This window comes from Eumetopias jubatus, unplaced genomic scaffold, assembly GCF_037043125.1.
Source record: "Eumetopias jubatus isolate StellerSeaLion01/CBP00866 unplaced genomic scaffold, mEumJub1_p1.0 scaffold_4, whole genome shotgun sequence".
Taxonomy (NCBI): domain Eukaryota; kingdom Metazoa; phylum Chordata; class Mammalia; order Carnivora; family Otariidae; genus Eumetopias; species Eumetopias jubatus.
In genome coordinates this window covers 60,161,902-60,233,990 of record NW_028274810.1, presented here as the reverse complement: position 1 = coordinate 60,233,990, position 72,089 = coordinate 60,161,902, and positions in this window count along the sequence as shown.

Here is a 72,089-nt window from a genome sequence, read left to right as displayed (position 1 = left end):
TTAAGAAGGCTTCTGTGTGCCTTCCTAGATAATTTGGGTTTTCTCTTATAAGCATAGGCAATTCTAAAAAAAAAAAAATAATAAGCATAGGCAATTCTAAATGTAGAATCTAGTATTTAGAATTTAGCTGGGGTATTTTAGATACCTCTTGTGACAGTGTGGCTAAACTATAGAAGAGGAGACCAGTTAGTTTGGTGATGACTGCAATATTCCAAGTGTGGTGAAGATGTTTCTTATGCCCTGGGCACACAGCTACACTACTACACTTCCAGTATCCTTTTACCTGGACCCCAAATGACTGAGTGCTAATGAATGAGGATGGGAACAAAGCACATTACTTCCATGTCTAGCCCCTGAAAACCTCCCATGAGATTCTCATGCTCTCTCATCCCCATCTTCTTCCTACATATAGAGGAGAAGAAGGCCCTTGGTGATGGTAGAGTCACACAATGGAAGGTGCCTGGGTCTCCGAATGACTGACTATACAGAGGAGAACCCCCCTGCAACCTACACTGACCTATGGCATGATGTTATTATATTAAACCACAGTAAACCATTACAAGATCTGTTGAAGGCAATTAGAATTGGAACATAGCAGGGAAAGGATATAACAGACATGCAGAAGTAAACTAGACATGACCTGGCCACAGAATGGGTCTGAGATAGTCCCTTTCTCTTTATGGCCTTCGGAAGTAAAAAAAAAAAAAAAAAAAAAAAAACAGTAGAAGAATTCCTCATCTTTTGAGGACAGAGATAGGGACATACAAGAAAGGCACAATCAAGGTCCTAGCAAAATTCAAAATTACATTTGAGCTCCACCCCTTCCTTAATTTCTACTTAACAACTTCTAAGAAAATATTTGTGTGGCAAAATCTCACTTGGAAATTAAACCCCAGGCATAATGTTAGTTCAACATGAGTACATTAATACTGCTTTGTACTTGAAAGCTGTAAATGTAAATCCATTCCCATCGTCACACGTTTGATTGAGGTTCCCAAGTATAGTGGTTCACACTGCATCATATTTTCAGTTCCAATACTACCAGCCATGGAGTGACTCTTCAAAGAAGGATCTGTCTGTTTCATATCATGGCAGACAGGACTAATCAGCAATGCCAACATTTTAATGAATTTCCTGTTTTTGCTGATAGAGTTAATCAAGAAGTGGTGAGAACTGTATCCAGGGGAAAGAAAGCCAAAGTAGAGGAGGCTCTCCCAACATTCAAAGTAGCATTTCTTTTGAGAAATTCAAAGCCACTTTCTATAGCAAACAGCAATTGCTTATTTATCTTCCAACAGTGTAAGGAGCACTTTGCCGTCTCCGGAGATATTCCATGGAAAGACTATTAAGATGTAGAGGCAGAAGACATGGGTTCAATTTCCAGTCATATAATATTCATTCATTTCTTCATTTAAAAAGTGACTTTGCCAATGTCACTGTACCAGATCATGGAGATGCAAAGGTAAATAACACAGATGCATTAAATATAGGTTATTTCATCAAACATATTAGCTGTGTAACTTCAGGCAAATCTCTTAACTTCTCTGGTCCTTGGATTCCCTACAAAGGCCATTAACTATATTTTGGCTGTCCAATGTCCATGCACTCTTTTTGGTAACATCAGCACATTTTCCTCTTATAACCAACTCCCTCTACATTATCAGTCATGTACTTCTGGTAGAACTGGTTCAAACCTCTGGCTCTGAGTTTGGACTTATGACTCATCCTGGCCAATTGGGCTATTAGCATTCCTTAGCTACAGTGATTAATTCAATATTGAGTGCAAGACCCCGTCCAAGGAGAGGCAGGACTTTTGTTTTTTTGCTAAAGAAACCAGAAGCTCTCTTATTTCTCCCATCTGGGAAGAACTTAGAGAATATACATCTGGAGCCACCAGCAGCCACATTGATCCCATAAGAAGTTTTGTAAAAAAGCCACCCCAAAAAAGTAAGACAAAGATGTGAGAAAGACTAGTCCTGGTGACGTCTTTTGAGGTCCTGGCTTGAACAGTGCCCAAAGCCAGAGAAAGCAACTTCTAGGTTGTTTAGTTATTGAACCCTTCATTACCATTTTGGCTTAAGTCAATTTGAGTTAGGCTTCTTATAGTTCTTAGTAAGAAGAGCTCTAATTGATACATTCCCCATTCATAAATTGACAGAAATGACAATGTAGACCTAATTTCATGGGACTCTAGTAAGACAGACTTGATCCATATTAGCTGTGTGTCCTTGGGAAAGCAACTTAATCTCTCTGTGTTTTGGTTCCCTTATTTGTAAAATGGGGATAAGAACAGAACCAGCTTATACAGTTGTTCTAAAGATTAAATGAGCTGAAGTATGTCTAGTTCTTAGAAGAGTGCATAAATGCCATTTAAGTATTTACTATAAGGCTAATACAACTGATAATATATTAAATAAATTATGTTTAATAACAAATATCATTATAACAAAGGAATTTACCAGTAATTAGAGTTTCATTGAAAAATAATGATTTTTCTCATCTCCTTACACTAATCAGGGCATATTGATTGTTAAAATATACAACCCCAAATTAATCAGTGGGTTCACACCACACAATATCTCTTGTTCATGGCACGATATAAGGAGAGTTGGTGGGATGGCAGAAGCTCTGCTCCTTTCAGTCATGCAGGGATCCAGGCTCCTTCCATCTTATGGCTCAGCCAAATGATGGGGAAAGACAGCAAGAGGTGAAATGGAGGTTTTCATGGGTTAGGCCTGGAGGTTTTACATCACTTCCCTTCATATTCCATTGGTCAGAACTTAGAACCATGGCTATATAAGGGGAGAATGAGAAATTAAGTCCAGCTGTGTACCTGGATGCAAGGGAGACCAGAGATACTGGGGAGCCCCAGTGACTCCTGCCACATCTGGGAAGTATTCAAAGAGTGGCTGAATGAGCATCTCTCAGGGAGCATATTGCTGGGACTCAAAATGGCATTATGAGAGATGAAAAGTCCCTAAGAGATTTTCAATTCCAACTAGCATTTTATATGAACTTGTCCAAGGTCCATAGCTAGATATGGGCGGAGCTGTATCTAGAACCTGCTTCTCACTATCTCGTTCTTTTGTCCACTCAATCACCCCCTCTATAAGTTGTCCTTTCCAAATCTAATATATTATTGCCTTTCTGCTCACTGGTTTAGCTAGCTGTTTTTCTTTGGAAGACAATTTACTCTTTTTCAGATAAATTACTCTTTTCACATAGATTTCTTAGCCAAGTACATTATTGCTTTATGCCATCTGCCTCCTTTCATAAAACGTCGATTTGAAGGTAAGGACACCAGAATAGAGGTTACTTACTGTGCATACATTTACCATCATAGTGACTATGTAGATGGCACAAGTAAGGTAAAAGACTGACTGTCTGTAGTGGTGAAAACATTTGGCATATCTGGAAGTGCAGTTCTATTGACTATTTTTTTTCACATATTCTTGCTTTAAGTGGTGAGTTCTTCATTGACAATGAATAAATGAACCACGTTTCCATTCAGCAAATCTAGCATTTCACTCAATCAAGCTCTACTCTTTAATTCACCTGCTGATGCACACAACCAAAACATTAGGGATACTAAAATTAACTAATAATTAGCACAACTCAAAGAACTATAAACAGTTCCATAATTTAGAATGTTGCCAACTTCTTTTCTGATTAGTTTGGTTTAGTCCTTATTAGATGCATGGCCTTCATCACTACCAATCAGTATCTATGAATGATGTATTCTATTTTATTTAATCAATTAACTCAATTGTCTCTTCTGAAAGTCAGGCACCAAACTAGAAATGTCACTTGACAAGGGCCCTTTTAGAATACTGATTCTCTGGACATGTTGATCTTTCCAAGTTTTTCCCCATGACTTGCTGAATACCAAAGGTCCATAAAGAGAGTTAATGAATAATTCAACTGCCTCTCCATCTCAATGCTCCTCACCCCATGGGGAGAAAATATTAGGAAACTCCTTCAAGGATGTCTACAATTCTAGAAGCTGACAAATGTATACTTAAAAGTAGATGGAGAACACCAAGTCTTGGGCTTTCACAGAGAGAATTGTTCAAAATTCTATGCTCACTGCTAGCTCTAGTACCAGAGGAGGTTTTCCAGAAAGAGGTAATTACCCCTTAGAAAGCCATAAGGAGCTCCTGGCGGATGTCCACAAGGACCATGAGCAGATAGCTGATCTCCTGCTTTTTCAACTATCTCAATTAAAAAAAAAAAAATTAGCATTTCTTTGGGGAGTCCAAATTTACTCTATTTTTAAACCTTGGACAAATTATGATTGAATTATTTGTTTACACCCTGCCCTGCAATGGAAGGAGTGACTTGATGTACAGATAATTTACCTGAAAGGTAGCAGAATACAGGAGTAAAGAACACAGCGTCTGGATAAACATGTCAAGCTCTACTTCTACTGCTCACTTGAGCAAGCTCTTTGATACCCTCCCCATGCCTTAGTTTACTCAACTGTGAAATGGGAATGATAACAATCCCATTAACCTCACAGGTTTATTGTAAGGACTAAACAAGCTAACTCAGTATAAGCCTAAAATAGTGTTTGGCATATAGTATATGCCTTATAAGTGTTAGTTTTAAAGGAGAAAAAAACCCTGGAAATTAGATTGTACAGTGTTTAAGACCATGGCAGCCAAAGTTCTTACTTAAGCCTTGCCTTCTTACTTTTATTGGCTGTCTTTCCATGTAGCCATATATTATGATCAGTTGTACTCTTCTAAAGCTGAATCAAATGTTTTCCCCATGCTTACTGATAGTAATTGCCATAATCTGGGTACCTGTATGACCTTTATGATGTCAGTGTAATCTGCAGTTTACAAATGGTTCTATGGCTTAAAGAGGTTAAGTACCAAGGTCACTGTAGTGGATTAAAGATGGTGCAACTTCTTTGACATCTTCCCATGAGAGCTGGGGTTTATTTCGCCTCCTCTGGAAGCTGGGCTTCTCTGTGACTGCTTTGGCCAACAGAGTACAACAGAAGTGATGGTATACTAGTTCCATCCATAGCTTCCCCTCATCTGAGAAATAAGGATCCTAATCATATCTGCCATGCCTGCTTCACAAAGTTGTGAGAATCGGATGAGTTAAAGGGTAAGTGTATTTTGTAAAGTAGAACTATATAGGCATAAGAATTACGATCATTTGTACAAGCTAATTATACTCTATATTATTACACAACAATAAAAAATCACCTGCACTATAGGGTTGCTTTATTGATATGTGTAATTTAGACTCTGGGGACCCTAAAGAACAACATGTAACACCTACACCTCCAAATTGTTCTCTGACAGCAGGTTATTTCTCCATAACAGCAAAACATCTGTTCAGTTCAATTCAGCCATTTTCATTTAAAGTCACCTAAACCAATTGTTTAGTGGCATGTGGGCCAAAAGAAAAGAACATGGACAGACATGTCTTGCACCATGTGTTTCTGGGAAATCAAATCAATAAATACTTGTTGAGCACCTATGTACTAAGCATCATGCTCGGGTCTTGTTTTAAAAAAAGAAAATCAAGTCCAGAAGGTTCTTCTCTCAGGAGGTTTAAAATCATGAGGGAGGAGTATCAGAAAGGTGGCAGCACTCTATGAAGGAAACTTCAGTAGATCCTTTGGTAAAATAGAGGATTTTCTATCATGTCAAAAAGTATTCCTTAAAGTTTCTACTCTATGATTATAAAATTCTTAAAAGTGATTTGTCTTTAATTAAGACACAATTGTGATAAAATATTTTACTTGGTTTTGATCACCATTAGAAATATCTGAGCTTTAAATTACTAAAGTCATCTCAGGATGAGTTTGCACTAAGGCAAGTCATAGTAAGTACCCTCCTCCTGCTCCTTCAAGAATTAGCTCAGGGTTCACCTAATCCAGGAAGCAAGCCTTCTTTGATTTATCTTCCTATATACACCTAACTTCTCCACACACCTATATAAACACACATTCAAATATTCCCAGACCCTTCTCTCTTCTTCCATGAAAGTCGCTACTTCTCTCTCACACAGTGATACTCAACTCTAGGGAGCATCCAAATCACAGGGATTGTTAAAACACAGATTGCTGCCCCCACCATCAGCGTTTCTAATTTACTAGTTCTGAATGGGTGGGGCCTGAAAATGCACGTGTTCAAGTTTTCAGCGGCTGTTCATGCTACCAGTGGAAGGACCCCCCATGAGACTACTGCTATGTCACATATCATTGACCACACTGCACCATTGATAATCTTTTTGCATGTCTCTCTCAGTCTAAAAAGATGTTTTAAGTGTCTATGTGTCTCCCGGGAGACTATGCTGAACTTTGCAGGTGCAGGCATTTGTCTTCTTCCGTTTTATAAGCCCAAGCCTAACCCAAAGCCCGACATACAGTACACTTGATGAATGTTTGTTGAACAAATAACTAAATGAATGTTACAGCTTGAGGTCAATGGGCATGCATACATAAGGCATTTGAGAAAGACTCAAGGGTTTAGCCAGTGGATATAAAGCATGGCCATTAACTTATACCTAAGGATTTAAAACATTGCCCACAACAATTACCACACCATTCTGCTGAAGAGCAAGCACCAAGTTTATTACGGGGCTCAGCTTCTAACTGCTACTGTTTGGGTATATCATGTGAATATAGAATCCAGGATGAAGGGCAAACCTGAAGCCAAATCACAACAAAGAATTTTTTAAAAATTGGAAATGAAGCTTTTGCAGAAATTAAAATTGGGGGTGGGAGGTTGGTCAGGAAGGAATGGAGTTAAAGGTAGGTTGAGACAAAGAACTGTCATGAGAAGAATAGAACTTATTGTTGGAGCCTCAGAGGGTGGAACTTAAACACACACTTCATCCAATAAACATCATCAATGTCCCAGGATTGAAGGGCTAGCAACCAGAAATGAATCAGACACAGTCTCTACTGTCTCATGAATTAAAGATTTTTTTTTTTCATGAGACAAAGATTTAAATGCAGTGTATTGGTTTATTTGGAAGGTGATGCCCAGAAGCACCTAAGGGGCTAAGATGTGAAGCATGGAAGGGAAGGAAGCTATGCCATGGGTCAGAGTCCACAGGTGATTTCTCCGGACAACTGCAGCTCAGTCCTCTTGGGGACCTCTAGGAGATGATGAAGACAGCTTCAGAACTGACCCACCTGAATAGAGAAAGACAAGGTATTTACCTGTTACCTCCCCTTTGCAGTTGGTGGAGGGCTACTCCTGGGGACATTAATTCCCAGGTATTTCCAGCATGCTGCATTTGTAGTAGGCAAAAGCACCAAGATGCCTCCAGTGAAATGAAGAATGCCAATGGACATGGGGTGGGGGATGGTGGGCACCAACAGTATCTACTACACTTACACTTATGAGCAAGGAGAAGGTAGATCTAAGTCATCATCTGTGATGAAATTCCATCTAAGAACTAAGGTTCCTAAGTACTAACCATGAGATTCTCAGGTTCATCATGATAATATTAACAGTTAACACCAACCTGCAGTATGTCTGTGATATTACTAGCCTGCCAGCAGCCCTATAATAAGAGGCACTATTAAAAAGACATTATCTATTTAACCAATGAAAAGCTGTGGCTAAGATTACTGAAGTGACTTGCCCAAAGTCATACAACAAGTTGGAACTAGAACACAGATTACACAGGAACCTGCCTAGTCCCTATTTAAGACTCTGCTCCTGACCCAATGGCACCCATTGGGCATCCTGAATTCACAGCCCATAGACAGACTTCCATCTGAGTAAGGTTTCTTCTGGATGATGCCTTCCGGCAAGCCTTATTTTTTATTTTTTTCTCTCATAGGCTCTGGTTTAATAATAGCACTGTTCTGTTCTGCAGAAACTGCCTGAGTTTAATTCATCTGCCTTCCTCAAATCACCACCCTCCCAGGCCTTTTTACTCCGTAGCTTATGACCTGCTTTATTCCCACATCCACAATAAACCCCAGTGCTCCCCTGCAAAGACTTGTGATTTTCAAACAACATGTGTTTCTAAAACTGCAGCGTGCTGCTAGTGTTTGTCTGAGGTCTTCTCCCCCAAAGCCCCTTGAGGCCCTGAGATCCTGTTTGTGCTAGTTAACTATATGAAGTGGCCCTAAAGTAGGCTTTAATTAATTCAGCTGTTTAGTTCATTGAACTAAAAAATATCAAATTAAATAGCTCCTTTTTAGCCTAGTGCTTTTGTTTTCTGTGTTTTCTACTTCATCAGCTATTTGGGCCAAACAATATGATTTCCCCAATGTTGTCATTAAAATTCTTTAATGGAATGATGAAAGTACCAGCAAACCTGATGAACACTGGTCGTTAGAAGTAGCGTAAAAACACCAAGACAGTGCATAGCTGTAAGGAGATGTCCTTCCCTCCATGTTCTGAAACCTTCTCTCTGATGCTTCTTCCTCTAATGCAGAGTTCACCCAGTCTGTCCTAGACTCTTGGGAGGAACCCAGACAGTCAATGTCAAGATGATATCCCCTTGTGGGGTCAATTTGTGAAACTTTCTATAACTGGACACCTGAGTGTTTTTCTAACAATTTAGGGTATTATTTGTAGTCATCACTCCCCAGTAAGAACGCTTCATCATTGTATTAAGACTGTGTTATAACCTCCCATAAATAATACACCTACCTGCAACATAAACTTTCCCTAATTTCTAGACCCTATCTCTCCCAGATCTTGCGGTTTTATGGGACTCATAACGTCTGCTTTAAGCTTAAACATTTACTGAGTATCAGAGCTTTGTGTTATATTAGTAGTTGTGGTAGACTTGAAACATGACCACAACTCTTGCACTCATTCATGTATTTTTGTCCTTTGCTATGTGATTTTGCAGCTCAAGTGCTGGCATTTACTTCCCTTCCCCTTAAACGTGGGCTGGCATTGTACCTTTAATTGACCAATAGATTGCAACAGAAGTGATGGTGAGCCAGTTCCCAGCCCAGGCTCTAAAGGCTTTGCACACTTCTGCTCTCTCTCAAGACCTTGTCTCCACCACTTGAATAAGCTTGAACTAGCCTACTGGAGGATAAAGGGGCCATGTGAAGCAGAGCTGAGTTAGCCAGTTTCTTCCAGCTGAGGCCCTAAACATGTGATAGAAACCAGCCAAGATTAGAAAAGCCTCAGCTGATCTGTCAACTAACCCTGCAGGTAAATGAGGAAAGCCATCCTAGATGAATCAAGCCCCCTAGCCGACTTCCATATTCATGAGTTAATTAAATACTTGCTGTTATAAGCCACTAAGTTTTGGAGTGGTTTGTTATGCAGCAATAACTAACTAATACAGTGATTTTTCTGTGGTACAGATGGAGGTTAGCGAGGGTAGTATGACTGATTGATTGTTTGTGTCCCTCCATAATTTGTATGTTGAAACCCTAACCCCCCATTGTGGCTGTATTTGGAAATGGGACTTCCAAGGAAGCATTTAAGGTTAAATGAGGTCATAAGGAGGGGGCCTTGATCTGATAGGATTAGTGTTCTTATAAGAAGAGACACCGGAAAACTCGCTCTTTCTCTCTGCGTACACACACTGAGAGCAAAGGCCATGTGAGGACACAGGGAGAAGATGGCCCTCTGCCAGCCAGGAAGAGAGCTCTCATCAGACACAAAATCAGCTGAAACTTTGATGTTGAACTTCTAGCCTCCAGAACTGTCAGGAAATAAGTTTATATTATTTAAGCCACCTATTCTATGGTATTTTGTTATCGTAGCCCTAGTAGACCAATACAGGTAGAAAGTACAAAGGCATCTACAGGGTATGGAAACATATACACATGTTTGGAAAAAATAAGAAATCCCCCATTAACTCACTCCTACACTGCAAGTTGCTGCTTAAAAAGCAATGTGCTCAGCGCTGGGAGTACAAGGATTTGCGGTCTGAGTCCCTACCTCAAAGCTAGTTGTGGTCTAGTGATGGTGACTGTGGCCAGTCAACCTGGTTTCCTGGGACCAACTTGGGTTTAACACTGAAAACCCCATATTCCAGGAATCCTCTCAGTGCTGGGCAACCCGAGATGGTTGGTTGTATTAGTCTAGTAGGAGAGGCAGACACGTAAACAGATAGTTTTGGTATGGTGTTAGAGTGTTTTGACATTTGTAGTTGCAGTAGTATTTATTACTAGTAGTAGAATTATTAGTAGTAAAATCATGTCCAGCACATATCAAATGCTTCTTATATGTTATGCATTGTTTAAAGTGTTCCATATGGAGTTCCTTATTAAGAGTCACATCTGTTCTATAAAGTCATCTCATTTCGTGGAAGACAATGAAATCTCAAGGAGAGTCAGTAACTTGCCCAAGATCATAAAGGACGTAGTAAAGCTCAAACTCAGTCTCAGGCTAACTCTAAAACTTACTTTCTTTTTTTAAATTTATTTTTTTTAAGACTTTATTTATTTAATGGGCGCCTGGGTGGCTCAGTTGGTTAAGCGACTGCCTTCGGCTCAGGTCATGATCCTGGAGTCCCGGGATCGAGTCCCACATCGGGCTCCCTGCTCGGCGGGGAGTCTGCTTCTCCCTCTGACCCTCTCCCCTCTCGTGCTCTCTCTCTATCTCATTCTCTCTCTCAAATAAATAAATAAAATCTTTAAAAAAAAAAAAAAAGATTTTATTTATTTAAGAGAGAGAGAGCACAAGCAGTGGGGAGAGGCAGAAGCAGATTCCCCGCTGAATGGCTAGCCCAACGTGGGGCTTGATCCCAGGACCTGGAGAATATGACCTGAGCCGAAGGCAAGTCACCCAACTGACTGAGCCCCCCACGTGTACCCAAAACTTACTTCCTTAAACATTAAGCTGAACTTCCCCCACCACATACATATTCTCATCAATGCAAAGAACAGGGCTGGGAGAGAATAATGGGGAGGAACCAAATCAGATTACACCATTCAAAGGAAGCTTCCTGAAGGAAGGGATATCTAAAGTCAATCTTGAGAGATAACTGGACATTTGCCAGGAGATAAGTGGGGTGAAACACCCCAGGTGCAGAGAAGAGCTAGGGCAGAAGTCCAGAAGCATGAAACTACATGGGATATGTAGGAAACTGTAGGCTGATCAGTTTGCTGTGGTATGGAATGTGAGTTGGGGTTTGCTGGGAAATGAGGCTAAAGAGACAGTTACCAGCTAGAGTTCCAGTAGTTGAAGTCACCCAGAATTCAATGATAGATGGGCTTTCTTCCATTTCAAAACATTTACACAAGAAAAACAATCCTCTTTGTTGTAGAACATTTTCCATGTGACAAACTGATTTGAGAACACCACTGCACTTGCAAATCTGGAGCAAAAACATTGTAGTATCACATGCTGAGAACCTGAGGCTAACAGAAAGGAAAAAAAAAAAAAAGGAAAACATCTACCTTATGAAAAATCATTGGCAAATGTGCTAAGTAGCTGTTTTCCAATGCAAATACTGACAAGAATGAAATAAAGCCACCATTTAGCCATTGCATAATGTTTTCTTAACGACCAGAAATGTCAACACTGTGTGGACCTTACCACAGAAAGGCTAAATATGTTTGATTGACATATATGCAAGACATATGAGCAAATCAAAGAGCCAATAAAATTGTCCGGTCCAATTCTACTGGCTATACTGAATGTATTTTTTTCTAGCTGGTTTAGAATTCATTCATTTATTCTTTCATTGAGAGGTATTCATCAAGCACCTAGTACTGTATTTGGTAGTATCCTCAGTATGGAAGCACATTTGAACCATGTCTTTAAGGACATTACAGTCTGATGAGAAAGTGGATACGCAGACAATTAGAGAAAGATGGCATACAAGCTCTTACAGAGGTATACATAAAATGCAGTGACAAAGTTTCCTTTAGTCTGGCCAAGAGAATGGGAAAACGCTTCCAATGACCTTTGACCTGAGTCTTAATAAGAAGAGTTTTTCAGAAAGACGTAACACTAATAACACTAACACTTACTGAGCATTTAATTATATCATTCAAAGCAATAATCACTTTGTATACATTATCAAATGCAATCCTCACAACAGCTCTGCAAGGTAAATATTATGATGCCAATTTTTTAAATGGAAAAACTGAGCCTCAAGAGGTCCAAGATCTAGCAACTAAGCAGTAGAACCAGGATTTGGATCAGTAGCTGTTTGACTCCAGAGCTGGAGTTCTTGACTATATATTGCATGTTTTCCACTTGGGGAAATGCTGTCCAGGTGTGGGAAAGAGCACAAGCAAAAGCAAAGAAGCTGGAACTGACACAGCGTGTTCACGAAACCGTGAGCAGGAATGCATGGCAGAAGCACAGGCTACAAATAGAGAAAGATCATCCAAAAGCCACATCATGGAGCTTTTGGTATGTCATGAGAAAGAGTCTGGACTTTATCTCACAGAAAAATGGGTTCATAGATAATGACAAAGCATTTTTTCTGATCAGTGTTTTCTTTCTGAGCTGAGAAAATGTATTGTCATCCATGTCCAGATCATTCCCACTGCCAGGAGGAAGATGAGCAGCATCCGAACCCCCTGGCCCAAAAGGCTTGTGTTTGTGAAGCTGAGTTGCTATAGAGAGGTCATGTGAATACATGTGAATACATTCATTATTTGTTTTTATTCCAGCTGCTTCTCAGTACCTATCATGTGCCAGGTCTTCTACTAGGTACATGGAATTGTTGGTGATCATAACAAACATGGTCTCTGTTTTCAGGAGCTCACAAGCAGAAATAAAAATAATTAAATAAACAATGACCAAATACTTAATCACCAACTGAGATAGGTTCCCAAGAAAGGAAGGGTGCTATGAGGAGGTAAACAGAAGGAATTTGGGGGCTTTGACACTTTCTCTGAGCAAATGTTATTTAAGATGAATTCTGAAAAGTAAGTAGAAATTAACTAGGAAGAGAGGAAGTTAAGGAAGAGAGCATTCTAGGCAGAGAGAACCTATTTTGCAATAGTTCACGGTTTGATGGAGAAAAACAAACCTAGAGCAGAGAGAGCAAGGTGGGGAACACTGGAGATAAGGCCAGAAAGGCAGGTAGGGACCAAATCATGTAGGGTCTCGTTAGCCATGGTCAGGACACTGCTGTGTCTGGAGCCTTGTAAAAACTTCTTAAGAGTTGTTTCTACATTTAGGATTTGTCCTAAAAAAGAAACATCTCCACTGTCTGACACCATTATCTATATAACTTCTAGATTCTCTCTTTTGTCCTAGTTGCTTAAAAAAAATCAGCTAAAATTATTTTAGACATTCTATTCAAATCGATATGGTGATATGTAGTTCTGTTCAGTTCTTCCAAAAATCTCTCCCAAAGTGATACTGATTTTTCACCTTCAGAAATTCATTCTAATGAAATAATGTATTCTGAAGATCATGCTGCACCTGCTCATTGCTTTGTGAGTTTTGCAGTGGATTTTAGCCAAAACATGAGTAGTTGATGACTGCTAGAAATAACTTATACGTCTACTATCCCAAGCCACCAAATGAAGAGGAAAGGGGAGGTTAATATGAGGAAGTGAGAAAAGATACAAGTTTAAATTGCTACAATTATAATAAGATAATACTTTCCACTGCCTAGGACTTTAAGATTTAAAAAAATAATGTCAATGTGTTTTCCTGTGTTTCTCTAATTTTGTCCTCACGCAGCTCATGATTCTCCCCATTTTGAGAAAACTGAGGCAATGAATGATGAAAATAACTTGCCTGTAGTCTCATTGCTAGTTGTAATGGAAGTGGGATTCCCAGTCAGGTCTAAGACACCAAAGTCAATGCTCTTTACTCTCCACCTCACTGCCTGCAATGAACACACTGAAATAATTTTCAGATGCTCTGTCCTTAGGGATGATCCACGGTGCAGACACAGCAAGTGCACAATCCTTCTGGCATTTCACAGCTGGTCTACCTTACAAAATAGCTGTGATGTCCTGCCCCCAGATCCTACCAAGCCCCTTCTCTCCCACTGGGTTAAGCATCACCTCACTGTGTGGCTCGATAAAGGAAACCCTGGGAAATTAATGGCCTTGTTACCACCATTGGTGCTTAATGACCCTGCAGTTTCCTGTGGAGTGTATTCTCCCTGGGCCGGTTGTTAATGAACCACGTCTTCGTTCTCTGGTTCCACTGTAAGTCTTTTATAGCAGCATCATGTTTTAGAGCCAGAAAAGAACAGACTGAAATACCCGCTAGGTGCGAAGCACTGTACTGTGTGCTTTGTGTGCATTATCTTGTTGACAGCTCACTTAATCTGAAAGTTATCCTGTGGTGTAGTCATTATTGTCCCCATTTTACAGATGAGCAAACTGAGTCAAAGATAAGTTAGCTAACAGGCAAAGATCATACAGTTAGCAAATAATAGGGTCAGGATTTGAATCCACAGAGTTGAACTGCAAGGTTCACATTTATAACGACCAGTATTGACACCATCAGGCAATTCTGCCAGAAGCCCTGACATTGAGGTCATCTGGCTGGTTTGCTCTGGGAAGGTTGCAAAAAACTTACTACATATACTGCCCCTTCTCTTAGGTACATCAAGGGTTACAGAAATACCACCTTCCCCACTCTTGAAGCTCCTTGAAATTAAGATAAATGCAGCTGGTGAGCAGAAACTTAAACCCATCCCATCTTATATTAACTTACCGGAGTACAATACCTCTAGGCTTTTATTTCTTCCCATCATGCCCCCAAATTAGGAGGGAAACTTCATCATGAAGATAGAAGGAGTGATTCAAGGTACTTTCATTAGAATGATATCTAATTTCCACTGATTGAAGTTCCATTCAGGTACATATCAGCTTGGTTGTTGAAAACTTTCAGTTAAATAAGACAAACAGAGCTGCTTGGAGAAGGTGGGATTATTGCTGTTTCAGATCCAACATGGTTTAGAAACCCTCAAACCTCACCTATTATTTTGTTGCTTTTGGAATGATGGTTCTTGGAGTCAATGACAGAAAAAGGCCAAAATACACTCACTATATATATATATATATATATACACTGAAGCTATATTTTCAATATTAGTATATTCAGGTAAGTATCTGATGCTAGGCAAGAAGAACCTGCAGCAATCTGGTCATTTTTAGAGGTCACATTTGATAAGACAAGGAATGGGAGTGAAGAGCTTTGGGCAACTTACCCTTTTGTCAGTCTCCATTTCTATATCTCTAAGAACAGGAATTTAAAGAACCTCTGAAGCCTTTTCCTGCCTAGACATTTCAGAGAGAGATTTTAAACCTGAAGATCAAAGGGAAGGGCCATATAAGTTTTACTAAAGCCAAGTTACTTGACTTACCTCTTTGGGCTTTCCTAAATTAAAATTTCAATCCCTGCTCTCCTCTTCCAATGATCTCTATGTCTAAGGATTTCACCTTCTAAATTGTTACTCATGTCCATCCACTGGAGTCCAATTGCCCCTCTGTTTCTGTAGCTATCACTTTAGGCCAAGCCACCATCATCTCTTAACCTGGATTATTCCCAGGGCCTTTTAATTATAGCCCTACCTGAGTCTTGCACCCACTTAACTCTGTCCTTTACACTGCAGTCAAAGGAATCATTCTGAAATGCAAAACACGTCACTCTCCAGTTTAAAACATTTCAACGTCTCATTATAGTATATAGAAATAAAAGAAAAAAAAAAGACATTCCCAACCTTCTTCTGCTTACATTTCCAGCCTTATTTCTACTGCCTTCCATCTAAATTCTTGCCATGCCTTGCCACTAAATTCTCTGAGCTTTTATTTTGGCTGTTCTCTCTGCCAGGGATGCAATGTACTCCTCTTTCAGATCTGTAGCTCTTCTTACTCATGAACCCACTGAGCCAGCTGACCTCATGACCCCCTGTTTGGAACAAGTGCCCATACTATGTGCTTTCATAATATCCTGTGCATACCTTTTGCTTATCATGGGCTGAATCACCTCTAAGCCATAAGGAGCATCAGCATTTAGACGCTACACCTAGGATTAAAAGCTGGTGACAAGAGACTCAGAAGGTAAGCCAGGGAGGATAAGCATACCAGAAGATTGTGACAGCAGAAAAGCCAAAAGAAAAAAAAAGATGTAAGAAAGATGTGAATATGTAAAGAACTCCTGACACTAAACAACACAATAACAACAAAAACCAAGTGACACAATTCAAAAATAGGCAAAGGACTTAAATAGACATTTCTCCAAAGACAATGTATGAATGGCCAATAAGCACATGAAAAGATGTTTAATCTCACTTATCGTTAGGAAAATGTAGATCAAAACTACAATGGGATATTACCTCATATCCATTAGGAGGGGTGCTACCAGACTAATGAAAAAAATAACAAATGTTGATAAGAACCTGGAAAAATGCAACTCCTGTGCACTGTTCCTGGGAATGTAAAATGGTATTGCTGCTATAAGAAACAGTGTGGCAGTTCCTCAAAAAAATAAAAATAGAATTACTATATGATCCAGAAATTCCACTTCTGGCATATATCCAAAAGAATTGAAAACAAGGACTCAGAGATTGTTCATCACAGGATTATTCATGATAGCTAAAATATGGAAGCAACCTAAGTGTCCGCCAATGGATAAATGGATAAAAGGAAATGTGGTCTACCCATACGGTGGAATATCAGTCAGTCCTAAAAAGGGAGGAAATTCTGACACATACTACAACATGGATGAACCTTAAGGACATTATGCTAAGTGAAATAAGCCAGTTACAAAAGACTAATACTACATGATTCCCGTTATACAGGGCACCTAAAGTAGCCAAAATCATAGGGAGAGAAAGTAGCATGGTGATTGCCAGGGGCTGATGGAAAGGGGAACAGGGAGTTATTGTGCAATGGGTACAGAGTGTAGTTTTACAAGATGAAAAGAGCTCTGGAGATGGATGCTGGTGATGGTTACAGAATAATGTAAATGTACTTATGCCACTGAACTGTACACTTAAAAATGATTAAAACTGTAAATTTTCTGTTATGTATATCTTACCACAATTAAAAAAATGGAAAAAAATAAACATGGAGTTAGTCTCCTATGTAAAATTCTGCTTGGATGTCCAGTGAAATGAGTTCTGAAGAGTGTCTATTGGATTGAGCAACACAGAAATCCTTGGTGCTCTTAGAAACGGGTTTTTGGATGAATACTGAATGAACACATGGATTTGTTTCCTTACTTATCTTAATTATTGTTTATGAGCTTGCTAGTAGCCTTCAGAAGCTATAGTTTGTAGGAGCAAAATGTTGAAATGTTTTTCCAAAGGATGAGATTATGTCTTATGTTGGAACAAGGCTAAGTTTTTGACTGAGATCGCCCTTTCCAGATGAGCAGATTCAAAGTGACTGCTCTCAGGGCAGGCCACTGTGGCCACAAAAGGGCTCCTTTGGCTTCTACCCCGAGTGAGTGATCCTAGAAGATCTAATCACTAGGTAGGGAGTCAGCACTGGGGTTTTCTTTCCAGCAGTAAAATTTTCAGCAAGGGCAGGTTTCAGAAAGCCTCTGTCAAGGAAGCCAATGTATCTAAGGCCACTGAAAGAGATAGAGCCTCTGTTTCCCTCCGCTCCTTAATACAGCTGCATAAATGGGCCTTACTGAGACTATTAGCATAAAAATCAGATGCCTACAAATTTTAGGATTATTTGTTCCAGCTCTGTGAAAAAAGTTGATAATATTTTGATAGGGATTGCATTGAATGTATAGATTGCTCTAGGTAGCATAGAGATTTTAACAATATTTGTTCTTCCAATCCATGAGCATGGAATGTTATTCCATTTCTTTGTGTCTTCCTCAGTTTCTTTCATGAGTGTTCTATAGTTTTCTGAGTACAGATCCTTTGCCTCTTTGAGTGGTTTATTCCTCGGTATCTTATGGTTTTTGGTGCAATTGTAAATGAGATGGACTCCTTAATTTCTCTTTCTTCTGTCTCATTGTTAGTGTACAGAAATGCAACTGACTTCTGTGCATTGATTTTATATCGTGCCACTTTGCTGAATTCCTGTATGAGTCAGAATGGCTAAAATTAACAAGTCAGGAAATGACAGGTGTTGGCAAGGATGCCAAGAAAGGGGAACCCTCTTACACTGTTGGTGAGAATGCAAGTTGGTGCAGCCACTCTGAAAAATGGTATGGAGGCTCCTCAAAAAGTAGAAAATAGATACCCTACAACCCAGCAATTGCACTACTAGGGATTTACCCCAAAGATACAAATGCCGCGATCTGAACGGGCACCTGCACCCCAATGTTTATAGCAGCATGTTTACAATAGCCAAACTATGGAAAGAGTCCATATGTTCATCAACAGATGACTGGATAAAGAAGATGTGGTACACACACACACACACACACACACACACACACACACACAATGGAATACTACTCAGCCATCAAAAAAATGAAATCTTGCCATTTGCAATGACGTGGATGGAACTAGAGGGTATTATGCTAAGTGAAATAAGTCAGAGAAAGACAACGAACATATGATCTCACTCATATGTGGAATTTAAGAAACAAAACAGAGGATCATAGGGGAAGAGAGGAAAAAGTAAAACAAGATGAAATCAGAGAGGGAGACAAACCATAAGAGACTCTTAGTCATAGGAAACAAACTGAGGGTTGCTGGAGGAGAGGGAGGTAGGGGGATGGGGTCACTGGGTGATGGGCATTAAGGAGGGCACGTGATGTAATGAGCACTGGGTGTTATATAAGATTGATGAATCACTAACCTTTACCTCTGAAACTAATAATACATTATATGTTAATTAATTTAATTAAAATAAATAAATAAAATATTCATCCAAAACAACAACAACAACAACAATAAAAAACACATGCCTTACAAGAGTTTATGAGGCTAACTGGTCTACTCTCCTGTTACCCTCTCCCTGGTTCTATAGGCTATCCTGGCTTTCTTTGTGCCCCTTAAATGTGCCAAGAATCTCTGAGCCTCTTCCCTTGCTGTTCCAGTTGCCTAAAATTCTTCTTCAAGATCCTTGCAAGCCTGGTTCCTTTTTCTCCTTCAAGTCTTAACTCAAATGCACCCCCTCCTCAGAGAGGCCTTCTGTAACCATCATGGTCAAGGTAGCCCTCAACCCCAGTTGACCTCTGGTCTGCTCCCTGATAGGATCTTCTTTATAACACTAGTATCTCCAAGAGATAGTCTTATTGATCTGTGCATGTGGGGAATCATTGTCCATCTCACTTCATTATACTGTTAGCCTCCTGAAGGCAGGGGGCTCATCAGTGCTTGCACCGATATAACTTCTTTAACCAAACAGCACCCAAAACAGATTAGGCACTCTGTTAAATGAGTGCAAGGATGAAGGTATTCAAATGACCACAAATGTTCACTCATAAGCCAAGTTTTTCACATCTCCACATCTCAATTACTCCTTAAGGCTCCCAATAGGCTAGCATCTGCTTTCCTCAGAAGAATATGATCCAGTGAGTGGTTCTCAAGCTTTGGCTACATTAGAACTACTGAAGTCCTAGTTTAAAATACTAGGTTTCAGAGCATTATCCCCCAGAGACTCTATTTCAGTAGGTTGGAGTGGGGCTCTGTACTCTGCAGGAGAGCCTGATGCCACCAGCAGACCACACTTGGAGAATGCAGTTCCATAATTCAGCCCCTGCACCTCTCGTACCTCATAGATCTTACTGGGGCAATGCTAACCTTGGTGAGCACTGGGATGGATAGATGGACGGATGGATGGACAGACGGACTATAATTCTTACAGGCCAACCAACACAAAAGGAAGGAAATAGATCATTACGTTCACTATGCACTTTCTAGGCAGAGGCTGCAGGAGACACTGAGGTTGAAGAGATATTCAGGATATCTGATGGAAATATCATAGCCTCTAAAATACAACATAAAGGGGCTGGATTCAGGTGGATGCTCTCAGGGCTTCCAAAATTGGGATTCACCTGAACTGAAGTATGATCTGGGCAGTTATATTTTGGCAAGTTTTTCAACAAGCACATAATAATTAGAATAAGCATCTTGTATGTTTCAGGTACTTTATCTAAATTAACTTTAATTCTTAAAACAACCCTAAATGTTCTTGTCTGCATTTTACAAACAAAAAAAATGGGGGTTGAGACAACTTGTTCATGGCTGCATGGCTCCAAGGCCCATGTTCCTCCCACTCTACAGCCCAGAGGAGGCATGCTTTCCTTCCTGGAGGTCAAAATTTTGGGTGTTTGGTGTCTGTGTGTGTATATGCAGAGGGGAGGGGAGGTCAGTGGCTTTCTGTACATGAGGATGTTGTGTTTTGTTCTCTGTTGGTTCCTCTATCCCTGGGCTCCCATACTCCTAGTCATTTCATTTTTTTTTAATTTTTTAAAAGATTTTATTTATTTGACACAGAGAGACACAGCAAGAGAGGGAACACAAGCAGGGGGAGTGGGAGAGGGAAAAGCAGGCTCTCCCCTGAGCACAGAGCCCAATGTGGGGCTCAATCTCAGGACCCTGAGATCATGATCTGAGCTGAAGGCAGACACTTAATGACTGAGCCACCCAGGCACCCCATGGTCATTCCATTTTGAGTTCAATCTGGGATACTCTCTCTGTGTCAGTTAAAATTAAAAAATATATATATTCTTAAGAACATAGAGATATGAGCACTAGAATAAAGAGAAATGGGCTCTGAAGCCATAGCTCAGATTCCCAAGGCTCCTTCTCTGGGTTTCTGTGTAGACTCCTTCCCTCCCCTCCTCACATAGGTTTCTCCCACTAGAATCTATTGTTGTGCTGTCTCCAGTTCTAGCTGGCTCCTCAGAGCACATCTGTAAAGGAATAAAGGAAGGTAATGCTTCTTACATGCAGAAATGCAGGAAATTATGGAAGGCAATGGAAGAAGACCGATCCATGTCACCCCACAGCTAGACATGGTCTTTGTCTCACACACACACACACACGTGTACATGCACGCACGCGCACACACACACACCTGTCTATGCCTCTCCCCTCATTAATATCCTCTTAAGGCTGGTGTGAGTGAGTGGACAGAGCCCAGTCTGCCCACCTTCCATTCCTGCCATCCTCTGGGGTCCCGCCCTCTGTGTTAGTGACATGCTGGCCACCTTCTAGCTCTTCAAAAGCATCGAGCACTTTCCTTTTTTGTGGCCTCCCGCACACAGTCATCCCCTGCACAAACACATCCCTTCCTTAGGCAATTTCTACTTGTCCTTCAGGGCTCAGCTCAGAAGGCACTCCACTTAGGAAGTCCTCTCTGATCTCTTTGCACCCACACAAGGCCAAATGTACCTTTTGCAAACTCTCATTGCACCTGGCATTAACTGGCTGTGCAACCTCATTTTTCATGACCATCTTCCCCAACTAAGGAAAGATCCCTGAGGTCCAGGGCCATGCCTGTCTTATACATCTGTGCGTGTCCAGTGCTTGTAACTGGCTTGTCATTTAGCAGCTATACATGCAGTAAATATTTGTTCAATGAAGGGATAAATGAGCCTCAGGTTCCTCTTCTGTAAAGCAGAGATTATTATAAAACTCTGTGAGGATTAAATGAGATAAGACGTGACACTGCCTGACCCATAACAGGATTTTGTCTTGTTTTGTTTTTGGTTGTTTGTTCTCTAAACAGAGGAGTTCAAAAATGAAATCAGCTGCCTCCTAGGATTGTAAGCTTTCTGTCATTAGGGGCATTTGGACAAGATGGATGAAAATTTTGCAGGGAAAGGGTAGAAGGAATGGTCAGTGAGTTTAGATGAGTGGTTCTCAATCTTGGCTTCACATTAGAATCAACTGGAGAGTTAAGACAAAAAAAAAAAAAAAAATGACTGATGACCCCAGAGACTCTGATTTAATTGATCTGGGATGGGATCCAGGCAGGAATATTTTTTAACCCAGGCAATTCTAATGTGAACCATGGTTGTGAACCACTGGTTTAAAAATAGATGATCTTTAAATTTTCTTCTAACCATGAGAGGCTGTCACTCCAGGAAAGCAAAAAGACCACTGTTTCTTCTGAGACAGGGAGTGAGGGAGATGGAGGAGAGGAGGAGGAGGAGAAGGAGGAAGGAAGAGGAGGGGGAGGAGGACAAGGGAAAGGGAGAAGGAGGAGAGGAGGAAGGGGAACAAAGGGGAGGAGGTAGAGGGAGAGGAGGGGAGAAAGGGGAGAGGGAAAGAGACGAAGGAAGAGAACCCCTTTGGCATAGTAAATTTTGGTTTATAATGTCAAAAACGGAGAGGCTGTCAATTTCTTCCTGTTTCAGTCTTGGCAGCTTATAGGTTTCCAGGAAGGCCTCCATTTCATCTAGATTGCTCAGTTTATTGGCATATGGTTGTTGAAAATAATTTCTAATAATTGTTTCTATTTCCTTGGTGGTAGTCGTGATCTCTCCCCTTTCATTCATAATTTTATTAATTTGGGTCCTTTCTCTTTTCTTTTGGATAAGTCTGGCCAGTAGTTTATCGATCTTATTAATTCTTTCAAAGAACCAACTTTTAGTTTTGTTGATCTGATCTACTGTGTTTCTGGTTTCTAATTCATTGATCTCTGCTCTAATCTTAATTATTTCTCTTCTAATGCATGGCTTAGGCATCGTTTGTTGCTTTTTCTGTACTTCTTTAAGGTGTAGAGTTAGTTGGTGAATTCGGGATTTTTCTATTTTTTTGAGTGAGGCTTGGATGGCTATGTATTTCCCCCTTAGGACTGCCTTTGCAGTATCCCATAGATTTTGGACCGATGTGTTTTCGTTCTCATTGATTTCCATGAATTGTTTAAGTTCTTCTTTGATTTCCTGGTTGACCCAAACATTCCTGAGCAGAGTGGTCTTTAGCTTCCAAGTATTTGAATTTCTGCCAAATTGTTTCTTGTGATTGAGTTCCAGTTTTAAAGCATTATGGTCTGAGAATATGCAGGGAATAATCTCAATCTTTTGGTAACCTGAATAGGTCAATAACCAGTAACGAGATTGAAGCAGTGATCAAAAACCTCCCAAAAAACAAGAGTCCAGGGCCTGAGGGATTCCCTGGGGAATTCTACCAAACATTCAAAGAAGAAATAATACCTATTCTCCTGAAGCTGTTTCAAAAAATAGAAACAGAAGGAAAATTTCCAAACTGATTCTATGAGGCCAGCATTACCTTAATCCCCAAACCAGGCAAAGACCTCATCAAAAAGGAGAATTTCAGACCGATATCCCTGATGAATATGGATTCCAAAATCCTCAACAAAATCCTAGCTAATAGGATCCAACAGTACATTAAAAGGATCATCCACCACGACCAAGTGGGATTTATCCCCGGGATGCAAGGGTGCTTCAACATTCGTAAATCAATCAACGTGATAGAACACATTAATAAGAGGAGGGAGAAGAACCATATGGTCCTCTCAATTGATGCAGAAAAAGCATTTGACAAAATACAATATCCTTTCCTGATTAAAACTCTTCAGAGTGTAGGGATAGAGGGAACATTCCTCAAGTTCATAAAATCCATCTATGAAAAACCCACAGCAAATATCATCTTCAATGGGTAAAAGCTGAGAGCCTTTCCCTTAAGATCAGGAACACGTCAAGGATGCCCACTCTTGTCACTATTGTTCAACATAGTACTAGAAGTCCTAGCAACAGCAATCAGACAACAAAAAGAAATAAAAGGTAAATTGGCAAAGAAGGAGTCAAACTCTCTCTTTTTGCAGACGGCATGATACTTTATGTGGAAAACCCAAAAGACTCCACTCCCAAATTACTAGAACTCATACAGCAATTCAGTAAGGTGGCAGGATGCAAAATCAATGCACAGAAATCAGTTGCTTTCTTATACACTAACAACACAACTGTAGAAAGAGAAATTAGAGAAACGATTCCATTTACAATAGCACCAAAAACCATAAGATACCTCGGAATAAACCTAACCAAAGAGGTAAAGGATCTATACTCTAGGAACTATGAAACACTCATGAAAGAAATTGAAGAAGACACAAAAAGATGGAAAAACATTCCATGCTCATGGATCGGAAGAATAAACATTGTTAAAATGTCTATGCTACCCAGAGCAATCTATAACTTCAATGCCATCCCAATCAAAATTCCAATGACATTTTTCAAAGTGCTGGAACAAACAATCCTAAAATTTGTATGGAATCAGAAAAGACGCCGAATTGCCAAGGAAATGTTGAAAAAGAAAAACAAAGCTGGGGGCATCACATTGTCCGATTTCAAGCTATATTACAAAGCTGTGATCACCAAGACAGCACGGTACTGGCACAAAAACAGACATATAGACCAATGGAACAGAATAGAGAACCCAGATATGGACCCTCAACTCTATGGTCAAATAATCTTTGACAAAGCAAGAAAAAATATGCAATGGAAAAAAGACAGTCTCTTCAATAAATGGTGCTGGGAAAATTAGACAGCCACATGCAGAAGAATGAAACTCGACCATTCTCTAACACCATTCACAAAGATAAACTCAAAGTGGATGAAAGACCTCAATGTGAGACAGGAATCCATCAAAATCCTAGATGGATCCTAGATTGACATCACCCACAGCAAATTCTTTCAAGATACATCTCCAAAAGTTAGTGAAACAAAAGCAAAAATGAACTTTTGGGACTTCATCAAGATAAAAGCTTCTTCACAGCAAAGGAAAACAGTCAACAAAACAAAGAGGCAACTCACAGAATGGGAGAAGATATTTGCAAATGATGCTACAGATAAAGGGCTGGTATCCAAGATCTATAAAGAACTTCTCAAACTCAACACCCAAAAAACAAATAATCAAGTCAAAAAGTGGGCAGAAGATATGGAAAGACACTTCTCTGAAGAAGACATACAAATGGCTAACAGACACATGAAAAAATGTTCATCATCATTAGACATCAGGGAAATTCAAATCAAAACCACATTGAGATACCACCTTATACCAGTTAGAATGGCAAAAATGGACAGGGAAAGAAATAACAAATGTTGGAGAGGTTGTGGAGAAAGGGGAACCCTCTTACACTGTTGGTGGGAATGCAAGTTGGTACAGCCACTTTGGAAAACAGTGTGGAGGTTCCTCAAAAATTTAAAAATAGAGCAACCCTACGACCCAGCAATTGCACTCCTGGGTATTTACCCCAAAGACACAGATGTAGTGAAAAGAAGGGCCATATGCACCCCAATGTTCATAGCAGCAATGTCCGCAATAGCCAAACTGTGGAAAGAGCCGAGATGCCCTTCAGCAGATGAATGGATAAAGAAGATGTGGTCCATATATACAATGGAATATTACTCAGCCATCAGAAAGGATGAATACCCAACTTTTACATCAACACGGATGGGACTGGAGGAGATTATGCTAAGTGAAATAAGTCAAGCAGAGAAAGTCAATTATCACATGGTCTCACTTATTTGTGGAACATAAGGAATAGCGTGGAGGACATTAGGAGAAGGAAGGGAGAAATGAAGGGGGGGAAATCGGAGGGGGAGATGAACCATGAGAGACTGTGGACTCTGAGAAACAAACAGGGTTTTAGAGGGGAGGGGGTGGGGGGTTGGTTAGCCCAGTGATGGGAATAAGGAGGGCACGTACTGCATGGAGCGCTGGGTGTTATACAAAAACAATGGATCGTGGATCACCACATCAAAAACTAATGATGTATGTTGACTAACATAACATAATAAAATAAAAAAAAAAAATGGAGGGGCACCTGGGTAGCACAGTTGGTTAGATGACACTTGGTTGACTCTTGGTTTGGCTCAGGTAATGATCCCAGGGTCCTGGGATGGAGCTTCACTTCTCGGGCTTTGCACTGAGCATGGAGTCTGTTTAGAACTCTCTCTCCCTCTCCCTTGGCGCCTCCCCTCCCTCAAATAAATAAATCTTAAAAAAAAAAAAAAAGGAAACCTATAGGTGTATAATTCTAGAATCAAACCACATGGCAATTTAAGGAGCACTGGCTTTGGAGTCTCAGATCTTCTCTACTGAAGAATTTTGGGACTATATCTAGCCTTACAGTTTGGAAGATTTGGCCTCACTGTTTTCCAATTTAAAGTGGAGATAATGATAATCTTATTAGAGATTGTGGGAGAATTCAATAAAGCAAAATACTTAAAAAGGGTCCAGAAAGTGCTAGCATAAGGCAAGTCCTCAGTAAGGATTTGAGATATATGTATCTTTTATTATTGATGTGAATACATTTTGTAAGCCGACATGTAGTTATAAGGCATTATCATTGTGATTACTGGGCAGCCCAGGTGGAAAGCTCTGGAATTGATTTTTTTCTTTCTTTTTTTAAGGCCAGAAACATTCTCAATGAGCTGTGGTTTTCTCTTGTGTGCTAGTGTTGGTTAAGTCTTCTTAGTAATACACACACACACAAGCATATGCACACACATACACACACACACACACATACATATATTTCTCTTTTCTTCCAGGTCCCCACTGAACTCCAGCATGCCTGAGAAAGTATGAATCAGAATTTATCGTGTTGTGCTGCTTTCCCCCGGGGTGGTAGGGTCACATATATATTGCTAGAAATGATCCACCCACTCGTTGCTCTCGGGGTCCTTATAGAACAGAACACCTGACCCTAAACAATGGAGGGAAAGATTCAAGGGACTGCATTGCAAGGGATGGAATTTTAAACAGATTCTCAGAATCAGCTTGTAAAATGATGCCAGTTTCTGAGCTGAAAGAATGGTCACTGGCGCATGCAAGCAAGCCATGTCACATTTCCTTGCACTGACAGAGCCTCCAGGGCAGGAAACAAGCCCAGCGCAGGGAGTCTCCACAACAGCTGAGCCCTACCTGCACCCCTCACTATCTATGACTACAGACAGGCCCCCTCACTTCTCTGGAGCCCCTCCTTTTGTCTGTGAAACGTAGCAGTAATACTTGTTCTAGTGACACCCCCCCATCCCGCCCCACTGAGTTGCCTGAGGGTCGCCAGCACAGACAGCAGGCAAGTGCTTTTTGCCCCATGGAGAGTTGTGCAAATGGGATGGGGTGTCATGAGCACAGGGCAGCGCTGAGGATGGCTGGGATCGCCAACGATGCCTGCACAGTGTGGGGGATTAAAGAACCTTCAGTTCTAATAGGACTCTCAAAAACCTGGTTTGCTCATGAAGATGTCCCTATTTTTTTGGTTCTACACATTCCACAGCCCCATAATCCAAACCTCCAATCTTCCTAGGTTTTAAAACCACCCAGGGAGCTGGATACACCAGATAGAGTGGTAAAGATGAAGAAGCCAAATATAGAGACCAAGTGTTTAAACCACTGGAACAACCCTTTAGGCACAGAAACAGGCTAATGTGCTAAAATGGCAATGACAAGAGGCAGACAGATGGGGGTTTAACATAAAGTGGGCTTTACAATACTCTTTAAAAGTGTAGAGCTCAGTTTTAGAGAAGGGGGGTTATCAGCTTTTGACAAATCCATGTCACTAATGCCTACCGCAGATCCTGATATGCCTTGGGCATTTGGGTGGGATGGGGTGGGGAGAGGATTTGTGAGCATGTACATTCACATTTTGGAAAAATGTCCTGGATAATTGTTATATGGTCTCTCTCCCCTCCCATCCCTCCCATAGTTGAGAACATCTGCTTAAAATCATGTGCTCCACATTATTTACAATAGCCAAACTATGGAAGCAGCCCAAGTCTCCATCTATAGTTGAATGGATAAAGAAGAGGTGGGGTGGGGTGTGTGTGTGTAATGGAATATTATTCAGCCATAAAAAAGAATGAGATTTTGCCATTTGCAACAATATGACTAGAGCTAGAGAGTATAATGCTGTGCAAAATAAGTTGGAGAAAGATAAATAACATATGATCTTACTGTGGAATTTAATGTGGAATTTAAGAAACAAAACAAGCAAAGGAAAGAAAGAGAGACAAACCAGGAAACAGACTCTTAACTATAGAGAACAAACTGGTGGTTATCAGAGGGGAGGGGGGTGGGGGCTTGGGGGAAATAGGGGATGGGGATTAAAGAGTACACTTATGATGAAAAATAAAATAAAATGATAAAAAATAAAATTATGTGCTCCAGATAAACACTCACTGAACTAAGCTTGAGGCTTATTTAACCTCCAGTTCAACTCCTGAGCACCAAACATCCTCCTGTCTGCAGGGCTGACTTTCCCACATGGTCTACATCTATTAGTTGTAATGACAATGATAACAAAACAAATACCTTCTAGATGTACAATACCTCACAATCTGTGAAGCCCCTTTCCCATTTAACTATTCTATTTGATCCGCTCAACCTTATCCCCATCTGACAGAAAGGAGCTTGTGGCTCAGAGGACTGAAGTGACTTACCTAAGGTTACACAGCTAAGAAGGGACTTGAGTTAAATGCATGTCTCCCACACCTTTATTATACATAGTTCTCTCCACTTCTGCCACACAAATAAAAAGAACTACTGGTGCTGTTATTCAACATTTTGTCTATTTTAAATACTCCTAGTTACTATGCAGTAGTTACTGAGCTAAGCATTTTATATATAGTATATAGCTTATTTCCCAAACAGCTCTTTGTGGTAGGTATTAAGGCCCCATTTTATAGCTAAAGATACTGAAGGTCGGGGGTGAAGAGACTAACCCAAAAACGCAGTCAGCTTAGGCATCCTCTCCTCCCGGATGCCTGCCTGCTCTGAGTGGTATGTCTGCACCACGGATCTGCTTTGTGACCCCACAGCGCTCTCACATTGTCTTGATAGCAGCTGTACAGACATGTATGTCTTCTCTCCACGAGACTGTGGTCTCTCCAAATGCAGGGTGATATCTTAATCCCAAGGACCCCTGCACTAATCCTGGGGCTCACACCTACTACATGTGTGCATAAATATCAGAGAGCACAGAGAATATGCCCAGGACTGGATTTTGAAACCAAATCTCTCTGACCCCTGAATATTTCATTTGGTCCTGTCAAAAATGGCCCACAAACAGGTCGGGCATAAACCCAGTTTCTATCCAGAGACAACTGCCCTTCTTTCTGAAGTGACTCTAGCCATTTCTCTGGCCAGAACCGAAGGTGTAATTGGCTTTCCAACGAAAGAATGCCAACCCTGTCCCCAAAGACTACAGTGCCTGGGTGAGACCAGAGCTGCCTAGGCATAATTAGCAAATCCTTCTTCCAGTCTCTGCATTAGGAAGATGAAGTTCCAATTACAAATGTCCTGAGAAAATTGCTACTCAAGTGCACAGAGTGATTTTCAAGGCATTGACACCTCCCTGGTTTGCTTGCTTATTAGATACAGGGGTTGAGGAGGAAGGAGGAGTATTTAAAAGCTAGTTTTCAGACGAATGAATCTGAAGAAATTCTCTTTATTGGTCTGCAAGAGGAGGTGAGGATGGGGGAAGCAGAACCAGATCTGATAAAGGAGATTAAATGGCCTTATACATCTGACAGCAAAGAACAGTCCCCATGGGAATCCCAAATCCTGCTGGTGCTAATAAAGTGCACGATATTACTCTGGTAATATAGTGTACAATATAAGACGTCCAGAGGCTGGGGCCAGAGCCACGACCTACATCTTCCGCAAACCAATTTTCTGCTGGGTTGGATGTGTAAAAAAGAATCCAAATACAGATTTTTTTTTTTTTAACGTTGAAAGAATTGCTTCTCTGGCCCTTTTACCTTGGCCTGTCTGCTCCTCCCACCCCCTGCATTCTCAAAGTGGGAATTACTTCTAATCCACTCACAGGAGAAATCACTGCCTCATTCAACTGTGGGCTATTACAGGACAGTTGGGCTGCTTGTGGGCTTCCCAGTAGCAATGGGGTACAGGGGAACAAACGTAGAATTTGCAATCACATGAGCTAGGCTCGATTCCTTATTCTTCCATTTATATGTCTCCTTGAGAAAATTTCTCCTTGCTTCTCTAAGCCTGGATTCCACACCTCCCTCAGAGAAGTGCCCTGAGTGCTGAAGATACTACATATGCAGTGCTTAGCACAAGGGCTTACAACATAGGAAGTGTTTCATTGGCAATAACAATTATTAGCAGTAGTACCAGCAGCTTCCATTGTAAAGCTTAAAGGCAACCTCTTAGAGGAAGAGCATTTTTTTTTTTTTGAATAGGAGTTTCAGGGGTGAAAGCAGGGAAGCTTATCAATTAGATGACCAGCTCCTGCGCATCTGCTGAATGTGATGTTACAGGCATTGTTACAAAGCAATCAAGAAAATGCAGACAGCAGTCACTCCCTTCCAAAACCTTGCCGACCACTGAGGAGACTGAGAAATGTCACAGCACATGTTGCCTGCTACCCTGTCCCCAGCAAATGAACATCAGTCCTCTCATCTGACACTCCCAGGAAATTCACAAGGTAGGCAAGACATGCATTGTTCATCCCCGTTTAGTAGGTTAAAAAAAAAAAAAAAAACCAAAACCCAGGGCTTAGAGAGATGAAGTGGGGATTGGCTAGATTCACACATGAGGCAGAGACAGCATTGGGCAGCCCTTCTAAATGCTCATCTCCAGTTCTTGGACCTGAACTACTCTGGGACGGCCCTGGCTTGGCCTGTGATTGGAATGCCAGCTCTGGTCATCTCAAAATGTACGGCATTTCCGCTGACCACAGTTATTCTGTTCAAAAAATACTGGAGACTTCTCAGACCAAGCACAGTGTGGCATATGAGGGGTACTATACTAGTGTTGCCTGGCTGATCATAATAAAGGGTAATAACAACAGGTATATAATGTCCTTCCTTTGCAGCACAATTTCTAGTTCAAATGGTGCTTTCATATATACTGGCACTAGTGAGTGCGTGAGTGTGCGTGTGTATTTTACCGTGAAAAGTAGATGTTATTATCCCATTTCACAGGTGATGAAAGGAGATTCTGAGAAGTTTACTTTCTCAAGGCCACAACTACGTAAGGCACAGAGGTCAGGCTCAAGGTGGGTGTGTGGAAGTCCAAGTCTTGGGCTCTTCTTGCTAACATACAGTCACCCGGCTCATCACAGTTCTGATGTGAATCCCCAGAATCTACAGAGTGGGCCATCGTTCTCTCATCAGAGCAGCTTGGAATGCAATGGAACTGTTAAGAACACACATGAAAATGCTTTCTACCTCCTCAAAAAGAACTGACATTTATTGAATGCTTGCTCAGTGAAAGGTGCTTTGCCAAATGCTTTCCATGGACTATTTTATATCTTCCTTAAGAGGCAGGCTCTATGATCAGCTTTATTTTACAAACAGGCTTAGAGAGGTGAAATAACTTACTCCGGGCATAGGGTGGTAGAGTTTGGATTTGAACTCAGGCAGTCTGACCCCCACAGACACTAATGATATCATCCTTTGTTTACTCCCTGGCACAATCCTACCAGTGTCTTCTGGAGAAACTCGATGTTCATTGATGATATTTACTAACAGCCAGACACACTCTTTTAAGCTAGTTATATTGACTCATTTAATCATCATAAACATTCTATAAGGTAGGCATTGCTACCCCATTTTAGAGAGGAGGAAAACTGTGGCTAAGAAATGTTGACTGTTTGCCTAGGATTGCAGAGCCTGCTCAAAGCAGAGGCATTTCAAACACAGAAATACCTGGGGAAATGTTCATTCTTCTTTCAACAACTCTGGAATCTCTTAAAAGTAAATAATCTGAAATAAACAAGAGGAAAAGGGTTTGACAAAGAAGGAAGCCGGAGGCAACAGAGCCAAAGGCCTATAGGGTTCTAACGGCACAGCTATCCAAAATCAGGGAGTATAGAGTTTGCAAAAGACTGGATTAGTCTGGAAAGGCTCTCTGGAAGAAGTGGAACTCCAAGTCAGCCTTAAAGACTGGAAGAGACTTGGATGGGCTGGGTAGTCCACGTATTCCAGGAGAGCACATTCAAAATTCAAGTGGGGGTCTATAAACAGATCCAGGTAGCAAAGGGGAACCACGGTAAATTTGCAAATGGCGGAGGAGGCCTCTTTTGTAGGGTTAAATCTCGTGTCCAGCACTGTCTTTAAATCCTGTGCCCACAGCATATTGAGATCTCTTTGTTCTCCTTTAGCTTGCAGCCCACCAAGAGCCAGAGTGACAACAGAAAGTCAGAGAGAAAACAAACCAAGAAGGAAAAGATAACATACACATCTCATGCGGGGCCTTCTGAAAGGAATGGAGAAGCAGCGCATGGAGGGAGAGAATTCAAGCCACCCTCCCTTTGCTCAATTCCCCCCTTCTTTCTCCTTCCCTCCCCAGTATTCTACATGCAGCAGCAAATGTATGAATGCTTGGATGGCCTGGCAAAACACTCTCCAAGATTTATTTCTGTTGGACAATCTTGCGTTCTTTTTTTTTTTTTCCCTCTGCTGACAACTCTGTCAACAGCAGGCTCCTCTGTGAGGCTGTGAATTTGGAAATCACACACTTGATGTAGACACTGTTGCTTAAAAATCAGACCAAGAAAGCGGACTCCTGAGATCAGGGTGACCTGCAGATCTACTTTGGTTCATTATCTTGGAGTCAGTGAGACCTCAGAGGTTGGTAAAGAGACCATCTGGAGTAGGGGAAGGGGTACCAATCCTGGCCAAGGGGCCAGTTCAAGGCAAGGAAATGGTTCCAGTAGTTCAAAAACTAGATCTTTTTGGATGAGATCCAACAGTGGCCTTAAATTATTTTGAAACTCGGGTGCCTGGGTGGCTCAGATGGTTAAGCGTCTGCCTTCGGCTCAGGTCATGATCCCAGGGTCCTGGGATTGGGTCCCGCATCGGGCTCCCTGCTCCTTGGGAGCCTGCTTCTCCCTCTGCCTCTCTCTCTGTCTGTCTGTCTCTCATGAATAAATAAATCAAATCTTTAAAAAAAAATTATTTTGAAACTTGAGTATTGACAAGCTGCTAGATAGTAGGGGACTAGGTAATAAATGTGAAAAATGTTCTGTCCAGTGCAAATTTCTATATCAGTGTAAAGGACTGCATTTATTACCTTTTTGTAAAAGGAAGAAAACAGTATATTTTATGTCTGTTTTTGGAAATCAGGCATACATAAGGACAAATAAACTTCGAAGCATATACTTTCAGAGCTGGAAAGAAATTCACTCATTCCATCAGCAAGTATTTAGAGACTGCATCTGGGAATCAGGCCCTGGAGAGATGGAGAAGAAGCAGTCCCAGACCCCCAACTTCCCTACAGAGAGAGGTAGGAATATTGACAGAAGAGGCACTCGGGATGTTGGGAACACAGGACGGGTGTGGGGGTTCAGGGCATCTCAACCAGCCAGGGCTTCAAGAAGGTCCCTTCCCCATGAAAGGAAGTTAGGTCTGAATTCCAAAGGAAGAATATGGCGAGGCAGAGACGCAGAGATCAGGGTGGGAAAAAGTTATGGGGGCATACTAAGCACAGGATGAACAAAGGCATGGCCTCCAAGATCTTCATTTTACAGATGTGAAAACTGAGGTTCAGAAAGATAAGTAACTTACTTAAATTACTCAGGTCTTCAGTGCTACAACTAGGATTGGCTACAAAGTTTGCTTTTAACCACTTCACTATACTGTTTACATATTAAACATGGAATACAATACTTTCAATATGGTCAATAACTTACCCACAACCACACAGACAGTTAGTGGCAGGCTTGAGATTAGAGCCCAGGTCTTCCTCTTCAGGGCCCAGTGCTCATTCCATGGTGCTATGCAGACTCTACACATCTCCCAGCCTTGCTGAGTCCTGAATTCCCCACCATATTCTTGCTCCTGGATCCTTCCTATGGTTCCCTTACTGTGGAGCTCAGTCATGGAGACTGATGCTTTCATTTCTTTTTCATTAAATTGACAAAAAGAATGAGGTCTCTCTTCCTTCCCATAGCCTTTCCCACCCTTGGAAACTCCCAAGGTCAGAGGTCATCAGGCATTCTCACTTTCAAGCCATCCTCTTAAAGGCCAGCTTGTCTGGGAATAAAACACCTCCGTGTCAGGCATTTAATTTTTAAAGAAAGAGCAAAATGGCGAGAAGACTTTAAAAATTGCTCTCAGCTTTGTGTGTAATCGCCCACGGGCTGGAGGTCACCACCAATCCCCACATCTCTTGAGACCATCCAGCTTAGAGGAGCAGGCAGAGTATTTGTTCCCGGAGCCAGAGAAAATTGCAGACCTGACCCCACCTCCCTTATGCTCAGAGCAGACCCACCTCTACAACAAAACATGCAGCTCCCTCCAATGGATCAACCACTGACAAAGAACCAATACAAAGGACAAAGCGGCACCATCTTGGGATTCTTAAGAAGGTGCTGGTATGTTACTTATGACACAGTTTCAGGTAAATGCCTGCTCCCAAGAATCACAGCCAAATTGCAAACAGACATGCAGCCAAATGCAGCAACAAAATAAGTGTTTATTAAACTTAGGCTGTGCTAAGCTCCAAAGAGGTGTAACATAATAATACTAATACTGATTGGATAGCTACAGTATCAGAGATCCTCTCCATATAGTCTTTCTACACCTCACAACAGCTCTGCCAGGAAGGAATTACAGTGTCATGGTTGGCAATATGATATGATGATTAAAACTGGCCTCCAGAGCCAGACAGACTGGGTTTGAATCCCACCTCTGTCTCTTATTAACTGTGTGACCTTAAGCAAATTACTTAAACTCTCTGTGCTTATGTGTCCTCAGCTGTGCAATAGGAGTGACTATAGTAGCAAGTTCATAGGAGTATATGAGTTAATAAAGAGCTTAGAAGAGTGCTTGACACATGCTATGTTTCAGTAGGTATTAGTTGTCTTTGTCATCTCCATTGTATATATGAGAAAACAGTCCAGAGACAGTGAGTGAATTGGTTGAGGTCACCTAATCATAGGTGGAGGAGCAGTGAAATTTGGGGCTCTTTCAGCTATACCTCAGCCCATATATTGCCTTAGAATATTCTAATTTATAACATTATTACCCCAACATTATATATCATTGGCAGGGCAGAGGAATATTTCAAAGGTAGCGAACTTGAGCCTCAGCAAAGGGAGATGATTGTGCCAAGCCACATACATGGCAACTGGCAGAGCCAGATACTGAACTCAGGTATTAGGCTAGCTCACCCATCTACCATACAGCAGGTGGGGGGGGGGGGCAGCAGGCAGGGGAGGAGCAGAGTGGGACTGGGCAAGTTAAGTGGGTGAGAAAAAAGATGGCAGACTTGGCAACTGAGGTGTGAGCAGAGGAAGGCTGGATGGAAGTGCAAAACATGGGCTAGAGGTCCAACACACATGCTGTACAATGATTTTAATATTGAGCAAGATGATTTCCAACCACAAGGCTTGAAACAATTTACTTTGTGCTATGTGATGACTACCCTGTCTGAGGGAGAGCCTGCTTAGCCCTGAGAGCAAAATATACATCTCATAGCTGAGTGGGCTTTCCCAGGACAAGCTGCGGCCACCTACCTGCCACCCACAAGTGTGGTCAGCATGTGCTGACATCTGAGTCAAGCCACTACCTCCGTGACTCCCTCAGCACACCACTAATGAGCTCATTCTGTGCCCAGCACTGTGCCCAGCACTGAAGCTGAAAAGAAGAAAAACCCATGACCCTGAAGAGCTGGAGTCCGGTGGAAGAGAAGCACGTTAAACATGGGAAGTACTGACTGATCGAGAACAAGGCATTGTGGGAGCACAGAGGAGAAAGGGACTAACTCTGCCTCAGTGGGCGAGCAGAAGGGGCGCTCAGAGCCGGTGACGTCTGAGTGGAGGTCTGATAAAAACGACGCTCCTGACAGGAGGAGAGTGACAAGTGAGCGAATGGCATTGTAGGTGGAGAGAACAGCAAGAACAAAGGTTCTGCGCCAATGCCACCTCCTCAGAGCAGCTGTCCCTGACCATTCATATATAAATAGCAAACTCTCTGTTCCCTGCTTTATTTCTCTTCACCTTTACTACTTATGCCATCCTATCATCTATTTGTTTATTATCCATCTCTTACTGGATATATAAGCACCATCAGAGCAGACCTACTGGTTTCTGTATTGCTGTATCCCAGCACCCACAACTATACGTAGTGCACAGTAGGTACTCAATAAATATCTGTCGAATAAATGAGCCAGTTGCAGGGGAGTGTGGCTAAGAATACCGAGCAAATGCTTGTATGCTTGCATCTTTAATGTGAAGCAGGATTTAGGGACCATTTTCTCTCTTCTTCTCCCCAGCCTCCTAACATAAAATACATGTATTTAAATGTAGAGAGGAGGAGGAGAAAGGAGTTGACATTTATTGAGTACTGACATAATTTCAATCTCTGTAACAACTTGTGAGTAGGTGTTACTCTCCCTCATTTATAGTAAAGGAATTCTAGATGCACGTGATTTAGCCATTCTCCCAGCTACCGAAGGAAGTGTCAGGGCTGGGGTTTGAACACGGGTCTGCGGAATCCCTGGGAGGCCCTGCTGGAGCCCTGTCTGTCTGTAGTGAGGTACTGTGTAACCTGCATGCAGTGTGATGAGCTGGCAGGAAGGTCCACTGCTTCCAAGGTGCCTGCTCTGGTCCAGGTCTTTTCATGATGTCGCTAATTCTCTTGATAATCTCTAGTGCAAAGTAGTCACATCCCCTTTGGTTGTGTAAGGAAATTGGTTCAGAAACCAAGTAAACCAAGTCAAGATCACCTGGCTGGGGAAGTGGGTGGGGAAGCAGCATGTTCAAACCTGGGGGAGTCCAGGAGGTCTGACTCCCAAACCTCTGATCCTCCCCCCAAGCCACTCTGAGCTGCAGACCAGAGGAATTTGAAATCTCAAAAGAAATCTCCATTTCAGTTCCTGGAACACATGACAGTTTCTCACCCCAGATTGTTCTCAGCTCAGTATGAAAACATATAACAGGGTATGAATGCCTGAGTGAAAGAAAGACCTAAACTTAAATTATTCCAGAATGCATGCTATTGTCAGTGATTGACAACCAGTCTTGACTCTCACCAGTGACAGCCACACACAGAGTAAGCCTTCAAAAAGAGCTTGGTTCTCTTCAATTAGCAGAGTTGAAATGAAACCACTTAGAAAATTACACTATTGGGCAACTGGTGGGTTTTAAACATAATGAGAAAAATAAAGGCTAGGTTGATGTTTACCATCAGCTGAGCTAGAGACGTCAGATGTGCCAAGACTTGGGCCCACACGTTCCCCCTGTCTCCCTCTCTGCCACAGCTCCAACCCCAGAGCCATTCTTTCATTCCTGTAGCAAGTCCATACTGGTTCCCTGCTGCCATGGACTGGAACTACAATGGGGAGAAAAACAAATACGCTCCCTGCCTCCTGGTGCTCCCAGACAAGTAAACAGGGTTGCGATGCCCTGTGATAGGTGACATAATGGGGAAAGGCAGGTGCTCAGAGGCATTGCACAGAGAGAGGGCTGCAAAACTGAAATTTCACACTGAGTGGAAAACAGTCCTGTAGGGCAGAAAAGCCTGCCCAGCAGGCTGTGTGCTCAGCCATCGGGAGAAGGACCAGGGTGGCCAGGGCAGGGGCCGGGCAGCCATGGAAGGCATGGGCTCTCCTCCCACTGGGCCCATCTGTCTATTCCCCAGGAATGCTAGAATCACAGCTCCAGAAAGCTGGAAGAACTTCAAGTCACTCGGCACCATTCATTCAACAAACCATGTCCCAGATATGCAAGGGCTCAGGAGGAAACAAGGACCTGCAAGTGATTCCCAGGGCCCAGGTGGCCCAGGCTGATCAAAGAGAGCCAGGGATGGGAAAGGTTTGCACTTTATCCTGAAGCAATGGTGAGCCACTGAGGGCTTGAGGCAGAGGAAGTGACACTGTCAGATTTGGGATTTGCCAGATACCATTCAGAGAGTGGGGTACAGAGGCTGGGCCCTGAGCTCTGAATGACTAATCCTGGAGCCGCTGAACTTAACCCAGCCTCATATTTGTGGGGTTCCTACAATCTGTGGGGGCAAGACCTGGAAGAAATGGACAAGAAAAAGTATTTATCTGGCTGAAGGACAACTCCAGGACAGACCTGCTTCTCAGACCTGGATCTCAGGGGAACAGGAAGACAGGAAAGATTAGATTCTATTTCTGCCTCAGTCTATAATGAGCTGTTTAGCAAGTGGACCAGTCAATGCCCCTCACTCAAGCTTCCACATCCTCAGTCTGTGTGATGGGTGGAGAGTTAGGTAGCTAACTACAAACAACAATCATCAACCTTCAATGAAGTTTTGCCCTGAGCCAAGTGCTCATCTGATTTAATGCCTACAAACCCCCTATGAAGTAGATCCAATAATGATCATCTTCATTTTACAGGAGTGGAAACTGAAATTTGGAGATGTTAAGTAGCTTGATGAGAGTCAGATATTACATAAGTTATAGAATCAGAATTTGAACCCAGCATTTCAAGTGCTTGATTGTGAAAACATCCTAGTTTGAGGCCCTCATCCGTTTATTTCACAAGGCTGTTCTGAGCACTTGGGCTCTGAGGATGAAGAGACGAGGAAGCCGAGTTCCTCCAGAGACAGACACATATTCTCTTGCAGGGTGGGAGCCCTGAATTCTAGTCCTCCCTGTGTCATTAACTTGGCCTCCATGTTGAGAGTGTGGGTATAGAGGGAGGGGTGGAGGAAGTGGTTATGACAAAATCCTCTCTCTCGGTCTCCCTCCTGTAGCTGGGAATCACCATGTGTCAGTGGAATATCACAAAAGACCCAGGAATGAGATGGCTGACCTCTGGCACAGTCAAAACAACAGCATCACCCCCAGTGAATTTAATTTGAGTCTACCAGACACCCACATAAAGGGTTGATGGGGCAGCTGGGTCCTTATTGGGCAGATCCAGCTACCACAGTCTGGAGAGAAGCTGCCCCTCCAGCTCTCAGAGCCAGGCCACTCACAGTGGACAGAAACCAAAAAGCCAGTATGAGAGAAGGGTCTCTGCCTTGTAGGTCATGAGACTCGGCCAGGCCTGGGGCCGAAATAAGGGAAAGGTGCCCCTGGAAGCAAGCTCAGATAAGCTGCCCCCAACCATGGACAGGAATATACCATCCAATTAGAGCGAATTAGCCACCTGTGGAGCAGGGGCAGCAGAAAGGCCAGAGAGGGGCTTTTGGGAGGCCTGTGTCTCCCCCTGCACCCCCCTGCCCCCCCCCCAGTGCCTGCAGGAGCCAAGGCAGGCAGACCTGCCCTCCTACCCCCAGGTAACCCGCCCTGCTCCGACTAATGAGCCGAATCCAGTGACGGAGCATACAACCGGCTGAGAAATGTTTTCTCCCTTCTTCTAATAAACTTTTCAAAAAGGCTCCTGAGATCCACGGCTGGATTCTCCCATGAACACAGCCCCAGGTGTTGAGAGGACAGAGGCACACAGGAACAGCTCATTTAGCAGGGGACATATGGCCTCCTTTCAGGCCAACAATTGAAACATACACTCAGACAAGTGCTGGGGCCCAAGATGGGTGTCGATCGGAAAGACAGGCAGAGGACAAGTCACCCATTCCTTTGAGAAATCCCCTGACTGCTTTGGGGTGGGGCATGGGGGAGAATGAAATATGATGTTCTCTTCAAACAACCCAGAAGGCAAAATGCAAAAGTGTTGGTTGGAATAAAATATTGAAATCAAAATGATTATTAACAGTAATAATAGCTTATATGTGCGTGTGTACAGTACCTTGTCATTCATAATTCACTTTCACATGCATCACCTCTTCGAAGCTTCAGACTGATTTTATGCAGCAGGAAAGGCAAGAGGCAACATCCCCGTTTTATAGAGAAGGATTTGGGGAGGCTGAGAGCTTAAGCCCAATGTCACAAAAGCTACATGTCAATGCCACAGTTCAAATTAAGCTTTCTAATTCCAAATCCACTATGCTTTCCATATTTGGACAGCAAATCCAAACTTTGTTATGTTCCCTTTATACTTTTTTTTTTTGAATCATAATATATCAGGGCTGGAAAGGTCCTTGGAAATCACTGGAAACCTGGAACCCAAAAATGTTAAACAACATATCCAAGGTCAAACATCAAAGTAGGATAGGTCCTTGGTCTCCATACTCCCTCCAGGTCAATGTTCTTCTGACTCTGCAACCATTCAGGCCCAATAACAAGGACTATTTCTACAGAAACTAGCAATATGAATTATTTTCTTTTATGTTGTCCCCTTAAGAACAGTAGATGTCAATGACAAACATTTCCTTTTGACACAAGTCTTTCTTTTTTTTTTTTGATGTAGTGTTCCATGATTCATTGTTTGTGCATAACACCCAATGCTCCACGCAGAACGTGTCCTCTTTAATACCCATCACCAGGTTAACCCTTCCCCCCACCCCCTCCCCTCTAGAACCCTCAGTTTGTTTTTCAGAGTCCATCGTCTCTCATGGTTCATCTCCCCCTCCGATTTACCCCCCTTCATTCTTCCCCTCCTGCTATCTTCTTCTTTTTTTTTCTTAACATATATTGCATTATTTGTTTCAGAGTTACAGATCTGTGAGTCAACAGTCTTGCACAATTCACAGCGCTCACCATAGCACATACCCTCCACAATGTCTATCACCCAGACACCCCATCCCTCCCACACCACCCCCACTCCAGCAACCCTCAGTTTGTTTCCTGAGACTAAGAATTCCTCATATCAGTGAGGTCATATGATACATGTCTTTCTCTGATTGACTTATTTCACTCAGCATAACACCCTCCAGTTCCATCCACATCGTTGCAAATGGCAAGATCTCATTCCTTTTCATGGCTGCATAATATTCCATTGTGTATATATACCACACCTTTATCCATTCATCTGTCGATGGACATCTTGGTTCTTTCCACAGTTTGGCTATTGTGGACATTGCTGCTATAAACATTGGGGTGTACGTACCCCTTTGGATCCCTACATTTGTATCTTTGTGGTAAATACCCAGTAGTGCAATTGCTGGATTGTATGGTAGCTCTATTTTCAACAAGTCTTTATTTCTAATAAAGCAATGACATTAGTGTGGTGGGAGAAACAAGCATAGAAGGAGAGAATCAGTAGAGTTCCCTGCATGCGGTAGGGGCTCAATAAATGTTTGCTGGATTGGATGTAGTGAAATGAGTGTGGACCCACAGGGAAACGAGAGAAAGGGAAGGTATGTTGCACACACATAAATGGGAAGACATCGACTCTGTGTAAGACGCTGTGCTAGGAGTTTGGCACAGAGAAGACATTTGCCATATTCCAAGCTGGATTTCAACATCAGCTTGATGCTCCTACTATCTTAATATCGCACACTCCCAGAGGGAACACTGCGAGATGTGTGCTTCCAGGCCATCCCTTGGAAAACGTTTGACCCTCACTGAAGTTTTGACATTGTTTTCAGCGTCACCTTGGTGTCTTTTTTTTGCGGGGGGGAATTGTGGAGTAAAGAAAGAAGTATGTAAAGGGAGGCAGAACTGTTAGTAAAATCCTAATGACAAACCTGGAGTCAGCAGGTATTCTCTCACTCTGTCACTGAACTGCTCTAAACATGACTCTCCCTTGGTAACTTCTGTCAATTTCTGTCTATTTTCACTCTTCCTCTCAATCCACTGGCGGTTTCACAGTATTTGGGCGTTGGTTCTTTGGGAGGTAGGAAATGTCACAGATCACCATACTGTGATCTAGATTATACTTTGGTCTAGAAAGTGTGCTAGTAATCACTACCATTCATTGAACACTTGCAACAATAATGATTATCAGAAAATCGAAGGGAGAGCTGAATTTTATTGAGCGTCTACTATGTGTTCCATGCTAAGCATTTCACGTGCATTATTTTACTTAGCCTTCATACAACCACCCTATGATGTTTAATTTGCCTAAAGCTATATTAACTATGTGGTGGCCAAGTCAGATGCTGACTTCAGAGTCCATGTCCTCCACCAGAAGGAATCATTCATTCTTTTATTTGTGTGTGTATATTTTTTTATTTTATTATGTTATGTTAATCACCATACATAACATCATTAGTTTTTGATGTAGTGTTCCATGATTCATTGTTTGCGTATAACACCCAGTGATCCATGCAGTACGTGCCCTCTTTAATACCCATCACCAGGCTAACCCATCCCCCCACCCCCTCCCCTCTAGAACCCTCAGTTTGTTTCTCAGAGTCCATTGTCTCTCATGGTTCGTGTCCCCCTCCGATTTCCCCCCCTTCATTTTTCCCTTCCTACTATCTCTTCTTTTTTTTTTTAACATATAATGTATTATTTGTTTCAGAGGTACAGGTCTGTGTCATTGGGGAGGGTATGTGCTATGGTGAGCACTGTGAATTGTGTAAGACTGTTGAACCACAGACCTGTACCTCAGCATCATTCATTCTTTTCTTCATTTACACAACTACTATGGACCAGGCCTTGCACCAGCTACTGAGATACAGAGAAAAAAGACAAAGACCATGACCTCAGGCACCTTGCACTGGCATGAGCAGAGAGATAAACCAAAGGTCACATATTATGTGCTAGGTGTAGTGACAGAAGGGATTGCTGGGCACTTTGGGCATATCCAGGAGGGACACCTAATCCAGTCTAGGAGGGGACAAAAAAGATTCCCAGAGGAAATGGTGTCTCTGTCTTGAAGAGTAGGGAGAAGTCTGCCAAATGAAGGGGGGGCACGAAGGACAGTTTCCTCATGGCATGGGTGGAGGAGCGCAGCAGGCAGAGACATGGAAGCTTGGGAGAGCATGGGCACGGTCAAGAGTCTTCCAAGCAGTTCAGAATGGATTGCACCCAGAACAGAAAGCCAGATAGCAAACAGAAAGAGGACTGGAGAGGAATGAAGCTGAAATACAGGATACAAACTGAGGAGGGGCTTTTCTGCCACACTAAAGAGTTTGAGTTAGATCCTGAAGGCCACGGTGGCCCCTGAGGGTTTGTAAGCAAGTGTGTGATGTTCAAGGGGAAGGCTTACTGCCTACTTACATGCCACTCCCAGAAGGGAAAAGCAGGGCAGCCACACTTCCATCACCTCTCCTCAGAGGAAAGGGACTGATTTATCTTTTGGGTGCAATCCAGAGAGAAGCACAAACGTATGTGGCTCCAGCAAATATGCTCTAGACTCTCTCAGCGCAATTCCAACCGCACTTCTGTGTTTCTTACACTTCGGTGAGACCCGGGAGTGACCACAGGGTGCTCTGGGACACCAAGCAGACACACTTGCATGAGGCTTGGAGGGAAGAACTGAAAAAGACAGCTGGTATCTGCCATGCGCAGAGAGAGTAGCTCTTCTAGGGCAACTCAAAGAGCCCCCCACCATGTGTCCCTAGCAACAGTGTCATCTCCACCCCAACAATTCCATGGTGTGGTTGAGTAGCTGTCCTCACATCCAAGCCTGGCTCCCAGGACCCTTCTAGAATGCCGTAGGCTACCCAACACCCATTAATAAATCCCTTTCTGCTTAAACTGTGCCATTGTCAACTTAAGAACCTAATTGATACAACACGATGGCTCCTTTCTTTCTCTCCTTCAAAGCTACCTGACTTCAGAGATCCTCCTTCATTGCTCACCCAAGAAATTAGCCTATGAGGCCACTTGTGCTCCTACAGGGGGAAAAGGGAGACCTGTATATACCCAGCTCAGACCAAGTGAAAGAGAAAGTTCAGGAGTCCTGATGCAGCTACACAACCTACACAGCCTCCAGCCAAGCTTTAACAGAAATAAGACCCAGGTCTTCATCTTTGACTAGACTCAGTGGTCATCTCCTACTTGGTTTTTAACTTGGAGGGAGAAAGGGCATGATTAAACATCACTCCCACCCATCAAAATCCCACCCCACCCCCACCCCCGCACCTGGAAAAAATAGATCACATCTGTGCTTTGGAAGCAGGGAGACCAATTAGAATCAGCCGTTAGGCTGAAATAAACCCAATTCCAGAGTCAGTCTGGAGTGAGGAAGGAGATGCTTCTGTGTTAATCAGAAAGGCAATGGGAGCCCATGGGGTGCAGAAACTTCAGCTGGGCGATGCAATCTGTTGATTACCAGGAGACCCTTTTTTGCAAAGGAGGTCATAATCTCAAACTTGTATTATTTGCAGGGGGCTGATTTTCCCCTTGACTCTCACAGAGTTGCCAACACACCTGCTTCCAAAGCATGTGGTCTCTTCACCTAGACCTCTTAGAGCACAGAAAACAAAGGTGGAATAAGAAATCGGAATAATTAACCTCAAGTGGGGCCATGGAGGACTATACAGGGCATGAGCTAAATTAAAGAAAAATCAGCCAGGAAGTTCCAAATTTTCTAATCCCTGAGCTCCGTGTCAGCAGCAAGCTTGGCCCTCCTCCCTCCATTTTCTCATCACTAAAACAAGGAGAGAAAGCTTACAAATAGAGCTGTCTTTATTGAGCAACTATTTTACGTGCCACACAACACTGGGCAGTGGGGAGAAAAAGTAGGCAACTGCACTCAAGAGTTGACAATCTGGCAAGAAAGCTGAAAGGACACCGGGAACGATGAGAGTAAGTGTGGCAGACACTGCTAGCCCATACACTAACATCCATTCTCCCTGTCGTCTAATATAGCACCCTGATTCTGGCTCACAGCCACCCAGAGTAAAAACAGCACTCCTTAGCTTCCCTCTGTCGGGAGGGGCCAATCGCCTTGGTTCTGGGCAATGAAGATGCACAAAGAAATTAGGGGTGCAACTTCTGGCCACACCCTTAAAAGAAATGGGAAGGCTCTCCTCTGCCCTCTTTTGTTCCTTCCAGCCCTCTAGTTTGAATGAGGATGTGGTGCTGTGCTGTCCTGGATCATGAAGATGACAGCAATGTCTGAGGGATGGAGAAGCAGCAAGCTAGAAGGAGCCCGGATCCCACACAACTTCACAGCATAGAGCTGCCCTATATGCTCAGACTTTCACAAGACTGAAATATATATATTTCTACCATTCTAAAGATCTTTTAATCCATTATATTTAGGGTCATGGCTACATGCCGTTGGATCTATATCCTAATTAATTGAGATGGCAGGCCACCATTTCACTTACCTAGCAATCTCACCTTCCCAGAAAACAGTTGTAAACAGAGAAACAAAAAAAGCCCCCTAAACAGTCCCAGTTGTATCTTCACTGGAGGCTGAGGCACTTTATTCATAGGCCAAGACTTGGCTGATGCTTACTGACCTTTAATATATGCACATTTGCAATGAGCAGGATTCCTGATATATTAGTCCATAGCCAACGCAAAGATGGGTAAAAAGGGGAGAGGACAGCTTTTAGAGGCAGGAAAACTGACAATACCAAGACACAAAAGCACAATCTGATAGGGAGGGAAAAGACTGCAAGAGTACAAAAAATAGATACTGGAATCTAAAATCTGCACATCCATAGATCTGAGGCCACTTGTATATAGGGGCAAACAGTCTTGCATCACTAAATAGTCCTTAAGGGGGTGCCTGGATGGCTCAGTCAGTTAAAGCATCTGCCTTTGACTCAGGTCATGATCTTGGGATCCTGGGATCTAGCCCTATGACGGGCTCCCTGCTCATCTGGGAGTCTGCTTCTCCCTCTCCCTCTGCCCCTCCCCACTCCCACTCATGTTCTCTCTCTCTCTCTCTCAAATAAATAAAATCTTAAAATAAAAAATAAAAAGAAAGTCCTTAAGGTTATCAAGTAATATAGCCCAACACAATAATTGATGCTCATAATGATATTTCTGAGTCACATTCATTTTAAAAAAGGAGGGAAATGTGTAATGTATTTATAAATATTTCCAACACATTAGTCATCTTGAAATTTTGTTAATTTGAAACATCCCCAGTCTGTGGATGCCACATATATGTTATTTCATACAATTCAATGTTAAATGAAATACACTTGAATATCACACATGTAGTCAATGTTATAACCATTTATTCTGAACTTACACTTTTTCAGGCCTTGCCCTAGATGTGATGTCCTAGAGATGAATCAGACACATCATTGCTGTCTAGTAACTCACAGTCTAGTTTGGGCACAGACAGATAAAGAGATAATTATGACACTAGATCAAACTTCTAAGGACAGAAGATCATATACAATATAGATGAAAGAAAAAAGAATATGAAAGGAACCCTTATGAAATGATAAAAAAAAGACACCATCAAAAAGCAAAGTGGCAAAGATGAATTAGCTGTGCACCGAGAAGCAAATCCAAATGCCCAATGAACATGAGATGAAAAATACGAAGTAAATAACAATGGGCTATCACTTGCTACCTAACCAGGTTAGCTAAAGTAAATGATAACACACACTCCTGGCAAAGATATAAGGAAAAGACTATTTCATACATGTTAATGGAAACGTGAATTATTACATTCTCCTTGGAAAGATATGTGGCACTATCTCCTAAAACTTTAAAAAGTACATATCCTTTGACCCAGAAATATTAGTTTTGGGACTCTACTCATAAAAGTGCAAGCATATCAGTAGATAATGATAAACATATAAGGATGCTTATTTCAGCATTGTGTATACAAATTAGTGGAACAAAAGTAAATGCTCATCAGTAGGGAAATGGTTGAAAAATTTGTGGTGTATTCATACCACTGAAACTCACAAAGCCGTTGAAAAGAGTGATATATCTATACCAATTGACTGAGGGAGGGCTAGTGGGGGTGGGGGGCAGAAGAGTTTCCCATAATGTTTTAAGTGAGAAATACAGTATGCCAAGAAATACATACATGATCTCATCCTTTAAATCAATGACAAAAATCCTTATGTATGTATATACTGTGTGTGAACATATACGTGTAAATATTATGAGAGCATAGAGAAAATATAAGAGATATCTAGGTTATGAGATTAGTTTATGAGGCAAGGGACAGTAAATAAGCAAACAAAAACTGTATTAAAAAAGAGATGCCCAGGACAAAAAGCAAACAGCTTTCATAATAAGGCAGAGTATATAAAATCATATCCATCTATACATGCTACTATATGGGTCTAAGGACATAAATGAAAGGCCAGTCACCAAATTATAAATAACACAATGGGAATTTCAAATGATTTTTACTAACTCCTTATATTTTTCTATACTTTCACATTTTTTACAGTTAACTTGTGTTATTCATAGTATTTGAAAAATTAATTAAGTGATAAAAAAAAACCCACCACTGTCAGTGCTGGTCAATATTCAGTAGAGTTAACTAAGAAAACCTCATGCAGGACTTGGCATCTGACCTCAGCTTTAAAAACCTAGTGGAGCTGGAGGGGATTTGAAAAAGAAGGGTATTCCAGGCAGGAAAAACTGAGTAAGTACAAGTGTGGACATAGACCTAAACCTGGGGACTAACCCTCAGGCATCTGCCTTATCTGGGACAGAGGATGAAGAAAAAGCTCATGGCTGGAATTCCATGACCACAGTAAAAGCAAACAGATAAGAAGTAGAAATGGCCACCATCATGCATAAGCAAAAATATAATTTTTAGAGTTCACATTAACAAAGGAGACAGCTTGGTTTCTTCAAGTTCTACGAATTGACAAATATTTTGAGTTCTTAGGACTCTGTCCATGGTGACACCATGTGTTTCACTCAGATGTAAACTTCAGTTTGGTAACATTTTCATTTTAAACCCTCCTTCCTGTCAGTTTCCAGCTCGGCTGTAAATATTTGCTGGGAGAAAAAATGTCACTAAAGATCTGAGCTCAAGCTTCCCAAAAAAAAAAAAAAAATGGTCATTTTGAAACAAGAAGAAGTCATATTCTGCATGGTAATTAAACAAGAAATCTCAAGACCTATGGCTCGGAGTTCATTTTGGAAAAAATCGTTTTTTTTATTAAAAGCCTATGGATATAAATGAATTCTTTATTTGGTGTTCATTCTTGTTTAATTCTGCCCCCTTTGAGACAGGAACTTCAATTGCTTTGCTAGATAAATTGAACGGTTGTCTAGGGGCACTGGGTCTTCTGTCTTCTACAATAAGGCTGTTTCATAAGCTGTAAGTGAGCATCTGTTAATGATACAGGATTCCTGCACTCTCACCAACAAAGAAAGAGTCTAAGTATCACCAAGTAATGGTCACTGCCTTGCCCAAACCAACCAGTGTCACACAGCACCCCAACCTCAGTTGATTTCAACCTGAGAAACACTCCCTTTTCCCATCTACAAGGTGCCTCTCATTCTCTAAATGAGGCTTGCAGCCAAGAGGGCCCCAATATTCCTATTTCCACCACCACATTAAGAAGTACGGCAGCTAATATGGTTATTCCATTTGCAGGAAATTGAAAGAGACACACAGGACCTTCAAGTGACCCTTCTGATGAGTAGAGTTCACCAGGTAGAGTAGGAATATATTTTCTAGAGAAGGAAAAAAGGTTGTACCCACAAAGGTATGAAAGGCACATCTGTAGTGTGTATATGTGATGTGAATATAGTGTGTGTATGTGTATGGTATGTGTTTGAGAGAGGATTGTGTATGTGTGTGATGCTGTGTGTTAGGATGTGTGTGTGTGTGTGTGTGTGTGTGTATGTGTGTGCGTGTAGGAGGGAATCGGAGGCCAGGCTCTGAAAGGCTCTGAAGTCTATGGTCAGGTATTTGAATAATATGCTTTAGGCAACAGGGAAACATTTATGTTTTTTGATCTGGGGAATAACATGATCAAAGCTATGTTTTAGAAAGATCAAGTCATTGGGGCACCTGGGTGGCTCAGTCGTTAAGCATCTGCCTTCAGCTCGGGTCATGATCCCAGGGTCCTGGGATCGAGACCCGCATCGGGCTCCCTGCTCAGCGGGAAGCCTGCTTCTCCCTCTCCCACTCCCCCTGCTTGTGTTCATTCTCTTGCTGTCTCTCTCTCTGTATCAAGTAAATAAATAAAATCTTAAAAAAAAAAAAGAAAAGAAAGATCAAGTCACAGCTCTGGGGAGGGCCTGTACTGGAGGCCAGGAGAGGAGTCGGAGGCTCTGAGGATGGTCTGGACCGGGGACAAGGAGGCTGGAGAGGAGAAAATTAATTGGAATTACTTTCCCATCACTCTTAGTTTTAGATGGCAGGTAAAAGTATTTACTAGCATATTTCTTTTTTCCTCTAACCTTAAATTAATGAAAAATACACTTTAAAAAATTTGTCCATTCTATGAAACACAGACCTAAAGACAAAGGAATACCTCCTCTCCAAAGCTGTTTGGACACCCAGCCTATCCAAAGGGAGTACCCCAATCTGACCCAAACGAGAGTCTGCTTTTGGGGGCTATGCAAAGCACATCTGCTAGGCAAACAAATCCTTGCCAGCCCTAACCCCACACCATCAACTGCAGCCCCCAGTCAAGGAAGAGACCAGAATCAGAGTTGGTGGGCTTTCTGTGGTGCAGTGTTTATGTCATAAGTAATTATCTGACTATGTCAAAGCTCCGTTCCAAGCAAGTCTATCCGGAATGAGTCTTTTGCAGTTCAGGGTTTTCCTCTATATTCTTTCAAGCCAGGTAATAAAACAAGACTTTGGTTCATGTGGGCCCATCTCTCCCCTTCTGTGAACTAGAATTCCTCCTGTTTGCCCTCCCCTGGCTATGTTTCTTCTTCCTTTTCTTCCTTCATTCTCTACCTCTCCTGCCTCTTTTCGAAGCCTGAAGCTATCTCTGTCTCTCTCTCTCTTTCCACTCTCCCCATCTTATCCTCTTTTGCTCTGTCTTCTCTCCCTTCCTTCTCCCCCAATCTCCCTACCTACTCTATAAAAAAGCTTCAATTTTAGAAGAGAAGGAAGGTCTTTGCTAGCACAAGAGCCTGAGCAACAAATAGGATCACAGTGAGGTGAATGGCTGAGTCCAGCTTCAAGGAAAAAAAAAAAGAAATCTTGGAAAAGAGAGAAGGCTGAACGGTGGCCCTTCATTTTGAGGAAGGCGGGTGGAGCTTATGGCTCCCAGTTGTCCCTGAACACCAGTATCACTAGGCAGTCTTCCAGCTGGGCAATTCCTATTTGCTCCGAAGCCCCAGCCAGCTTTCTCCGCTGGGAGTGAGGTGGCACTGCCGATGTCACATCGCACTGCTCAGCTACTCCTCTTGATCAGCTCAGAAAGGAAGAAAAGCCATAAAATTCAGAACCAGCTCATGTCAGCATTGCAGGGGATGTCAGTGACCACCTGGTCCAACGTGGTCAGGTCACCGGTGGAGAGACGAGGGCCCCGGCTCACTAAATGTCAGGGGGACTCATTATTAGAAAACCCAGACCTAGGACCTGTTGCAAAAATCCCTCTGCCCTGGGAACAGCTCTAGGTGTCTGCCTTCTGAAAAGAAATCTGCGATATAGGGTCCACATGCATAAACAGATAGGATAAGCTTAAAATAGAGACAGAAAGGGACTCAAATGCACACGGAACACATTAGAAATCCCCTGTATGCTGTTGGCAAGAAGGATTTGAGAAAGGAAGTCTGTTGAAGATGGGGCTGCAGTGGTGGAGAGCTCTAAGCTCTGAAGACCTTTTTAATATGGCTGTATTGTAATACTGCAGTGCCAAACCCCGCCAGTCACTCCAAAAAAGAAAAAGGAAGCCCAGCTTAGCAGCAGAACTTCCCAGCCCAGGAGACAGATTGTCTTCCATTTGCACACATTTAATAACCGCTTTATTTAACAAGACTGGGGGAAATGTGCATCCTCCGAAGGCACAGCACAAGAACCTCCTTCTGCAACGACGCGATTCTTTGGACACGAAACTAAAATGCATTCATCTGGACTCAGCCTCCCAAAACAGCAGCAAAGCCACCGTGAGGCGATTTCCAGGCGAGAGCCCCTCAGAGACAAGGGGGATGGGGCTGGCAAGCAGGGGACACTCCTTTTCTGAGCTGTTGGAAACATGCTGCCTGCAAAGTCCACCCGACTGTGCTGCCAAGGGTTAATTTCCTGGGGTGGGGGGCGGAAAAAAGGAACTGATGCACGCACTCACACCCCTACTGAATCCCCACAACCTCTGCCACCACCACACATTTGGGTTTTTTTTTTTTTTTCTCTTAAATTCCCAGAAATTCCTTGATCAGCCATATCTTTTCGGAACAGCCCCTCCACCTGGGCTGGTTTCCCATCTCATCACCAGCGAAAGCCCAGAGAGCTGGGCATAATTATTTTGCTACAAGGTTATGCCTAATTGGCCACTAACCTAATTGATTAATCATCTCATTTTTCAAGGCAGCATCAAAGAGCCAAACTGAGGCGGGGGTGGGGAGGGAGGCCGGGGGGGAGAGAAAACATGTGTCCAGGTGGCGCGAGGGGTAAAATTACAGACTGGGGGAAAGACCCGCAGCCACTTTGCCTGGTTTCTGGACACAGGAGTGGACAGAAAATCACAGAAAACCCAGAATGAGTGGGGAAATGCGCAAGACCACAAAAGGACAGAGCCGGGAACCTCGACGCTGCCCAGCCAGCCTGAGTCCAGCCGCCTCGGAGACGATGAAGTTGTTGGCCCTGGGCTGGGAAGGGTTAAGTGGCTGCGCGTCAACCCAGTCTCGGGTAGCATGGGGGGAGCAAAACCCACTTGTCCCAGTGCCGGCGAGTCCGCGTGGGGGCCCCCGGTGGTCGCCCTCGGGTTCCGGCCACAACTTGCGCGGCTCTGCGCGGCGGCCCTCGCCGGCGTCTTTGCGCGCCACCCAAAACTTTGCGCACACTGCAGCCGCCGCCCGCCCGCTTTTCGCCGCGAGTCGCACGCCTCCAAGTGCCGCGGCAGCCCCTCCGCAGCCGCCGCTGCCCGGCTTCGGGCTCCAGACTTTTCCCTCGCTGCCTCCAATTCCCACCCAGGGGGCTCCCCCGCGGCCGCGGGAGCGCGGCACCCTCCCGGCGGTGCGGGCGCGGCGTTCCAGATGACCACCTCGCCGGGTCCAGGCAGCACCCGCGGGACAGATTGGTCCGCGCGGCCATCCCCACCCCGGCGCGCCCACCCCGAGCCTCCCACGCCGAGGCAGGCAAGCGCAACACCTTCTCCTACCTTCTAGCCGCTGAGGACCACACTCTCCGCTCAGCCCTCTAGACTCATCCTCTGGCTGCAGGAGAGGGCGACGGGACTCTGCTTTTGTTCCCTGGGGCTGGCAGGTCCGTGTGGGGCTAGGGCGCGGGAGCCGCCGCGGAGCTTGGGTATCCCGGACGGGGATGCTCAGCTCACTCCCAGCAGCTCTGCCGGCAGCAGTAGCGGCGGTGGCAGCAGCGGCGGCGGCAGCAGCGGCGGCAGCGGTAGAGATAGTGCCGGCTCTCTGCAGGCCACATCTTTCATACCTTATACATCACTACCGCATTCCCCCGAATAGGGGAGCCCCACAGCATTTCGCCACCTAGCGCAGAACGCAGGAGCCCGCAGCAGTGGCAAAGCCGACCCGGCCAGAATTCGAGCACTTGGAGGGAAGAAGGACCTCAGTACCCGGGGGCAGACTCCTTTCCGTCTCAGATCTCAGTGAGGCCTACAACTTGCAGCCATTCTGCAGTGCTCACCTTCTGGGACGGGCTGTTCCTGGGAGAGGTCTGGACTTGAGGCCATGCAGTGACAGTTTATTAGGGGGAGCCCTCTTTGATGCTTCTGGAGTCTTAGCCAGCACGTGCCTTTACACAGCCTCTTCCTCGCTTCCCTCTTCACACACAGGAGGCTTTGCACCAGTAGACGTTCTCTGTGTCTTGCAGACACATTTCTGCTCTTCCCAAGATCCAGTATGTAGGCTTAGGAGCAGGCATACAAGGGTTCCAGTCACAGCTGTGTGACCATAAGCAAACTGCTGAATGATGGAGCCTCAAATTCTTCATCTGCAAAATGGGAATCAGATGATCTGTCTCATAGGATTGTTGTGAGAACCAAATGAGATAAGCACAGAGCTTGACACATGCTGAGTGATAGCTTTCTTCCTCCATCCCGTACAGGTCCTCCTTTCCTGGGATAGTAATACATCAGTAACAACTCGCCTATTCACAAGTATTTATTGTGTGCTTACTTATGTGACAATCTCTATTTTATGGAGTGGGGTAGGACTTTCCCAAAAAGATAGGCAAGTGATCCTTACTCTCTTGAAACTTTCTCACTAGTACAGGACACAGAAAATAAATCAGTAAATTAGCAAGACCCTGACAGATAGTAATAACAACTACAGCAATGTAAGTGACAACAACTTAATGTCAGGTGGTAGCATGTGATAGGAGATGACCAGGGTAGGACATCCGGCTCTTGGTTGAAAGGACTGTCTGAGAAGATGGCAATGATAAGGGGCCAGGCATTAAAGATCTGAAAGGGAAAACACTAAAGACAGAGAGAAGAGCAAGTGCAAAGGCCCCAGGGCAGGAGTGAGTTGAATGCATTTGAGGAGTAGAAGGAAACTTACTGTGGCTGGAATATAGCAAGAGTGGTCATTAGTGGTAGGAGATAAGGTGAGGAGGTCAGAGAAAGAGGTTGGCCTTATGGGAGGAAGTCAGGTGATTCGATTCAGAAGTTTGGAGTTCAGAGGGATGTGATTGTTCTGGGATTGGAGATAGTAGAATTTGCATTTGTAAATGCTCACCTAGGCTGTTACCTGTTATGCAGAGAATGGACTGGAAGAGGCCTGGATGGGAGCAGGGGGACCAATCAGAGGCTCCTACAGTAGTGAATAAAAGTCCCCTTCCAGTCCCTGGCTAGCACGACTGCAGTGACCTCTCTTCTTCTGCTAGGTTAGCTAGGGGGAAGGGCCTCTTGGCAGGTACTCCAGGAGCTTGAACGTGAGTTTCTCCCACCACTCTTAGTATCCCTTTCCTCACCTGGAAAATGTAAATAATAGTATATATTCTTATTAAATTATTATGAGTATTAAATAAGGGGACAAAGGCACCTAAGGTGTTAAATAAGTGTTCATTTCATCTTCACTATATCCATCACTTCTAGAACCTCCAGAGTGCTCCTCCAGGGGCCTCCAGAGTGCTCCTACAATACCGCTGCTCCATCTGGGGGAAGGGAGGGTTGGCCATCCCTACCCTGGAACTTTCCTGCCTGGCACCTGGCAGGGGTAACCTGTTGGGTCTCGAGAGAGTTCCTCTTGGCACCTGCTGAAAGGCTTGTATTGGTGATGCTGGCCTCTGCACCCATCATCTATCATCTTTCCAAGCAGGAAACCAATTTTCATTTTGTTTAGGTTGTTTTGATTTTTTTTTTCCTGCGTGACACCATCATCTAGTTTAAAGAATGCAGGACATCATCACATGAAGCACTCGAAGTATAAAAATAGGAGGGAAAAAAAAGGGCTGGGTGGGGTGGGGTGGCTTGTAGATCCAGAGATGGCAGGAAAGGAAAACAGACAGTCCTTTCTCTCTTAGCAACAGGAGTAAAGGTTCTCAGCTGAGACACATGAAAATTCTCTTGCAACCATGCAGTGTAATAGATTCCCGATGCCTTCAGAATTCTTTTCCCCATGGATACCACAGAAATAGGAACGTTTGGGTATTCCCCCCTTTGACAGATGAAGGAGCTGAACCCCAGCTGGTGATATAATAGAGCCAACACTTGGACCCAGGTGTCCTTGCCTTTCTCCCTCTCCGTGCCTAAATGCTTCAAGTGACCCCAACCTAACAATGCTGTCTAACTTCTAGTACTCTCAAGCATTTATCCAACTGAGACCCAGAACTGTAGGTCTCAAAGATAGTCAATTCGTTCCCTTGCACCCACCTCAATGTATTATACTCCTCCCCATCTTTCTCCATGCCAGTTCTCTTTGGATACTAGGATACTGAAGTCCAAACAAGGATCTAAAATGTCAAGTGGCCCCAGAAACTGACTTACTCGCTCACATTTACAGGTTGGAGATCAAGGAAAGAACAGATGATAATGAGTGCATCTTTGATATGCTGCATGGCTCTCAGAGAGAATGTGAGACCTGGCTTTGAGTCCCTGCTCTGCCATTTATTGTGTGTTCTTAAGCAAGTTCTGAGCGCTGCCTAAGTTTTAATTACCTCATCTATAAAGTCAGGTCTTATCTCCCCCCAGGAGTTGTGAATACTAAAGGGGCTGCTATCAGGGTGTACTCAAAATACATAATACACCTTAAATACTTGTATGCTTCTCTAACCCTCCCCTTCTGTCCCACTACCATTGCTGTGTTGGTTGACAAAGGACTCTCCAGGGGAAAAAACAAAGCCCTGATTTGTGGCATTTGCCAATTCCCTTTGTGTAAATATTCTCACCATATCTGATTTCGAGTTACCAACATGATGTCACTGAAAGTGGAGTTGGGGGGAGGGGTGCCCCATAGCTCTTGTGAGCCTGTACTAGCTGAATTCAGCACACCACTGCCCATCACTCATAGAAATCAACCCCAGACAGGTGAGTTCCAGTTTATAACTCACAAATCCTTTGTTCTATATCCTGTCCTGAGATAGTCACAAGATTCCTTGAAGGGAAATATCATCCCTATATATCTGACAGGCAGGGAAACTGAGCCTGGGAGGGACTGAGTGATTTACCCAAAGTCAGACAACTAGTAGGTAAAAGAGCCAAGACTCATGCCTGCACCTGCTGGCTCCAAATCCAGTGAGCCTTCCCCCTCTGTGTCATTCATTCCCTTGTGAGATCACTGCCTGTATTTCTTTTCTGGTGCTAAGATCCCAGGGCCTGAGCTTCCGTTTTTCAGTCTGACAGGAAAGAATAGTAATCCCTGCCCGGCCCTCTTCATAGATGCCCTGAGAATCAAATGAGATAATGTAGATGAAAGTGTTTTTCAAAGCATAATGCACCTTACAAAGATAAAAGGATGAATATTACGGTCAGTAGCTGGAGGAAAAATTTGGAAGCAACAAATCCCAGGCCTTGTGGGGACTTACACCACAGGGGAGGCAGGACCACCCTGGACAAGTTCATTCCAGATCTACACTCCAAGGAAAACATGGGACAAGATGTACACTCAGTCCCCCTTTTAAACGTTTATTGGTACAGAGATGGTTGGAATTGTTCTTCAGAAGCCTTGTTGCTTTTCCTGCTTGCTCTCTACAGAAATATGCTTATTCCCTACTCCAGTGCTGCTTTCCACCCCACTCACCTCCGCCTGAGAGGTCAGGATCACCAGCCTAAAGCAAAGGGAATTTATTGGCTGGTGTCACTTGGCAGTCCAGAGGAGTCCAGCCTAGAGTCTTCATTGATTCCAATGCTGTCATTTTGTCTGTGATCCACCTCCATCTCTCTCTCCCTCTCCCCGTCTCTCTCTTCTTCGCTTTCCTCTGTAGCTTGCCCTGCCTGCATTCCCCCCACTGCAGAAAGCTTCTTTCCAAAGGGAGCGTGGCGGGTGGGGACAGGGCTACTGGGAGCTCTGGTTTTATATCATCTCAAGAAAGAGACACTCTACCTCCCAGGTTCAAACATACAAAACCTACCAAAAAAATTTTTTTTTCTTCCTGTCCTGGATTGGATCCCATGCCTAGCCCCTAACACCAAGGGTAAAAGCATACTATGACTGGCCAAGCCTGACACAGACCCAATCTTGAGCCCAAACATCATGGAGCAGGGGAGAGGCAGTTTCCCTACAGCAGGAAGAGCCCATTACCAGTAAAGAGTACTGGACACAACATTAATGGGCATCTACTGTGGCGGCAGAGCCAAATTCAGACTTTGATTTCAAAGCCTTTGCCTGTTCTACCATTCTGCACTGATTCCAAGCATGGAGCACAGCAGGGTTAGAAACCTAGGATGGCAAGCAGATTGCATCTGGAATGACAGAATATCAGCTTTATAAGTCAAGGCGATGTCTGATTTATTCTTCAGTATCCTGCACATTTTAGGCACTTGGCTAATGTTTATTGAACGAAGGACACCACCAGTTGATTGATAAGAAATGGAAGGATTCTGAGTGCCTACCAGGAATCAATAGAAAAGAAGGCTGGGATTGATGACTGATGGAGGCCAAGGGTGGATGTGGATGGTGGCTGTATTTAGTACCTATTTGCTGACCCTGCTCTGTAGCCAAGTCTCAGCATGGCAGGATCATCACTTTCTGTAATCTGGTGGTGTTTCTGCTTAATACCAAGTGTCATTTCTTAGAATACTGCATTTCCAACTATGCCAGAGAACAGTGTGCAATTCCTTTTGGCCTAGTGGCATTGAGCCACCGCTAGAAGGCTGCCATTCTCAACCTAATGCAAGAAGTCTGCCTTGGGCCATCCACACTTTCTCATACTTGTCTTCTTCATGACCAAGGCAAGCACTGGCAGGTGACTACTCCACAGAACAAAGGGATGGGGGGAGGGGGAAGGAAGAGATTGCCAAATTGGGAGTCAGAAGACAAGAGTGGTTCTAGTTCGCTTTTGGCTGGTAACTTCCTCAGTGATCTGGGAAACGGTATTTGGGCCTCTGTTTTGTACTCAACTAATGTTCATTATTCCACTTTCATGTAATTATCAAGATAAGCCTGTAAGGTAGGTACTATTCTGTCCATTTTACATATAGAGAAACTGAGACCTAAGGAGATTAAACCGATGTGTCTGAGCTGCCCTGTTTGGAGGTAACATGGCTAGGAGTCAGTTCTGGGACTTCTTGCCCCGGTGACTACTCCCCCCACCGAATTACTGCTGCTTCCCCAGGGCCTTTGGCCATAGAGCTCAGCTGCAGGGTCTGAGAAAAGAGGGGTCCCTTCCAGCTCAGCCCTTCCCTGAAGAGAGAGGGGACTGAGAGCCAGGTGCTACCTTTTGGAGAAGGTGTATTTTTCTCCCCCGGTAGTGGAGGTTTAAGAGAATACCCTTTACCATCACTGGCATTGTTGCCAAAGAATCTACGGGTACACAGTTGCCAGGGTGATTAGAGTGACTGCAAGGAGGATGGACTTGGCAGGAAAGGCTCCACGGAAGCTCCATAGAGTTCTGAAGATGGCACGGGCCTGCCCTTGCAACTGTGAGCCTCTGGGTGTGGTCCATGTGCCGAACGTCCACTCTCCAAGGGCCAGTAGGCAGGCAGCACAGCACCCTGACAGGCTGTGAGCAGACGTTGGGAAAGAGGGAGCAAAATGGGGAGGAGAAAAGGTGGGAGCTTTAGACACTTAAATATGTGTTGAATTGTGGAAACTTATTCAGAAATGTGCTCAGATGGTAATCAGAGGGATCCACTACAATGCCACGATTTGTGACACACCTACTATGTGCATGAGGTCCTTGAACCCCCCTTTGTCCCCACAGTACATTATTTTAGCATCGCATCTACGCTGTTTGCCTGGCCGTCGTCCCCCACTAGCCTGCGAGTTCCTCGAGGCTGTGGGCTCTGTGCTCTTCATCTATGCCTCCCCAGAGTCTAGCAGGCAGGCTGGCACTAATATGGACCTGGGAAACGTTTGATGAATGAATAAACGTGCTGTGTAAGTGCACAAACAAGAATCTATCCAGGCTTTCTGACTCTGAGTCCACAAATGGATCTCCCCCGCCCTTATGAACTCTGATAAAAATTATTGCTTGGCAATTAATTTGACACTCCTGTGCTGACTTGCACCATCTCTTGAGTTGTTGTATTGTGCCATAATTTGAAATTTTTATTGTTACTAAACATTTCACATGGGGATTTATGTCTTGTTTTCCTAACTAGGCTGTAAGCTCATTCATTCATGCAATAAGTGTTCATTGAATTACGCACTGGGCATTGTTACATAGGTTATCTGCTTTCAGCCTCCCTCTTTCTCCATGAAGATATTCATTCGGGCCCTACTGTGTGCATCACAGACGCCGTGCTCAGTGTCAGATCACTGGTCCTAATAGAACTCAAACTCAAATGCCCTTAAGGGCTCCGTTAGTATGCACGACAGGTGAAGTCATTGACTGCTACGAGGGAGTGAGTGCGTTTGGACAGGGTGTCTGGACATGGCTGTGCAGGCTGTGCCCTGTGCAAAGGTGCTCAGGTGAGAAGGTGAGGATGGGTGGAAATCCAGTCCACTCTGGGCTCACCAAACCATGCACTGGGGCAGAGGGCGAGGTCTAGCTGCAGGGCGGAACAACTTTTCCTTCACTGGAAGGCACTTTTACTTGCCAAGCCTGCCCCTGAGGCTACAACTGGCCAACAGGGCTTTTTTTTTTTTTTTCCCTAATCTGCACAAGGGCACTGCATATGCTAAGGGACAGCCTATTATCTGTGGTGTGTGTTGGCATTAAAATTCAATTAAATAGACTCCTACCCAAATGAAATACTTCTGTAAAATATATTCCACTTGGAGCAACCCTAGATTCTAATTGATTCTTTAAACAATGCTACAAAATAGACATGAGCCACTTAATCTCAAAGTTGGGACAGCTAGACCCTCAGAGAGTCGAAGGGACATCTGTGAGGTGACAGAGGAGGATGTAAGGCACAAAGGTGAAGTAAATGCTAGAGCTGCACCTGGAACTCAGCTTCTGTAAAGTTAATAGGTCCCGAGTCCCTTCAGCTTGAGCATGGAGCTCTGCCAGGCTTCCAGGAATCTGTGCGGGGCTTCGCTGGGGCCAGGGAAGATGTGCTGATTTGGATTTTAAATGTGCGCTGTCGTCACAGGGAGGCCTCACCCCAGCAGCCCCCCCCCCCGATGCACACACGTATGCAAGGGTAATGCAGGGTATCCCCAGGGCAGGCGCGCGCGCAAGCTCTCCTGTCCTGGCATTGCGACTGGGGGGGTCTCTTCACACACCAGGAGGAGTATGAGAACCCCGCGAAGGAGCAGCTGTGTCTGTCAGCCTCACAGGCAGTGACGAGTCGCTGCAGACAACAGACATGCCAGGGGCACCAAGGACCCATTCTGTTTACTTTGCCTCCCTACTGCTCAGTTGTTCAGTCCAATCTGTTTCAGGAGTTCAGTAAGGGAAAAGAGTGAAAACGAAAATCCTTTAAACCAACTGGCCAAGAGAGTTTGCAGGTCTAGTTAGGGGCTTTTTGGAAAAATGAATGGGATATGATTTCCAAGGCCACCAGCTAAACAAGGGCTCTATTTTCAGCTCTGCTGTTAAATCACTGTGTGGCTGTGGGCCAGGCACTTGCCCTTTCCAGGTTCAGGTTCTTCTTTATGAACATGGGGCATTGGACTAGGTGGACTCTGAGGCTCCTGGCAGTTCTGTGGTCTATGGTTTAAGGATTCTTGGCACAACTGAACACAGGGAGAACATCAGGTATTGAAGGGGGACTGGCCACCCAGCAGAGAAGACTTGGTAGTTGGATAAAGAGCCCAGATCTCAAACACTGTCAATACTGATGGTATTAAGTTAATTTCCTGTTTGATACTTTTACAGGGCCAGGGATGTTTTCAGTTAATGTGAGTTCATTAGGGGGGATCCAGGGGGATCCGTAGAAAGGATTATGCCCCTGGGGATCTGACCCTCTAGCTAGAGAAGCAGCAGTGTCCTCTGTTAATAGGATAAAGATTTTGAAATAAAAATTTCTGGGTTCAATCCTTAAATCCACCCCAACACTCAATAATTACTGAATGAACAAGCTCACTGTGTGTCCTTGGACAAGTTACTTAACTTCTCTGAGCGGTGGTTTCCTCTACTGTTAAATGGGACAATAACAATGTTAAATGAGATAATATAACTAGCCCATAGTAGACATTCAAAAGTAATAGTTTTCTTCTCCTTTTCTCTTTCCTTGAAGAGACACAACATAAAGCTACAAAAAGCTTAAGCAAACTAAAACAGAGACAAAGGATTCAGAGATGGAGCAGTATATATGCATACATCCACATGCGATTTGGTGCATTGGGAGAGAGGGCAGGCTTTCATGGGAAGCTCCTTATGGAAGAGGCTTGTGAATAGTTAACCCCAAAACTGGGTGGTCACAGCCCCCAGCCCAAGGCATAGCTGAACGGTCTTACCTGGGATGCCTGGCCAGGTAAGACCTGACGAGTGAGTGAGCAGAGGGAAACCAATGCTCTCTGAAGACAAATCCTCTCCTAAGAGAGAGAAGGAAGAAGGATCTGAGTTAAACATTCCTAATTATTATTCCTAAGTTCATATTCAGAAAAATTACTTTAATTCTTCCAGAGAAGGGCAAAAAAAGGCCAGGAGCATGCAAAGAGAAAATAAAATCTTCTTCTTAGAAAACAGGAGTAAGAAAAAGATGCTTATCTGACTCTTAACAACAACCCACAGACAAGCTTTCAAACCCAGTCTGAGGAGAATTTGAATTCCCCAGTATCTCCCAGATGGAATTTACCAAAACTGTCCATGGACTCATCACTTCCCCCAAAATACTGATTTTGAGATCACTATGAAACATTCAAGTGATGATGTCTAAGTGGCAATTGGTCTATATGCCTGTGGCTCCAGAGTTAGGTCTAGGCATAAGCTATCATTGTAGGAGTCATCAATCTGTAGAAGTAATTAAATGTATGGGAGTGATGAGACCTCTCAGAGCGTGGGTCAAGTAAGAATAGAAAAAGATAGAAAAGAAGGAAGAGTTTGTAGAGGGCACCGAGGAGTTGCAGAGAGGTAGGAGGAAAGCCCTGAGAAGGACTGGGCTTGTAGCCAAAGGAAAGGGAGGTTTAAGGATTAGGGAGTGGCCATCAGTGCCACATGTCGATGAGGGATCAAGCTTGAAATAAATCCAAAAGGCCATTGGATTTAAAGTGTGTAGGTCAATGAAGAGTCATTTCAGAGGGGGTGATAAGAGCAGAAACCAGAATGCAGGGAGCAATTGGGAGGTGAGCAATACTTGTAGATAACTTTCAAAAAGTGTGGTGGGGAGGCAGGGTGGAGAAATAAGGCAGTGGCTGGATGTACAGGTTAAGTTCGGGAAGAAAATCTTTCTGCCCTTTAGAATATAAAGATACTTAAGCATGCTGAGGAGAAGAAGCCAGTGGAAAAGGGAAAGACGAATATGTAGAGAGAAGTGATGCTGGGTGGAGCAAGGTCTTTGAGGAGGCAGAAAGATGAACTCCATGGTACCTATGAAGAATGGGGGGGGAGGGCACCTGGGTGGCTCAGTCAGTTAAGTGTCTGCTTCTTGATTTCTGCTCTGGTTTTGATCTCAGGGTTGTGAGTTCAAGCCCCGCATTGCCTCCATTCATGGAGCCTACTAAAAAAAAAGAAAGAAAGAAAAGAAAAAGAATTTGGGAACATGAATTTGGAATCAGGTAGACGAGATTCAAATCTACTTCCTAGTGGCCGGAATCCCAACAAGTTATTTAGCATTCTACCTCCTCCCCCAAACTCAATTTCCTCTGCAAACTGGGTATAATAAATAATATCTTCCTAAAGCCGTCATTAGGGCTGTGAACAAATATTTGATTCTCTCATTCTGGGCATGTTAGGATCATACTTTCTCATCCCAATTAAGCTGAGGCAAGGCCTTCTGACTCACTTTGTTCAATGAGCTGTGGACAGAAGTGATGGGCAGCGCTTCCAGGTAGGAGCCTCAGGAGCCAGTGTGTGCCTCACTATGTTCTTTTTTTGTCCCCTCTGCTGTAACAACCTCAATGTTTACAGTGGCTTTCTTATCACTCTGATATCACTCTCAGGGTCAAAATAAATAAAACATTGCCTACAGTCACCAGCCAACCCATGACGGACATGTAGCATGAATAAGAAATAAATCTTTGTTGTTTTAAGCCACCTCGATTTGAGATAAACTTGTTACTGAAGTATCATCTACCCTATCCTTACTGGTAAACTACTTGTAAAATTACTTTGAGAGTTATGTGAGAAAATATGTAATAGAGCATAAAGAATAAGACAGTATAGAAAACAGAAATCACTTCATAAATAATGATTCATTTCACTTGTTGGGAACTATACACAATGATCTCCACTGATAAGAAGCATTTGAAGTAGTTTATAGGATGCAGAAGTTATTTCAGTTGTAATTGAAGGTAGCTAACATTTATTGAACAATTAGTACCAGCCAGATTTTGGATAGAGAAAAAGTCCTCGTGCTTGTTTGCTTCTTTTCTCTGTCATTTATTTTCTCTCTCCCCTGATTATTTCTGATGATTCTTTTCAACCAACTAGATCTTGCACATCTGGACTCTTAGTGCAAGAGGGGATCCTAGAAATCACCCAACACAATCTCCACTCAATGTCAGAGCTCCCTTTATAATTTCCCTGGTACGTAGGCATCCAAATTTTGCTAAATCACTCTCAGTGACAGTTTGCTTATTACCTTTTATGGCAGCTGCTGGACCTTAAGTTGTAACATGTCAGGCACCACGTTTGCCTTGTTCATCCTGGAATTGCCTATGGCCAACACAGTACCTAGAAACAGTGGAAAGTCCATAAATATGTATTAAAGGAATGAATGACCACATGGACAAACTTTTTAATTTTTAGCTTCCTCATCTGTAAGACAGTGACAGTAATACTAATCTCAGAAGACTTTAACAAGTGAACATGTGCATGTGAATGTACCTGGTACATTGCAGAAGCTCTATTAGTGTTAATTCCAATCCCTTATCTCACTTCTCCTTCTTAAACAGAGTGAAAAAATAAGCTAATGCTGCAATACAAACTGAGCCATTTGCTGGACCTCCAACTAATTCCCCATAGCCAAACTTATGAGTAATTCCTGGAACAAAGGCTTGGTATGTGTAGCAAGCACCGAAAATTATGGAGTCACAGATTTCAGGAGGCAGTATTGTTTTAGTTGTGAGGAATTCAAGGTCTGGGTTCTGACAGATCTGGATGCAAATCCACTCCTTGTAGACTGTCTGATCATAGAAGTTTCTTTTATTTACCAGCAGCCATCAACATTCTTATCTTTAAATGGCGCTATCTCAAAGGGTTGTTGCAAGGTCTGAAGAAAATTGATGTAAATATTTAGCACTGGGCCTGGAACATAGCAAACTTATTTAATATAAGATATTGGTGTTACTAGATTTGAGCATTAAGAAATGTAGAGGCCTTCCAGTTTAATCCTGAATCAGTTCACAAGTACTAGGTAACTAGATCCTGTCAGCAATGTATTGACTTTGACCAACTCACTTCCATAAGTCAATATAATCTGTGACCTGGTCTATCCTGATGTATTAGTTAGGGTAACACTAGCTGCTATAACAAAGAAATCGAAAGTGTATATGGCTCAGATATGATGGGGCTTCATTTCTTATTCAAGTTCCTAATTGGTGAGTGGCTTTCTTTCAAGTGGTGAGGTAGGGATATAGGTTACCTCTGTCTTCAACACTTGGTTTCCAAGGACACTAATCTTGTTTACATCAAGTCATTAGAAAAGGAAAAAGAGAACGAAGAAACTAAATTTGCTTATTACCTTGATGTGGAAGTAACATATTTCTTCTCACATTCCATTGGTGAAAATGGATCATATGGCACCTCCTAAATATAGGGGGTCCTGGCAAATATAATTGCTACCTGGCTTGAAAACTATTTCCCAGTTTATACTTTATTCTTCTATGAAAGGGTGAGCATGCATTTTGATGGTCAGCTAGCCATATCCTTCATAACTGATAAACCTACTGTCTTCTATATTTTGTTTGCTATGATTTGCATGGTCCTGGAAGAAAAGTTTTAATTTAAACATGGGCAGCCCTAAAGTATTATATGCCATGTGGCATAACTCATAAAAATTTCAAATAAATTTTATGATGGAGGCAAAAGTAGAATATATAATGTGTCAGGAACACAGAGGAGAGAGTGATAGAGGTAAAGAGAGAAAGTTAGAATTCGTAGAGCTAGGAGAAGGCACTTTATACATACAATACAGCATATAAGGTTTCCATGAACCCTGTAGGGATAACATATCCCCCATCCAATAAGCAAGGAAACAGGCTCAGGGAGGGGGCATGGCTTGCCCAACTTCACGTAATATAAAACTGCAGGGCCCAGACTCAAACCTAGAATGGTCTAACTACAAAGCCAATGTCGTCTCTTTCTCCAGATGTGAATGTAAGAGAAGCCTCTTAGTTTAACTAGTTCAGTCCTCCTCACTGGACTGCTCTCTCCTGCAATTACTCAAAATTTCACCAATTCCTTTTCCTCCGGGGAGAGTGACTTTGCAAGTGCTTTTAATTCCCACTTCTATTGGCAATGTGTTGTGTATCTCACCCATAGGTATAATGACAGGCACAATCTACCCCTAGTCCACTTTTATTGACTCCCCTAATCAAAACCATTTTTCCATGTTGCACAAAGGGATATTAAAAAATTATCTTTACAGTGGAATCCATGAATATTCCACTTGAAATGGCCCAATATCTGCCTCCTCCCTCAGCCAAATCCCAACTATATTTTGCCAGCGAAGTCCCCACTGTTTTGAATAGGAAAAAAAGAGTGATAGGGTCAGAATTACTGGAATCAGACTATGCAATTCTACGTTGGGAATTTGGCTTTACCTGTTTAACCCAGCTTAAGATCTTGCTTTGAGAGATAATAACAATAAAAAAATAGCTTCGTTTGTTGTAGATGATTTATTCATAAATGATTCATATTTGTCTAATAACTTGTACCCACCCCTCTCATCCAGGAGGCACCCATCAGCCACAAAGAGCCAACGACTGAATTTGACTCTGACAGATGCTTATATTTGATCACTCCAATTTATGGAATCTCCCTCTGTCTCTCTCTCTCTCTCTCTCCACACACACACACACACACACACACACACACACACACACACACACCAGAGAATCTGGTACAATTCGTGGGGAACATTAATTAGTGCATATCAAATGTAAGCTTGACAGGTCTATGATTTAAATACAAAGATGCCTGAAGAATCATGATTCAATATTTGAGCTCTAAGCTAGTCTGATGCTATTCTATCCACCTGAAAAAATACGGCCTGGCATCCTACCTTTCTCTCCAGCTGGTGGGTCTGAAGGGACCTATTCTGTGGAGGGAAAGGGTGGGGAAGATTTCCACACATTTCGTAGCAAGGTGAAAGACAACTGGGACTAAAGGATAGCTCCTCCACCCCTCCCACTGCTGTCAGGAAATGTGGTTCCAGGAGCAGAAGAGAAGCACCCAATCAGCTGATGTCCCATGGAAGCTCCCCTCCAGGATCTGACATCTTAACTGTGGAACATCCAGTACATATGTGTTGACTCACCTTAGTCTCATTTTCTTCATCCACAGAGATAAGAATTCCTATGCCTCATGAATGTGTTATGTATTTATAAGAGTTTACATGTTTAGGAAGATCACTTATGCCAGACCCTGATCTAGCATTTGCATGCAATTTTCTCACCCATTCCTCCTAAGAACTCCATGAATTCATGGGTGAAAGAGCAAACTGAAAAGCAGAGAATTAAAGGATTTTCCCAAGGGTACCAAACCAGCAAATGATGAAGTAAGGATTCAAGCAGTAGTCCATACTCTTACTTTATCCCATCTTGTCAGTTCTCTTCTGGCTTGAAATAGAAGCTCTTCAGTTTAAATCAATGCAAGTAGAAAAGGGAATTTATTGTTTCTCTCAACTAAAATGCTGAAGGAATATCTAGCATTTGGTATGGCTGGATGGAGATGCTCAAAAAATGTCATCAGGGTTCTTTCTTTCTCTGCTTTTCTTATACTCTTTGTACATTGATCACATTCTTCCTACTTCCATGGGGTCAGCAAAAACAGCCACAAATGTCTCTAGCTTACATCATCTTTATACTTCATGATATTAAAGAAAAGAGTATCTTCCTCAAAAGGTCCTTTGGAAAGGTCCTGAAAAGGCTTAACTTGGCCTGCCTTGGCTCTAGCTTGTCCCTCATTGTGGTCAGGGGAGGGATATTATGACCAGGAGGGGAGTGCATGTCACCCTTTCCTGAATCTCCTGGAATTAGAAGGAGTGGTTTCCCCAAAGAAAGGGATGCTGAGCAGACATTGGTATATGTCCATCTCATAAGGATTAGAATAGCATATGCACAAATCTAATACACAATGCTTATTTCTCAACCCAAAGATGACATAATTCCTAAAAACATTTTTAAAAAAGTTTTTGCTACATGCATTCACATGTGATATATTCAGAACATTCAGTTTGGGATCCCTTCCATTCCAAGAAACCTCAACATCCTTAGATTTCCATCTCCTATACCTCCCTGTTGTAGTCCTTACCCTTCCTGGCTGGTATGAGGGTTATTTATGGCCACTATTTGTCCATCCAGTTCTCCACCCCCACCTAAAGTCTGGGCTGTGTAGGTACCTGATCTTATTGACATACAGCAGAGATGAAAGCTTGGGCTTTGCAATCAGAGAGGTCTAGATTTGAATCCTAGCTCTGCTGTTGTGAGCCGTATGATCAGTTGAAGTTACCTATCCATTCTTAACTTCATTTTCCTCATCTACAAATATGGTGATAATAATACATATCTTTCATTATAAAAATTATTCTTTTATAGCCATGCTTCAATTTACAATGAATTAAGACAGCTTATAAGAATGCTTACAATATAGTACAAAAACAAATATTAGGGCAGGAGAAATTATAAATTACAGTACACATTTAAGACCTGAGGAAAAGATATAAATATATAGATCTTCACAATTATTAAATTATAATAGATGATACATAATTATTAAAACTGAACCACACATTTAGTAACAATGTGGGACAAACAGTAAAAGGAACAAATAGTAAAGGGAAACTTTAGCAGTTAAGTGATCTCTTCTCTATTTGTAAAAGAAATGTGAGGAAGAAACATTCCAGGTCCTCATGAAAGCAAATTCCTTCTTGGCACTTATTTCTGAATAATCACCCAGAAGGGCATTTGGGATATAAATGAGATCTGGAATAATATATGTCAAACCCTTGATTGACAGTTCAAAACAAGTGTTACCCAAAGACAAATAATGGAAAGGCATTCCATGTTCATGGATTGGAAGACTTAATACTATTAAGATGTCAATATGACCCAAGGTGATCTATAGATTTAATGTGATACCTGTCAAAATCACAATGACATTTTCTTTAGAAATAGAAAAATCCATCCTAAAGTTCAAATGGAATCTGAAGAGACCCCAAATAACCAAAATAATCTAGAAAAGAAAGAACAAAGGTAGAGGTGTCATACTTTCTGATTTTAAAATTTATTACAAAGTTACAGTAATCAAAACAGTATCATACTGACAGAAAGACATCTAGATCAATGAAATACAGTAGAGAGTCTAGAAATAAACCCTTGCATGTATGGTCAAATGATTTTTGACAAGGGTAGTAAGACCATTCAATGTGGAAAGGACAGTATTTTCAACAAATGGTGCTGAAAAAAATGGATATCCACAAAAGAATGAAGTTAGAATCTTACCTGCACTGTATATAAAAAGTAACTCAAAATGGATCAAAGACATAAACATGAGACTGAAAACTATAAAACACTTTGAGCAAAACATAGGGGAAAGGCTTTGTGACATTGAATTTGGCAATGATTTCTCAGATATGATCTCCAAAGCAGAAGCAACAAAGGTTAAAATAGATAAATTGGGTTTCATCAAAATTTAAAACTTCTACACATCAAAGTACACCAATCCACAAAGTGAAAAAGCAACCTTTTGGGAGAAAAAAATTTGCAAATCATATATCTGCTAAGGGTCAATATCTAGAATATATAAAGAACTCTACAAATTAACAACAACAATAACAATAAAAACCCAAATGATCCAAATAAAACTTAACAGAGGATTCGAATAGACTTTTCTCCAAAGAAGACATACAATTGGCCAAAAAGCATATGAAAAGATGTTTGACATCACTAATCATTAAGAAAATGCAAATAAAAACCTCATGAAATATCACCTCTCACCCATTAGAATGGCTTTTAGTAAAAACAAACAAAAAACCCCCAGAAAATAACAAAGTGTTGGCAAGGATGTGAAGAAATTGGAACTTGTACACTGTTGATAGGAATTTAAATGATCTAGCCACTATGGAAAATAGTACGACAGTTCCTAAAAAAATTAAAAATAGAATTACCGTATGATGCAGTAATACCACTTCTGGATCTATATCCAAAAGAACTAAAGGCAGGTTCTCAAAAAGATATTTGTATACCTATGTTCAGTATCATTAGTCATTATGGCCAAAAGGTGGAAGCAAGCCAAGGCATGGTGGATGAATGATACGTCCATACAATATAATATTATTCAGCCTTAAAAGGGAAGAAAATATGGCACATGGCACTACATAGATGAATCTTAAAGACATTATGCTAACTAAAATGAGCCAGTCACAAAGAGACAAATATCATGTGATTCTACTGTTTGAGGTTTCTAGAGTAGTCAAATTCCTAGAGATAGAAAGTAGAATCGTAGTTGCCAGGGGCTGGGCGGGAGAGAGAAATAAGTTGTTGAATGGGAATAGTTTCAGTTTTTCAAGATGAAAAAGTTCTAATAATCGGTTGCACAACAATATGAATATAGATAACACTACTGAACTATACACTTAAAAAGGGCTAAGATGGTACATTTTATGCTGTGTGCATTTTATTACAACTAAACTTTTTTTTAATTAAAAAAAAGAAAGAAAAAACCCAGGTGCTTCTTAATGCAAATTTCCTTCTCTGTTCCTAGCTGAGTACTTTTCAGAAAAAATAGGTAAATTCAGTTGGGAAGTTCTGGAAAAACTATACAGAGGAGACACTTTAACTGCATCACAAAGGACTAGATAGACAGCTCCAGAACAGAGAACCAGCAGCATGTATAAAGTATGTGAGGGAATAGTACATGCCTAAGGACCTGGGAGTCCAGGTGTGAGCTGAGTGATGAGAGTGATTGCTGAGGAAGCTGGAGAGAAGCAGAATTTTTCTGTCCTAGTAAAGAGCCTGGATTTTCACCTGGAGGCACCAAGAGTCTTACTACTCACAAAATTGATTGGAGTCATCAGAATTGTCATGTCTTAATGATTTGAGAACTGGCTACCTAGTACATGAATTATCCACATCTTGTCACTTTCTCTATGCTGCTTTCTTTATCATTTCACTGATAATCAACATCATAAATATCACAGGGATAAGGAATGTTAGAGATCAGTAAATCATGAGCTCTTGACTTGGTGGAGAGGGTTAGGGGGACGTTGCACTGAGTATATTTGGGGTGTGAACTCTCCCTATTCCCTGAGTGTGACTGTTCCCTGGCCAGTTTGCCAGAACCATGTATATACAAGAAGAATTCTCTAATTACTAGTGGAATAAGGGAGAGAATGGTGCAAAAACTTAAAGCCTAGTCCTAGCACTTAATCTAGTATTACTTGCCTGGGGTGAGGTTGCTATTCAAACATAATCTTAGCTGCAATTTGGAGATAAAGTTGAGATCCACAGAAACCCCCTGACCACGGCAGGAGATTCTTGCACTGGGAAATTCCTATGGCCTCTGATGCTCAACTCCCAATACATGGAGCTGGTGAGGTCATCCTCAGAAACATCTGAATTCAATCCTTTTGTTATGTACTCATTCAATGCCTCCTAAGGGTAGGGCACTGCTCTGGGAATCCAGAGATGAATACAGCCTGATCCCTGTCCTGAAGAACCTCATGGTCTAAAAAAGGAAGACAGATGAACGAACAAATGATGTTCTTAAACATCACCAACATATGTAAGGTACAGTTCCAGACCTACCCCATCCTCCATGAAGCCTTCTTGATTATAGCTTCTGGAGGTCTCTCTCTCCTATTAGCCCTGAGAGTAATTTATTCTCTATGCCACTCATCTGGCCCCTGTCAAATGCTGCCCACTTATAGTTGTTGGAGTATATTCTTCAGTCCACCACCTGGATTGTGTCCTGCTTCCCAACAAGGACTTTCTTATAGCGACTCATGAATCTCACCTTTTCACATTCCCATGTGTTACTCCTACTGTCCTTTTGCCTGGAATAATCTTGCCTGCCCTCTCTTTCACCTGCTGGCAAACTCCCACTGAGCTGTGACGGCCCAGCTCAAAGTTTCTAGGCAATCACTCTCACCTCTTCGTGCCCACATCATCCTCATCCTACTTCTTACTTCTACAGTATTTACTGCACTGTTTTGAAACGTATTCATTCCATGTCTGCCTGCCCCCCCCACCCCCAGCAGGACTAGAAATATGGTTTCACACTTTATCAGGGATGCAGAATTAGTCAATGAATTTGCTAAGGTAAAGCAAACTGCTCTAATAGATAAAACCTAAAATCTCAGTGATTCAGCATGTGTACATTACAGAGATTTTCCCAATCCATGACAGTGGGGGGACTGTGCTTCCTGCAGTCATTCAGGGACCAATTTGACTGCAGTTCTGCTATCTTAATGCCTTCAAAGATCTTACTGGTGTCCTTGGTAAGCCACCTGATGGGTGAAAAATCATTGGAGGAGGCCCCCCTCTTTCCTGTCCACCTTGGATCAGAAAGGGCACACATGTCCTCTGTTCACATTCCACTAGAGAGAACTGGGCATTCGGCACCTCCTGGATGTGAGGGGGGCTGGAAACTGTAGGCTCTGGCTTTGCAGCCATTTCCCAGTGGTAATTCTACACTAAGCAAGAGGAGCAGGAATTTTTTAAGGACAGCTGATTATCTCTGCCAAGGGTAACAAAAATGGACTCTTTAGACACATGCCCAACCTACTCTGGAAATGCTAGTGAACTTTCAATGTGCAATGTGCAGGGCGGTTCACCATCGAGAAAAAGAAAGTTGATGTGGGAAAAATCCTCAGATTCCTAAAAGGAACTTGGCAGAGAAAGCCTGCAAATAGTATGAGACAATAAAAGATAATGCCATTTAATTTGGTCCTGTAATTATAGTTACTTCTTCCCAAAGAGCCGAGAATAAACATTCTAATTACTGTACAGGTTATATGGAGATTAATAAGCCCAACTCCTTCAAATCTCTCCCTGCAGAAACACATAGCTCATAAACACAAAAGACCAGGACTAGACCTGACCAATTATTAGACCTATCTCCCTGGGTGGGAGAAAGAAGGGATTATAAGGTGAGCACCTAATTTACTCCATGAATTGTAATAAGCATTTTATATAACTCATTTAAACTAATTCTCAGAACAAATTCTTGAGTATGATATTATTCAGGATCTTACTGTCTCCATTGTATATAAGGAAACTGAATTTCAGAGAAGTGGTGATACTTTCTCAAAGTGGCACAGCTGGGATTTGAGTCTAGGACACCCAACCTTTTCACTGTACCAAGTTTCCTACATGGAAACCTCAAAGATGTATAGGAGGTTTCTTTTCTCAGAACTCTGCCCATGGAGGATCCCTTGGTTGTAAATATACACCCTCCATACTTAGTTGGCCAAATAGGCAGATTTTGACACCTCAGATTAGGCCCCTGCGTATCCCAGCAGCTGTGGTGAAGCTTCCCTGAGAGGCTTAACCTTCAGATGCCTCCTTCCAGCCGATCAGTCAGAGCCTTGGCCATGATTTTGTGGATGGGCTTCACTGAGCTTTCACAGAAACAAGTGCCTGGAATTGGACTCCCTCATGCATTTATATTGGCCTCATCAACGGGATGACTCCATGAGATGAGGACCAACCATTTGCACACC